This window comes from Dipodomys merriami, unplaced genomic scaffold (genome assembly GCF_024711535.1).
Source record: "Dipodomys merriami isolate MVZ:Mamm:240054 unplaced genomic scaffold, mDipMer1.0.p SCAF_903, whole genome shotgun sequence".
NCBI lineage: Eukaryota > Metazoa > Chordata > Mammalia > Rodentia > Heteromyidae > Dipodomys > Dipodomys merriami.
The window spans coordinates 4619-76707 of record NW_027206517.1 but is presented as its reverse complement, the minus strand read 5'-3'; the positions used below and the strand labels follow the sequence as shown (position 1 = coordinate 76707).

The following is a 72089-nucleotide window of genomic DNA, read 5'->3' as shown; positions in this document are numbered from 1 at the left end:
GACTTTCTTTGGTGGCTTTTGGTGTTGAGTTCTAATTTTATTCCCTTGTGGTCAGAGAGAATGCAAGGTATAACTTCAATGTTTCTGAATTTAGACAAGTTTGCTTTGTGGCCTAAAATGTGGTCTATTTTAGAAAACGTTCCATGTGCTGCTGAGAAGAACGTGTATTCTGATGCTGCTGGGTGAAATGTTCGGTAAATATCTGTTAAGTCTAGTTGATCTATGCAGCTGTTTAGATCTGCGGTTTCTCTGTTGAGTTTTTGCCGAGTTGATCTATCTAGTGGGGAGAGTGGTGTGTTAAAATCCCCAACGATTAATGTCTTTGGATCTATCTGGGATTTGAGGGAAAGTAGTGTTTCTTTGATAAATTTGGGTGCTCCATTGTTTGGCGAATAGATATTTAGAATTGTAATATCCTCCTGAAGGAGAGATCCTTTAATTAGTATGTAGCGACCTTCTTTATCTCTTCTCACGAATTTTAATTTGAAGTCTATTTTATCTGATATTAGGATTGCAACTCCCGCCTGTTTATGAGGGCCGTTTGCTTGGTAGATTTTGTTCCAGCCTTTAACCTTGAAAATATGTTTGTTTTTACGGGCAAGATGTGACTCCTGCAGGCAGCAGATAGAAGGGTCTTGTTTTTTAATCCAACTAGACAGTCTATGTCGCTTAATTGGAGAGTTCAGTCCATTAACGTTAAGAGATAGGACTGAGAGGTATTTGGGAGTTCCTGCCATGTTATCCACCTTCTTGGGGGCTGTGAAAACTGGGTTCTTCCTAAGGTTCTTGGATTCTCAGTTTGGGTGCAGTTTCTTGGCCTTTGTTGCGTTCTTGTTGGTTTTCTATGTGTAGGACATCTTTAAGAATCTTTTGCAGGGCTGGTTTGGTGGAGATGTATTGTTTCAATTTTTCTTTGCTATGGAAGGTTTTTATTTGGCCTTCAGTTATGAAGGAGAGTTTAGCTGGGTACAGTATTCTTGGTTGATAGTTGTTTGTTTTTAGGGCATGGCATACGTCATTCCAGGCTCTTCTTGCTTTGATTGACTCTGCTGAGAAATCTGAGGTAATTCTAATTGGTTTCCCTTTATAGGTGATTAACCTTTTCTCCTTGACAGCTTTAAGGATCTTTTCCTTGGTCTGGGTTGATCCTGTGTAGATTATAATGTGACGGTGGGATGTCCTATTCTGGTTTGGTCTATTTGGTGTTCTAAAAGCTTCTTGTATCTGAATAGGCCTATCTTTTTGTATGTTTGGGAAGTTCTCTGCTAGGATCCTGTTATACAAATTTCCTAGACCATTAACTTCTGTTTCTAGGTGCTCCTCTACACCCATTATCCTTAGATTGGGCCTTCTGATGGTGTCCTCCAGGTGTTGGATAGACCTATCATATTTCTTGGACTTGTCTTGGATGGTTGTATGTTCTTTCTCTATAATATCTAGGCTGTCTTCAATCCCTGAGATTCGATCTTCTGCATGGTCTAACCTGCTGTCAAGACTCTCTACTTTGTTTTTTATCTCTTTTCCTTCTAATTGGTCAGCTTTGATGGCTTCAAGTTCTTTGTTGAAGCTCTGTTTTAGGTCTTGTATGAATTTCTTTACTTCCTTAATTTGGTGTTCAGTGTTTGTTCTCAAATCACTTAGTTGATTGGTTATGGTTTCTTTGGACTCCCATTCCTTCTGTTGGGTTCCATTCAGCATTCCCTTTGTTGTCTCCCTGACTTCCTTCAGCTCTTTGTTAATGGCTTCCATGAATGTCTTTAGTGATCTTTGTGTATTCTCTACCTGGTCTCTTAATTCGTGAATTACTCTTTGATTAGTTTCCTCCCTTCTGTGGGATTCCTGCAGTTCTCTTTGAGTGTTCTCTGCCTGCTCACGCCATTCCTCCCTTTCTCTTTGAGTATTCTCAAGTTGTTCACGCAAATCCTGTATCAGTTTTTGAGAAGCTTCCTCACGCTTATGATATTCCTGTATAAACTTCTGGGATGCCTCCTCTCTCTCCCTATCACGCTCATACAGAGTCCTTTGTACATTGTCAAACTTCTCATTTATCATGTTTGCTATTAGTGTTTGTAGAGCTATTTGGGAACTCTCCTCTGGATTATTCTTTATCTGTTCTAATCCCTGATTATCAAGGTTGGGAATTGAGATACCCGAATTTGCCATTTTTCTTGTGTTTTTCCGGCTTACTCGGCCCATTTGAGATAAAGATTGCACCAGTTTTGTGCTAGAACACTATCTTAAGGCAACCATCAACCAAAGTTTGCATTTGTACAGTCAGTAGTCTACAGATACAATCTAGTTCAACAGATACATCTATTCAACATCAAACGACTATATGTTAAAGGACTTCGAAGCGCAGAAAAGAATTTGGAAAACCAGAAATTATTAGGATTAGGGAGAGATGTGGGTAAAAAATAGGAATAGATTGGTGTGGGGTGGCACAGGGAGAGTTAACTATGTCCTAATCACAGTGCAGGAAATGGGTTGGGTAGGATGCAAGTAGAGAGAGAGAGAAAAAGAAGAGATGGAAAGGGGAATAAAGAGAGACCAGAAAAAGAATAGAAACGTAAAAATTAATGTTATTATAGAGGTTAAAAGACCGTCTATTTAGAGAGGAATGTGAATATGTTCAGAGAAGGGGAGGGACATAGAGGAGATGTGAAAAGCTTTAAGGATGGGAAAGGGAGAAGAAAAGATCAGAAGTTCAGTAGAACTAGATAAAAAACAAAAAGATAATTAAGAAAGAAAGAAAAAGAGAAAGAAGACAAGAAAAGAAAGGAAAACTCTCATTCACGTATTCCTAAAATAAAAATTATAAGATGAGAAAAAAAAAAGTTACTGGAAAACAATTATTTTTTCAGAAGAGGCAAAAATTAAAGATTAATAAAAGTTTTAGAAGGCAAAAAATTTATATATATATATATATATATATATATATATATATATATATATATATATATATATATATATAAGGTAACAAAAAACAAAAAACAAGCAAAAAAAAGAAAAGAAGAAGAAGAAAAAAAAAAGAAAAAAAAGTCTTTTGATTTTTTTTTGGGGGGGGGGGGAGGAGTGGGAAGAATCCTGTATCTCCCTTTTGTCTGCAACCAGTCTCTTGTTGGAGTCTCTGGTCAGCTTGAGGTCCTGTGGCTTGATTGGTTTCTTAAGTCGGTTGGTTGGAAGAGGCAGAAAAATGCTCTGCTTTACCCAAGATTTTGAGATCCCCTTCCCAGGTTAGTTTTCTGGGAGGGTGGTCTGCTTTGAGAGTCACAAAAGAGGGGGATGTGGTGATGAGGCTAGGTTCTGGGTAGAGTTGAGGCCTTTCAACAAACAGTAGCTTTTCCCTGGGGCTATTTTGTGATAAAGCTCACAGCGCCCAGCCTGGAGCCATTCTCAGGGTTTCTGTTTTTCAATTGATTGTGGTGGCTGCTAGAGGGAGGGGCAGCCTCTGGCTCTGGTTACCCAGTGAGGCAAGGCACTCCGATGGCTGGCGCCTGAGCTGGGTGACTTTTCCCTGGATGGAGCTGAGTCTGGGTGGTCACTTCGCCGTTAAGTTCTTGTGACCTGCTAAATGACTCATTTTATTCCAAGGCCTGAGCTGGAGCTAGCAGCTCCTCCGAGCTTTGTCGGTATCCAAGATGGAGATCACCGGTGCTGGGGGGGGAGGGGTGGCCTTCCCTCCTCTGCTCCCTGAGGAGTGAGGATGTCGGGCTTGTACTCACGCCGAGTCTTGGATCCTGGGTCGTCTCTGGTGCCGAGTCTTGGATCCTGGGTCGTCTCTGGTCTGCAAGCTGCAGGGTGTAGATGTCCGCTCTTTGTTGGTTCTTGCTGGTGTTGAGTAGAATCCGCTCGCCCGCTGCGTCTGGCTCTTTCGTCCTGGACTCTCTGTGTGAGCGCTCAGGTATGGCCCCCGGCTGTATTCTCTGCCGCTTGCGATCCTGCCGCCGCCGCCGCCGCCGTGGCGGCTGCTGGCGACCACTCAGGTGCTTCTTTTTGCCTTGGCTTCCCCTCTCTTGTCTAACTCTCTGTCCTGTGATGGCACACTTGGTGTGATTCTCTGGCTTAGGACTGTTCACTGGAACTCTAAAGCTGCTTTCTATGCGAGAGCTTGTTCAGATTCCAGCTTCTCCTCCGCCATCTTCCCGGAACCCTCCGAGGACTTTCTAATATTAAAAATTACCACTTGATCTAGTCTTACTCAGGATATATTTTCTATTGTTTTCTAACATTTTTCCATATTGTGAGAGTTGTTTCATTTGTGCAGGTGTGTTTGCACATATATGTGCCTCTGTGTGTATGTGAATGTTTGTATGTGTGTATGCAAAAGCCTCAGCAACCTTATTTAGCAATCTTGCTCATGACTAGTATTCCATCACTTGAGCTAACGCCTATTATTGTAGCTACTCAGGAGGCTGAGATCTGAGGATTGCAGTTCAAATCCAGTATGAGTAGGAAAGAAAGGTTCTGAGACACTTATCTCCAATTAACCACCAGAAAATTAGAAGTGGCGCTGTGGCTCAAGAAGTAGAGCAACTAGCCTTGAGCTGAAGAGTGGAGAGATATTGCCCAGGCCGAGTTCAAACTCCGCCACAACCATCACAAAAAAATAGAAAAAAGATAAAAGAAATTAAAAGAAATAAGATCATGGCCACCAGTTCATTGCTAGTATAATTCCTGCTTTCTCACCATGGACTTTTTTTCCAGTTAAGTCCATGCTCTTATATGTAACTTGCTTTGGAACCAGAATTATTCTTCCATTGTACATTTTACAAATTTGCGTGATAAGCAACCATAATTTAGAAATAGAAGATGAGAGAGTGGCCTCATTGTTCATGTCCCTCTTAGTATTAATTATTTCTCTATGTCACTCCCATAGATCTACATAATGGCCTTGGCTTTCTTGGTTCAATGTTGTCTTATTTGCAGAGTCTTCTATAGTATATTGATCCATTATACTTAAACACAGAACTTTTCTTTCTCTTATTCTTCCTATTTTTTCTTCTACTGTTAACTTGTGTACACTTGGGAAATAATGCACAACACACACACAAATAAACTTTTCTGAGAATCTTCTCCCAGTTAAATTTAATTTAAGAGCACTTATGAAATTTGAACTTAATGTACTCCTGGATAATGGTTTCTTTTATGTATTATAGTAAAAATAGTGTACAGAGGGCTTACAGTTACATAAGTAAGGTAATGAGTACATGTCCTATTGTTACATCCTCTTTTGTTTTTCCTATGGTATCCATTCCATCCCCATCTACCAAATTCCCCCTCCCTTCCCCAAGTTGTAAAGTTCGTTTTCTACATAGTGTCTTCTTCATATCGCTGTTACAATAGGTCATCCTGAATCTTTGTTTCAGCATTTTGTTGTTTCCCTTCCCCTCCCCACACTAGAAAAATGTATATACAAGATGCAGGGCACCAACATCATATCCAGTGAAAACAGGAGTTATATCATGGGGGAAGAACATGGAGGAGAAACGAAAAAAATCACATAATACATTTTAGATACATCAAAAACAATTGCAATAAAGAAAAAAAAGTTGTGTCCCTATCTTGGGGTTCATTTTACTTAACATCTTATATGGCCATATGTACATGAATAATGTTTTTATAAGCCATTTAAATTTTATATTTTGTATTTATTAAGTTGTCTCTGAAAGGTTTGTTACCTCATATCCAAAGATGTCTTTAAATTAAGACAATAGAAGGCTTATTTTATGCCAACACAAAATATAAACACCAATGATATTTTTCCCTAAAAAAAAACACTGATAAAAAAATCATGAAATTCGGGGGAAGATGGCAGAGGAGAAGTTGTAGGCCAAACAAGCTCTTCCATTGAAAGCATTTTAGTATTCCAGTGAACAGTCTTACGCTACAGAGTCACACCAAGTGTGTCATCTAAATACAGAGAGTTTGGACAGAGAGGGTAAATCCAAGCAAGGAAACAGATCTGAACACATGCAGTTATCCATGGCTGCAGTTGCAGAGTTGGTAGCAGAGACATTTGTAGCAGCCATAACGACAGAGAGCTTGGTTACCTCAATTTTTAGAATATTTATAACTAAATGTAAATTGTTTGCAAATAATTATTTGATGATGGATGGAAAATGAGAAAAAATTTGCATACATATTTACTACAGATGCAAACAGATTCACCTGGTTATTTCTTAATCTTCAATTGTTGGTTTCATTCATGCATGGGGAACATGTAGAGAAATGAAAATTGCAAACTTACATTTACTAAAGGGTTAATTACAAGTTTAAGTTGGGCTAAATACCACATTTTATAAATTAAATTGTTTTTGTCCCTTCCCTCCTCTCTCTCTTCTTTCTTTCTTCGTAGCTTCATTCCTTAATTCCTTCCTATTTCCTTCCTTCCTTCTTTTCTTCTTTCCTTTTTCCCTCCTTCCCTCCATCCCTACCCCTCTCTCTCTTTCTCTCTTCCTTCCTTTTCTTTCCTTCTTTCTTTCCTTCTTTTTCTTCCTTTCTTTCTTTTACGCAGACTATTTCTTATGGTTATAGAAAAATACCAACTGTTATAATCCAAGGTGTTATGAGTAATTATAAATATACTATATTAATATTAATCTTAATAACCTATGTTATATCTTAAGACAACTTCACAAAATTTCATGATAAGTATCAAATATTACTTTCCATGATATTTTTTATTTCTTCAAAATAAATAATAATTTATACATAATATTATGTTGTGTTGTTCTTGTGATTTGAACTCCAGAACTATCCCTTGATATTTTTTTCCTAGCAAGGACATTGCTCTAACATTTGAGCCACAACTCCACTTCTGGCTTTGTATGTGTGTGCGTGTGTTGTGATGCGTGTGTAATTAATTGAGATGCGACACACAAACTCTTGTCAAGTCTGGCTTTTTAAATTTATTTTATTTTTTATTGTGAAAATACCGTACAGAGGGGTTATAATTACATGGGCAAAGTAATGAGTACATTTCTTATCAAGCATTGTTGCCTCCTCTTTTGTTTCCCCTTCCGAACCCTTCCCATCTACCCCCCCTGTGCCCCTCACCTGGCCAAAGTTGTAAAGTTCGTTTTTCTATTTTTCTTTTTTTTAATATTATTTTATTTTATTTGAGAACATACTGTACAGAGGGGCTACAATTACATGGGCAGGATAATGCATACATTTCTTACCAAGCATTGCAGCCTCCTCCTTTGTTTACCCTTCACCTCCCTTCCCAGCCTCCCCTTTCCCCCCACCCAATTATACCCCCTCCCCCCCCACACACCGACATTGTAAAGCTGGTTTTGACATGACATTTTGTACTTCTCATTGTTGCAACAGGTCCACCTGAATCCTTAAACGACTTGTTTGTCCCCATCTCCTCCACATGTTATAATGACATCAAATATAGTGAAAGCGGGGGTTACACTGTGGGGGAGGGACATACAAAGCAACAAAGAAATAATCTTATAAATGCATTAGAAACACATGCATGAAAGAAACGAAAACATTAAAATACATATTTAAGGGTTCATTTTCCTAACATCACATTATCTGACCTTTTCCGCTTGACTCATACCTATATTAGATATTGCAAATAAGGGAAACCATGGGACCTATGCTTCTTTGGGCCTGGCTTACTTCACTTAAGATAATTTTTTACAAACCTTTCCATTTCCTAACAAATGGGGAAATGTCATTCTTTCTGATGGAGTCATAGAATTCCATTGTGTATATATACCAGATTTTCTTGATCCATTCATCTACTGAGGGGCATCTGGGTTGGTTCCATATCTTAGCTATGGTAAATAATGCTGCAATAAACATAGTTGTGCTGGTAGCTTTAGTGTGGTCTTGTTTGTAAACATTTGGGTAAATGCCCAAAACTGGGATTGCTGGATCATAGGGGAGATCTATGTGAAGTCTTTTGAGGAACCTCCATACTGCTTTCCAAAGTGGTTGAACAAGTTTACATTCCCACCTACAATGAAGTAAGGTTCCTTTCTGTCCACATCCCCTCCAGCATCTGTTGTTGTTAGATTTCTTGATTTTTGCTGTTCTAACTGGAGTGAGGTGATTTCTCAATGTTGTTTTGATTTGCATTTCTTTTATGGCTAGGGATGTTGAACATTTCTTCATGTGTCTATTGGCCATCCTTCTTTCTTCTTCAGAGAAGCTTCTCTTTAAGTCTTTTGCCCACTTATTTATTGGGCAGTTGTTTCTTTGAGGATTTGTTGTTGGGTGGTTTAATTTTTTGAGTTCCAAGTATATTTTAGATATGAGACCCTTGTCCGTTGTATGGCTAGTAAAGATCTTCTCCCAATTGGTGAGCTTTCTATTGATCTTGCTAGCTATGTCATTTGCCCTGCAGAAGCTCTGCAATCTTATGCAATCCCTTTTGTCCAACCTTTCTTTGATTTGTTGTGCTTCCGGGTCTCTATTCAGAAAATTTCGGCCTGAGCCAAGGAGACCTAGGGTTTCTCCTATTCCATCCTGTAATGTTTTCAGAGTGTCTGCTTTGAAAGTAGCAGTTTATAAAATTAACCCCCCAAAATCAATGGCTTTTCTATATGCCAACAATGAGAAAAGTGTGGCTGAAATTAGGAAAGCAACTCCATTTGTAATAGCCCCACAAAAAATAAAATACCTAGGAATTAACTTAACCAAAGAAGTAAAGGACCTCTATGATGAAAACTTTAAAATCTTGAAAAAGGAAATCAACACAGAAATTAAAAAATGGCAAAACCTCCCATGCTCCTGGATTGGCAAGCTTAACATCGTGAAAATGGCAATACTTCCCAAGGCTATCTACAATTTCAACGCGATACCTATCAAAATTCCACCCTCATTCTTCAAGGAAATAGAAGAGGCAATCCAAAAATTCATATGGAACAATAAAAGACCCCGAATAGCAAAAACGCTTCTCAACGGAAAGAACACTGCTGGAGGAATATCAATACCAAATTTCAAACTCTACTATAAAGCCATAGTAATCAAAACAGCTTGGTATTGGCATAAGAACAGACCTCAGGACCAATGGAATAGAATTGAAAACCCAGAAATGAACCTAGAGACCTATAGCCATCTAATCTTCAATAAGGAGGCTAAAACAATAGAATGGAAGAAAGACAGCCTCTTCAGTAAATGGTGCTGGCAAAATTGGTTAACTACATGTAGAAAACTAAAGCTAGATCCTTATATATCACCCTGCACCAGAATCAACTCCAAATGGATCAAAGACCTTGAACTCAAAGTAAAGTTCGTTTTTCAACATAACGACTTTTACACCTCATAGTTGCAATGGGTCCACCTTTATCCTTATTTAAAGCATTTGTTTTTCCCTTCCCCTCTACGAATTAATACAATGAAATCAACATCAAATACAATGAATGCAGTGGTGGAGGGAATGTCTGAGACAAGCAGCAAAGGTCAGATAAGTTGATGTTAGGTGAAATGGACCCCCAAATAAGTATTCAAATATTTTTATTGTAACTGTTTGTATTTATAAGATGATTTCTTTGTTGTCAAGGCTGGGTTTGAACCCCAAGTTCCTGAGTAGTGAGGATTACAAGCTTGAGATTCCCATATTCAGCAATGACATAATATATGTAAGAATAAAATAAATTTCTTGTTATTTGAATTCTAGAAGCTTAATTTAACAAATTAACATTTACATATTTATTTAGTTATTGAATCTGAACATGCAGTGTGGACAAAAATTTTCATTTTTATGAAAAAATATACACTCAAAGTTTAAATGACAGAATCTTTGCACAAATTGAAATACTCTAATATTCAAAAGCGATGAAGGGATCGTTAATCAAATTTTTCATGTAAGTTAAAAGCTATAGACTGTGTCATGGTGAATGAAGTAATTTTCATTAAATTATATATTATCTACTGTGGTCACATGATATTCTCTTCTTTTAAACCTAAACATTTTTGACATAAAATATAGAATCATACATTTTTGAGTATATAAAAATCTTAATTACTGCTCATTTATTTCTGAGGTTTAAGTAACGAGACATTTCAGCGAAACACGGAATTTCATGTATTTTATGTCAACAGTGATTTTTAGAAATTGAGTCAATCTCCGTATGAGATAAAGCAAGATATTCCATGACTTATACAATTATTCCTATAGACTTGAATATAACTTATTTTTGAATGGTAGGAAATTCATTTTATTCCTACTCTATAGAATAATTAAGAAATAAATGATTGTCATAATATTTATTTTTCCTTCAACTAGAAAGAAGGAACCTAACTATAGATGACAAAAACTTGAATAGAAATGTCATAAAATTATTAAAAATTAAAGTCATTATGAATTAGATGAAATAGTCATTTTTGAAGGTCACAAAATGAAATCTCTGAAGCTTCCTTATCTGTTAAATAAAATGAATTTGCACTCAAAATATTTCTTCAGTAATGGTATAACCAAACCACCTCCATGCCAAATAGCTTCTGTGAATAATTCAAGTTAATATTTAGGACCAGAAGTTATCACAATATATAGAAATATCTACCCACCACTCTAGAAATTAAATCGAAATCATAAAGGATTGAGATTAATAATTAGCTTTCACTAAGTTGCCATAAAAAGGTGAATCCTTTCATGTGGGCATAGTTGTAGAGATTTGGTCACTGAGAACTTGTGATCAAAGGTGTTAAGATCAAAGATCAAAGGCAAGCATCTACCAATAAGCCACATTCCAGGGCCAATACAATGCATCTTGATGATCATTATCCCTTGTCCTTATCAATCCTATCTCATAGCTCAACTTACATGAATTTGTAGAATATTCACCTGCTCTTAATATCATGTATAGTCAATCAGAGGATATATCACAGATCATATTTTCTTGACAGTCTTATTCATCAACATACTAATGTTGTGCATTGTAGAATTCTGTGATTTTAAATTGTAAATTATCACTCAGATTCACCCACTACTATCCTAAAAATTTTACTAAGGTTAATGCAAATGCAATCTGTAATTCTTCGATAAAGTACAATGATTCTTAGAATGTTAGAGTTGGAGTAAGAACATCACCTTCAGAAGTTCAGGAACATTTTATCATTACTACTCTCTCAAAATACTCAAATATTTATTAATAATCATTTCCTATCATCATTTCAACATACTCGCCCCTTGAGCAGCTATTATTTCATATTCTACCTCTACAGATGTGCCAATTTTAAAAACCTCATGTAATTAGAAAATGTAGTCTATTTTATCCATTTCTCCAATGTAATATCACTGTTTCCAAAGTAAGTCCATGTAAGTTTTCTCATGGATAGAGCATATTGTTTTGTATGCATGTGTATATTGGAATAACATTCTCAATGGGCATTTCAATGTTTTATTATATGTTATTATAAAGGGTTTTGCTATGTATATTTTTGTATATGTGTCTCATTGGACATATGTTGAAATCTATTTTTTATATAAAATTATACTTCAAAATGCTGGATTAAAGAGGCAATTCTATGTGTAATGTCTTAAAGGTTTCCAATATGTTTAAGAAACTGACTATATCATTTTAAGTGCTAAGCACCAATGTATAAAGATTGTAATTTTTACATAATGGTTGTGCAGGTCTATCTTATTGTTTCTATTTCCACTAATCTCTATATGTATGCAATGTCTAAGTATGTTATGATCTTTCCATATTTTCCTTGATTGTTGTTATATTACTATAGAGATATGTTTTTGGATTTTTGGATAACTTATTCAGAATGGTTAAAGTATTTCATTGGCATTAATATGCTCTTAATATATTTCTGATTCAAGTCTATTTAAATAAATGTATATTTGTACACACTACATGTACACATGCATATATTCATACTTATATGTGTATATATTCAAATACCTATATATGTATACATATATAAGAATATACAGATGTGTACATACATGTATATATAAATATACATACATTATTATTTTCATTTGTCTGTAAGTTATCGTTTTATTTTATTTGCCAAACATGCCCTTTATGGATTTTACTTTATTTTATTTTATGTTTAAGATGTAAAGAGGAGCCAGGTGCTGGTGGCTCACACCTTTAATCCTAGGCACTCACGAGGCTGAGATCTGAGGATCATGGTTCAAAGCCAGCCTGTGCAGGAAAAGTCCATGAGACTCTAATCTCCAATAAACCACCAGAAAGCCAGAGGTGGTACTATGACTCAACTAGTAGAGCTCTAGGCTTTGAGTTCAAGAGCTGAGGGACAGTGCCCAGACCCAGGGTTCAAGGCCCAGAACCACCACCACAACCAACAACAAGAAAAGTCAAAGACTCAAAATGCAATAGTATTAAGCAGTCTTAAAGATAGGATCAAGTCTAACATTTTAGAATTAACTTAGATACCAGCAAACTTTGAGTCCAACGAGCCATGAGCCCTCAGAATGTTGACTGAATTTCTTAGTTTATTTACACAATCATTATAAGTATGCATTTTCTAATCTATCTTTCATTTCACCACAGAATGTGTATTTATACTTTATGTCATACTTGAATACCAAAGCCTTTGGAAGATAGTTATTAATTGGTGTATATTAATTATATGAATATATCTTATTGAAATATCTTACACTCTCACATATTGATGAAGGGCCTGATAAACCCGTTTCTGGTTTTCTCCATTCCCATTGCCCTTTATATTTCAACTGTTTTCTGTGAATTTCTTTGTGCTATCTTCACATATTGTCAAAATGTATTAAAGTTCTATTTACTCACTGTCATTGAAAATTATGCAATGCTGAATATAAAAGCAAAAATCTAGATAAATGGAGACATAATTTTTGTGGATTGGAGGATACAATTGAGAAAAGATATAAATTGTCTCTTCCCCTTTTTTGGTCATTCATGGGGCTTGAAATCTGGTCCTGGGCATTGTCCCTCGGCTCTTCAGTTCGAAGTGAATGCTCTACTAATTGAGCAACTGTGCCACTTCTGCTTTTCTGGTGGTTAATTGGACATTAGAGTATTACAGACATTCCCATTCCAGCTAGATTTCAACCACAATCTTCGGATCTCAGCCTCCTATGCAGCTAGGATTACAAGCATGAGCCAACAGCGCTCAGCTTCACAGTTTTATTTATGTTTATGACAATTTCTAAAAACACCTGACTAGCACTCTTTGAGTCATTGATAAAGAAAAATAAACTAGAATATATTTCTCTGTCCAATATTAAAGCTATTAGTGTGAAATTGTTATATTTGTAGAGGAAAGATTATATAGCTCAATGGGTCTGTAGGGCACCAGATTAGATCCACATAAATATTATCAAGGAATATTAACTAAGGGGTAAAACCCAACAGTTGTGGAATGACGTTCAGTTAAATAAGAGGTGATAGGTTAGGCAGTATTTGGGAAAATTAAAAAGTGAACATTGACTTAAACATCACAATTTATTCAAATGTTAACTTCAAGCAGGATTAAAACGTGGCATATAAAACAAAAAGAGAGATTTAAATGTAAAGCAAAGATGTTTTGACAATTTTGAGATGAAGCAGTCTTAAATTTGGCATTAAAATTATAGGAAAGGAAAACGAAAGAGTTGGACTCAATAATAGTGTAAAACACTTTAGTCTATGAAAGCTCATATACAAGTATTGAATAGAAGTTGGGAGCAGGTGGTGAATGTATCTCATCCTAGCTACTGGGTAGGCTGTGATTTGAGTATTGCTGTTTGAAGGCAGCCCAAAAAATAAACTCCCTGATAATCTTATCTCTGATTAATCAGCAAAAAAGCCAGAAATGAGGCATGACTGAAATGGTAAATTGTTAAAAAAATTGCAACAAATCTCAGGGACCCTGAGTTCAAGCTCCAGGACCAAACAAGTTTGAATCAACATGATATAATGTAACTGCTTTAAATTTTAACAATTAAATCAATGAATATTACACATTCCCCCAGAAATATAATTGGATACAAAAAGCATAATTGTTTTCTTTCAACAAGTAATGGAACCATGAATTTCTTTCACTTAACAATTCATGTTTTATGTAACTTTAATTATCAGACATCCAGGACCAAAGCTAAATATATTAATTGTATACCACATGAAGCAAAGTGATTATAGTTAAGAATGGATATTTTATCCTAGCCAGAAGATAAATTTTTGAGCATTCTCACTAAGAAGAAATGTTACATGCAGAAATTAATGGATATGATGTAGCTTTATCATTACACAACATATAAATGAATGGGATTATCAATCAATATTTCATAGCTATGTAAAAAATAATTGTGTAGCTAGGAGCCAGTGGCTCATGCTTATAACCCTAGCTACTACGAAGGCTGAGAGTTGAGACTAATGGTTCAAAGCCAGCCTAGTCAGGAAAGTCTGTGACACTCTTATTTCCAATGAGCCACCAGAAAAGTGGCAGTGGCTCAAGTGGTAGAGCACTAGTCTTGAGCTGAAGAGCTTAGGGACAGTGTCCAGGCCCAGATTTCAAGCCCCATGACCAACAAAAATTTAAAATAAACAGTTACAAATAAACAAATATTTCACATAAATGTTAAAAAAAATATATTCTAGCAATTTTTAAATCCTTACTAGGTATACTAGTTTATATAAATATAGAGAATTGATTTCTGCATTAGTTGTCATTGAATCAATTTGTAAATCCCATATTTCTCACTCAATTCATACTTTTATATTTCTATACTTATATATCTTAAGTATAATTAAGTGATACGTGAAAGGCAATACTGTTTTAGGATTCTCCCTTGGCTTTCTATAATTAACCCTCCTACCCTGAAATCAATATGCCCTCCAACATAGTCAGACGTTTCATCTCATTGGAGCAGAAAAGTATAAGCCATAATCATTGTTGGAACAAGTAACATTTCACATGTATTTCACTTAGTTTAAGAACCAAAACATTAAAATCATCTTAACAATGCCAGTGATAGCACAATGTCTTCTGAGCTTTTCAGTCTTTAAGGAGAGGAAAATCTTTAATTATACATCTATTTTTTTCTACCTAACATCCTATATCTTAGGTAACTCTCTGTTCCTGATTAGAAGACTGGAACAAAGGCAATAATGAAAAGAGCCAAGGGAAATATTTGAAAACTATTAAAAAAGCAATTACAGACACTCTTGTTTTCATCAATTTCAATGAGAATGTATGTTAAAGGATCACTTATTGTTGCATTTAAAGAGCAATAATTAAACTTTAATTAGCAGTGAAGACAGGTTTACTTTGAACAATTCAACACAAGCATAATGGATTTATCTTGTTTTTTATGCAGTTGCCAAAATAATAGAGAGCAATACACAAAGGCAGGAGAACACCTAAGTCAAAGCAGTAAACTTTTGTCTATAAAATAATTTTGAGGGTCTGACGCTTTCAAAATCAGGCTTGCAAAGAGGAACGTGTATTTGCTTTGGTATGAACAATAAAAATATAAAATTCCTCTATTAATGTTTATCATATTTTGACTAGCACTTCTCGTGTTGGAGAAGAGTAAAGTTATGAAAAAGTTCAAGATTATTGGACTATTCCCCAATATCATTCTTATTTATCAGCTATAGCTATGGAAGTAGCCTTGATTACTCTTAATATCATTCTTCTTTACATTTAGAAGCATTGTTTGTTTCTGGGTTATAAGCTGAAAACACTTAAGTATTAATAAAGGGTCATTTCCTAAGAGTGGAAAGACGGTTTGTAAACAAGCCTAAAATATCAAAGACTTAGAATAGTGGAAACTATTTTCTAGCTATATCACAATCTGTAGCTGTAGATTTTGTTTCCCATCGTTCCAGGGGAACCATTTTTATTATCTTCTTTTTCACCATCTAGTCATCCTATAACATCCTATACCATCCTGGGATGGCTGTACATTTACTGGATTCTCTAATTGCTGTTGAAAAGTTAGGAAGGATAGAAAATTGAGTTTTTGTATCTGTCTTACCTTATTTTTTTTATTACTTTAGAAACTGTAACTCAAAATGACATAAATTATCTTTATAATATTAGGAGACAGATTTCATTTCCATATTCTTACCCTAGCCTTCTACATAATTTTGGTATTTAGTGATCCCCAAATGTGAAAATAAAGATAGGAAACCTCTTATTTAAATATTATTTAGAATTTCAAGACTTCTTTAATTAAGGCCTGTAAGTAGCATGCAAAGCCAGTGGTAACATTTTCTTATTCTCAAAAACTAGGAAATGTGGTGTCCCTGTAGTTGCATCAGGAAAAAGCTGTAGTTGAATTAGTTTACCAATCTTAACGTGCTGCAAAATACTTCTACACGTTAGTTGGCTTGAATAATCCGTATTTATCATTTTGCAGTTCTATAGGACAGAAATTTAAAAGAAGTCTCACTACATTAAAATGGAGCCACCTACAGAGCAAAAATATTTTTCAAATGATTCTAGTGGAAAAGTATTTACTTGCTCTTCTGCTTTCCATAAATTCAGAATCTCAGTTGTTGTTTTTTTCTTTATTTTCTAATGTAGCATCTTTACATGTCTCTGATGGTTCTAACCTCATCATGTCCTTTCGAACTACACCTGGGACTTTAAAGTACCCATTTGAAAATATTTCCCCCATCTGACAATTCTTCATATTTGTGTTCCTTGGGTTATGAAAGGTGATTATTTTACAAATATATACATATAATGCTAATGTACATTTGAGGTATTAGTTATTTGGGAAAGACAGATATTATGGAAAGGTATTTTGCTATGTAAAACGAGTATTTAGCATTCTTTCTATTATAAATTGTTATCCTTTCATTAATTTTGAACAACATATTTCTTCTATGAAATATAACTTAAAAAAATAGTCCCTGAAAGCAATTAATCCTCATTAAAACATTGTCATGTACTAGAAATCCTAAATGTCAGAGAGCAGCTCCTAAAGTAATTATGGCACTATCACTTTTTGTATATTCTGCATACAATGTTGTCTTTTCAAGAGCATTTGATTGTTATTATTTTGCAATTATGTTTAATATTTATTTGACTGCTATTTTTAAAGAATGCATTACCCAATACTGGTTCTCTTTTTCAAACTTTTTTGGGTCTATTCTATTTCTAAAAGAAACACAGCCACTTGAATTACATGAACTGGTTATTGAAGTTGAATCTTATTTTAAAAACTATATTTTTAAAAAGTTAGTCAAGGCAAATGGTTAACTCGCTATTTAGAGTCATGTTCAGAGTCTGTGGTGAAATCCAGAAAGAGAAAAAAAATCGTGTTTTTTTCTTCCTTGAGCCACTCTGATTTACTTCATCTATTTCTGAAAGAATAAAATTCTGGTTTTGAAGCTTTTTGCTTCATATCCACAATAGGTAATTCTTCCTTTATTAATAGGAGAATTTGGAAAAAAGATAAGAATCCACACTAGAAAAAGGTGAAGAGGAAAAGAGAAGGAGAAATCTAGATTTTTTTCTTGCTCCTCTCAATCACAAGGTCTGGATAATGATTGTGGATATTAGATACAGTGCTCTAGAGTGATTAAACACATCTATAGAAATAGAAAATCCCTTATGGTAAATAATGCTGGAATAAACATAGTTGTGCTTCCCAGTAGCTTCCCAGATGCCCCTCAGTAGATGAATGGATCAAGAAAATGTGATATATACAAAATGGAATTCTATGCCTACATCAGAAAGAATGGCATTGCCCCATTTGTTAGGAAATGGAAAGACTTGCAAAAAATTATATTAAGTGAATTAAGCCAAGCCCAAAGAAACATAGGTCCCATGGTTTCCCTTATTTGCAATATCTAGTATATGTATGAGTCAAGCAGAAAAAGTTAGATAAGGCGATGTTAGGAAAATGAACCCTAAGATATGTATTTAAATGTTTTTTTTCTTTCATGCATTTGTTTCTAACGCATTTACAAGATTATTTCTTTGTTACTTTGTATGTCTGTCCCCCCACAGTATAACTCCTGCTTTCACTGTATTTGATGTCAGTATAATTTGTGGAGGGGAATGGGAAAAACAAGTCGTTTAAATAAGGATACATATGGACCCATTGCAACAATGAGAAGTACAAGTTGTCATGTTGAAAACGAACTTTACAACTTTGGTGGGGGTGGGGGGAGGCTGGGAAGGGATGGCAAGGGGAAACAAAGGAGGTAGCTACAATGCTTGATAAGAAATGTACTCATTATCTTACCCGTGTAATTGTAACCCCTCTGTACAGTATTTTCACAATGAAAAATAAAAAATAAAAAAATAGTTAATCCCACAATTGATCACAATGAGAATGCTTATTTATAAAAAAAAATGTACTATCTTCCAATAGGAAATGTTATCAATTTGTTTAGTTCTTGTTTAGGATTTGTTAAATTCTGGTGTGCTATAATCAACTATCATAAAAGTATAAAACCATGGTAAGAAACTAGCATCTTAATATCATATTCTAATATTAGCTTAGTTATACCTGTGTTATATGTATGAGGCTGTATTTGAGTTTTACCTCAATTTCACATGCTATACTCTTCCAACATATAAGCTGAAAGAAGACTCCCTCTGGAAATATGCTATTTTTATAGCTAAGTGGTAAAAAGACACAGATAATGATATAGAAATCTTCCCCAGAAATAGCCTTTCACCACTTCTGGTTCACTTTTGTAAGCTGAAGTAAGTCACATGACCCATCTTGACACTGCAGAGTAGAGGTAAATCTCACCTACAGGAAGCTGATTCAGGACATCGAGTAGTATGCCAAGATATGCAACACTTGAGATAAAGAGGAAAAAAAGAGAACCATAATACAATCAATTATACTTGTCATCACATGACTCTGCAAGAAGGATGCTATTACGTTCCTTATTTTCTAAAACTACTGAGATCTTCAAATCATGTCTTTTAAGTTTGGATGTTACAGAAATTAGAGAACATTTTGATACTGAGACAACATAAAATCTCAAAGAAAGTTGGAGTAATCATTTCAATACTACCTTTTGTTCTCCAAGAAAAGAAACCATTTTATAGACAATAATTTATAATGTCTTACCTAGTATCTTATTTTTCCAGAAATGGATTTGTTAATATAGGTGACTATCCACCAGAATAAATATCTTCATTTATCTGCATCTTGTGCAAACAGCAAGTCAATTAGATGTAAGTGGGAGTTCATCAGTAGCACTTTTTAAAAATGCAAAAAATGTGGACAGGGAGCCAATATACATATTTTTCCACCATCACCTACTACATCCTCCTCCTTCCTTCCTACGAAACACACCCAATCAATAAAAAGGCGTAGGTATTTGGTTCTTGACCTGGAAAGTGGAATCAGAATGTTATGGATGTCGGGATGACAGTTAATAGTATTTTACATAATAATGTCACATACAACAGACCTAAGAGTCCTGTAGGTCTTAACACAACTTCCTTAGTGATGTTATAGGAATGTCAGCCTTACTGGACTTAGTATTGTTTTCCACTCCCTTTTCTACCACCTGACCTAAATTGTAATACATATTAACGGAATGAAAAAGTAATGCCAGCTTAAGAAATTCCCATTGCAACAAGACATTATGCCGAATAAAGAACTTTACAACTTTGCCAGTGGATGGGGGAGATCGGTGGGCGGGGATGGTAAGGGGAAACAAAGGAGGAAGTAAAAATGCTTGATAAGAAATGTACTCATTACCTTGCTCATGTAATTATAACCCCTCTGTACTGTATTTTCACACACCAAAAACTTATTAATATAAAAAAAGTCATTTAGGGCTCCGGGAATGTGGTTTCATGGAACAGTTATTGCTTAGCATGCATGAAACCCTGGGTTCAATTTCTCAGTATGACATAAACAGAAAAAGAAACACTGGAAGTTGTGTTTTGCCTCAAGTGGTAGAGTATTAGCCTTGATCAAAAAAAAAAAAAAAGAAGAACAAGAAGCTCTGGAACAGTTCCCTGCCCTGAGTTCAAGCCCCAGGACTGGCAAAAGAGTCATTTAGCTAGGAAATGCAAAATAAACAACCCATCCTTGGAATATATAATTGCTCCTTCCAACTGATAGCTATCAATAGTCATTAATTCATGTACTTTACCTATATTAGGATACTGTGTTGAACAAAAAAAAAAACGTTTAGTTAATATGTCATGGCAATTAATACCAGCAATATGCTTAGATATCAGTGAAGATTAATTCTGGAAATTCAGATTCCAGGCTCTTGAGTGGCCACTGCTAATCACAATCAGAAGGGTAGTATAAGTGAGATTTGGAAATCTTTTTGCTAAATTATGGCACCAAAAAGGCAGAGGTTAATTAATAGTTTTGACAGAAGGAATAACTCCAGATGGAAGGAATAAATAATAATAACTAAATTATACCATAAACTATTCTAAAGAACCATTTTTGGTTATTGAAGAACAATTATCAACTAGGCTTATTCCTCATTGCCTTTAGCATTCTAATAAATTAGACTAGTTCGTAATCTCTGGGGGATAAGTTGTATATCCTTCTATACTGCTCTTTCATACCTGATCTCCTTTGCTTTCTACAAATCTGTCTTTCTCTATTTCTCTATTAACAATTTCTGATACTAATTCTACATACCAGACAACAGAGGATGCTAATGTAAGAGTCCCATAGCTCGAGTCATTAATGTAAGAACATGGAAAAGAAGGACATATTTATTGCTACCTCCATTTTATTGAAAAGCTGTAATGTCACACCATTTGATTCAAATTTCCATTCTTTGTCAAAATACTGTCATTATGTGCACATAAATGCAAATATGAGCTGGATGCCGGTGACTCACACTTGTAATACTAGCTACTCTGGACGTTGAAACCAGAGGATTGTGGTTCAAAGCCAGCGTGGTCAGGAAAATCCATGAGAATCTTATCTTCAATTACCACCAGAAATCCGGAAGTGGTGCTGTAGCTAAAGTGGTAGAGCACTCAACTTGAGCTGAAGAGCTGAGGGACAGCGCCCAGGATCAGAGTTCAATTCCCATGACCAACAGAAAAAGTTCCTCAAAAGGAACTACAAAGTCAGTAGTAATCTTCCCAGGGAGAGAACATAATTCCAAAATAATTCAGTGCACCTACTTTTGCTGAGTTGTTATGGTTTCTTTGTTGAACATATTCTCTTCTTTTAAAAAAATTGTCAAATACTAGCTTTATAATAAACTTCATCTAACATGTCTTGGTTCAAAAAAGAAGTCCATACAGTTGATGTCACTTGGATTTATTACAATCTCAAGCCAACAGGCAGGAGAGTCTGTCAAACTTTTTTTTTTTGGGGGGGGGAGGGTACGGTCATGGAGTCTGAACTCTGGGCCTGGGCACTATCCTTCAGCTCTTCAGCTCAAGGCTAGCGCACTACCACCTGAGTCACAGCGCCACTTCCGGTATTTTTTCTTTTTGCTTATGTGGTGCTGAGGAATCGAACTCAGGGCCTCAGGCATGCAAGGCAAGCGCTCTACCACTGAGCCACCTTCCCAGCCCTCAAACTCTTATCTGTAATCAAACACCAAAAAAGCCAGAAGTGAAGTTTTGGCTCAAGCAGTAGAGTACTAGCTATGGTGGCAGGAGGGCAGAAATATAACTGTTCAGGGACAGGGTCCAGACTCTGAGGTCAAGCCCCAGAACCAGCACAAACTAAACACACAAGCAAGCAAAAAACCCCACATATTTCTTTGGGACCATCCTTAAAGCACTGGTATGAAAAGAGGCTCCTTTTGCTGATCATACTCACTGGATCCTGCTTTTTGGAATCCTTATTGCTATGGTGAACTCAGGACCAGATTAAAGGAATGGATAACTGGCTCCTGCAAGAGGACAGTCATGTCAGGAGTGAAATATCAAGGCATAAGGTACCTTTACACCTACATGTCTTTGTTCTTTGCAGTAGAACACTTTTAAAACAACGTTATTTCCTTTTATCTTTGTTGGCCTTCAAATGGCATATTGTTTCCTTTTGTAATACTCTCAACTAGAAATTTACAGACAAGTTTTATGTGAGTAAAGACCGCACTCGAAAAAGTCAGAGACAGAGTTTCCTTCAAGCTTTGAATTTTTTTTCTTGTACAGTAAAACGAGAGTACAAATTAAGTTGAACTTGTCATTTCTCTATGTTCAATTCATCTCTTGGAATCAGTTTCCACTTCCAGTAACAGTACCTTCCAATTATTTCAAGTAACAATCTATGGTGCTGCTCCAGGTAAAATGAACGTTTTGTGGCTTCATTGAAATAGCACAAGTATATCTTTGTACATGAGGCAACATGTGTTTCAGAAACAACTGAGTCATGAGAAAATACAGAATTTAAATCGCTTATAAAACATTATACATGTACATATGGCCATATAAAATGATGTTAAATGAAATGGACTCCAAGATAGGACACAACGTGATTTATCTTTATTGTTACCTCACAGGTACTATGTGATTTTTTTGTTTCTCTTCTATTTTCTACCTCCACGGTATAACCTCTGTTTTCACTGTATTTGATGTCGGTGATCTGCATATTGCATATACCTTTTTCTAATGTGTGGAGGGGAAGCGAAATAACAAAACGCTGAAACAAGGATACAGTATAACCCATTGTCACAATGAGTTCTACAAGACACTATGTAGAAAATGAACTTTACAACTTGGGGAGGGGAGAGGGTATTTGGGGCGGCAAGGAGGAAAGGGAAAGCAGGGGAAAAACAAAAGAAGAGGTAACAATGCTTGATAGATTATGTACTAATTAACTTATTTATATAACTCTAACCCCTCTGTACAACATTTTTCCAATGAAAATCATGAAAAAAAAACATTATCCTGGAGTACAATAAGTTCAAATTTCCTAAGTACTCTATAAATCAAGACCAATTTTAAGTGAGAATGTTCTCAGAAATATTTGTGTGTGTGTTATGCATAATTTCACAAGTGTATATAAGTTCACAGTAGGAGAAACAATATGAATAATAGGATAAAAAGAAATTCTGTGTTTAAGTATGGTTGCTCAATACAGTTAGAAAACTGCAAATAAGACAAATTTGAAACAATAAAGCCATGGCCAGTATGTAGATCTACGGGAGTGATATAGAGAAAGCATTACTACTAAGTGGAACATGAAGGATGAGGCCACTCTGTTTCTTCTACTAGCTCTAAATCGTGGCAACTAATAATGCAAATTTGTAAAAAGTAGAATGGAAGAATAATTCTAGATTCAAAGCAAGTCATATATAAGAGCATGGACTTAACTGGAAAAATGTCATGTTGAGAGAGTAGGAATTATACTAGCAATGAACTGGTGGCTAAGTTCACATATATTTTTATTTCTTTATTTTTCTTTTCTTTTTCCTTTGGTATTTGTGGGGCTTGAACTCTGGGCCTAGGCACTCTTCCTCTATTCTTCAGCTTAAGGCTAGCAGTCTACCACTTGATCCACAGTGTCACTTCAAGTTTTCTGGTTGTTAATTAGGGATAAGTGCTACATAAACTTTCCTACTTGTGTTGGATTTCAACTGCAACATTCAGATCTCAGCCTCCTAAGTAGCTAGGATTATAGGAGTGAGCCACTGTCACCCGGTTTAAGATCACCTTTCTACCAGTGTACACTCAATATATGTAATGTGTATGTTCATCTATCTTTTTTTTAATTTAATTTTATTTTATTTGTGAACATACTGTACAGAGGAGTTACAATTACATGGGCAGGATAATGGGTACATTTCTTACCAAGCATTGCAGGCTCCTCCTTTGTTTACCTTTCACATCCCTTCCCAGCTTCCCCCCTCCCCCCAATCCCAATCCTTCTCCTTCCCCCCATTTCCCAACCCCCACCCCCGCACCGACGTTGTAAAGCTCGTTTTGGACATGACAACTTGTACTTCTCATTGTTGCAACAGGTCCACCTGTATCCTTAAACAACTGGTTTTTGCCCATCTCCTCCACAAGTTATACAGACATCAAATATAGTGTAATCAGGGGTTATACTGTGGGGGAGGGACATACAAAGCAACAAAGAGATAATCTTATAAATGCGTTAGAAACACATGCATGAAAGAAAAAAAATTAAAATACACATCTAAGGGTTCATTTTCCTGACATCACATTATCTGACCTTTTCCGCTTGATTTATTCATATACTAGATATAACAAATAAGGGAAACCATGGGACCTATGAATAGCAAAAATGCTCCTCAATGGAAAGAACACTGCTGGAGGAATATCAATACCAAACTTCAAACTCTACTATAAAGCCATAGTAATCAAAACAGCTTGGTATTGGCATAAGAACAGACCTCAGGACCAATGGAATAGAATTGAAAACCCAGAAATGAACCTACAGACCTATAGCCATCTAATCTTCGATAAGGGAGCTAAAACAGTAGAATGGAAGAAAGACAGCCTCTTCAGTAAATGGTGCTGGCAAAATTGGTTAACTACATGTAGAAAACTAAAGCTAGATCCTTATATATCACCCTGCTCAGAATCAACTCCAAATGGATCAAAGACCTTGAACTCAAAGCAGACACTCTGAAAACATTACAGGATGGAATAGGAGAAACCTAGGTCTCCTTGGCTCAGGCCGAAATTTTCTGAATAGAGACCCGGAAGCACAACAAATCAAAGAAAGGTTGGACAAAAGGGATTGCATAAGATTGCAGTGCTTCTGCAGGGCAAATGACATAGCTGGCAAGATCAATAGAAAGCCCACCGATTGGGAGAAGATCTTTACTAGCCATACAACGGACAAGGGTCTCATATATAAAATATACTTGGAACTCAAAAAATTAAACCCCCCAACAACAAATCCTCAAAGAAACAACTGCCCAATAAATAAGTGGGCGAAAGACTTAAAGAGAAGCTTCTCTGAAGAAGAAAGAAGGATGGCCAATAGACACATGAAGAAATGTTCAACATCCCTAGCCATAAAAGAAATGCAAATCAAAACAACATTGAGATATCACCTCACTCCAGTTAGAACAGCAAAAATCAAGAACTCTAACAACAACAGATGCTGGAGGGGATGTGGACAGAAAGGAACCTTACTTCATTGTTGGTGGGAATGTAAACTTGTTCAATCACTTTGGAAAGCACTATGGAGGTTCCTCAAAAGTCTTCACATAGAAATCCCTTATGACCCAGCAATCCCACTTTTGGGCCTTTACCCAAATGTTTACTAACAAGACCATACTAAAGCTATCAGCACAACTATGTTTATTGCAGCATTATTTACCATGGCTAAGATATGGAACCCACCCAGATGCCCCTCAGTAGATGAATGGATCAAGAAAATGTGGTATATATACACAATGGAACTCTATGCCTCCATCAGAAAAATGACATTTCCCCATTTGTTAGGAAATGGAAAAAATTGGAAAAAATTATATTAAGTGTTCATCTATCTTTATATGAATTCTTAAGTTAAAAATCTGGGCTACAAGTTAAACTTTACACTCACAAAACTGTTTCAAGTTTAAAAGTTGATACTCCTGGAAAGATAAAACCTAAGAATGTAAAGGATTCTGGGAAATTCCATTTGCATCCAGCCTGGTGGAAAAAAAGTATTTGTGACAATTTCTATAATTAAACAGCCTAAACCTCCATTGTAAGAATGCTGAAGTGATGGAATACTAGGTATGAGCAAGACTGCTGAATAAGAGCTTGATTTTTTGGCATACATACATGCAAGCATGCACATACACAGAGGCATTTATATATGTAAACACACATATGAAACAACACTCAGAATGTGTAGAAAAAGTTAGAAAATAATAGAAAATATGTCCTAAGACTAGAAAAACTGATAATTTTTAATATTATACAGTCCTCAAGTGAACTTTCCCAAAAAAGCTTGAGAAAATTACAAATACCAGAGATATTAAGAAAGTCAAGAAATCATTATTAAAGTGATCAGATCCATGGAAGAATGAATCAGAGAACCCTGCAGGTGCATCTGAAAATGTTCATATCCTGTGACAAATGTTAGAACGTCTTTGAAAATTGTACATAAACAGTCAGAGCAGTCAGTCTAGTGGATAAGATCATCGGAGAAGTTCAGAATTGCTAGCCTGTTTCTAGATTAAATAAACCAACAAACTATGGTAGGGCAATGTGATACAAGCCAGGAATTCTCGCACTCTGACTAAGATAGGAGATTAGATAGTAGAATTACATAGTGATACCTTCCCTGGACCAGGTAGTATAATTTTGTCTCAATAAAAGAAGCCAAACAACAAGAAAGGAATACACAGGTGGAAGTTTGGGCTAATTTTATCACTATGTTTTGATAAGTCAAGTTTCTTATTGAAATGCACTCATATATAATCCTCACTTGTGTTTTACATGCTCTCTTCATTACAGAACATTGCTAGATACAAAATAGCTCATGATTCCCAATCAAAAATTTGAAAAAGTAAGCATCCTTCTGTTGGATTCCAAAGAAATGATGAAGGATTACAAAAGCTTAAGCCTGGAGAAATAGCAAAGTGCATCTTATGTAGGACTTTGGAGACCTGCCTAAATTAGAATTTAGATTTGAAATAAATGTTTTTTGTTTGTAATTTCATATTCTCTAGGATACTACAAAATTGTTTTCAACTAAAAGATATGATTTAGAAATTCACAAATGATTCTGGCATTGTATTTGCCTAGAATATTTTTTCAAGTGAGGTATAATTAGAAATTAGTTAAATGATAATTCCAACAGTTCATGTATTACATGATAATCTGAATAATATAGACAAAGTTGCCAAAAAATGGATGCTATTAATTTATAAATTTAGAAAAGGAGAATTTTTTGAGACTTTGGTGTAACATGGTATAAAGAAAGTAATTGTATGACATCTTTTTTCTTCTACCTATATATAGCACAGGAAGAAATTTCCTTATGTACCACTTAATTACTCATACAATGAGGAGGAAAAAAACCTAGTTTTAATATTTGTTTTTATTTTGTTTTTGTTGTTTAGTTTATGCTAGGGCTGGACCTCTGGGTTTGGGCACTGTCCCTGAGCCTGTTTTTGCTCAAGGCTACTGCTCTACAACCTGAACCTCAGTGCCACTTGTATCTGGTTATTCCTTATGAGTTTATTGGAAATAAGAATCTAAGGAATCTTGCTACCTGGGTGGGTTTGAACCATAATCTTCAAATCTCAGTATTCAGATCTCCTGAATATCTATGATAGATAAAAATAATATATAATAACATCAATATACAATAATAATATAAATACTATTTGCAAGTGTTCCTATCTCAAGAATACCACTGGAGGGAAAATGATGCAGAAAAGTTTAGTGTAGTGCTGTTTGCACAATTGGGAGGGCATCACAGCAGAAGTGTACTATTTTTTTCACAATAGTGATAAGCTAGTCATGATGTGAATTCAGGCAATTTTCAGGTGCACCTTATAAGTTGCAAACTGTTGGGCTAGGATGACTATACAGCATAAAACCTTGGGAATGATGGTCATAGAAATAATAGCTTACTCTGATGAACAAAGGTTTACTCTTCAGGAATTATTATAGATAGGTCACAGTTTTATCTTCTACCAGAATGTGGGTATTTTTATTGACTTTTAAAAATGTAACATCTCAAAAAATGGCAAAACCTCCCATGCTCCTGGATTGGCAAGATTAACATCGTGAAAATGGCAATACTTCCCAAGGCTATCTACAAATTCAACGCGATACCTATCAAAATTCCACCCTCATTCTTCAAGGAAATAGAAGAGGCAATCCAAAAATTCATATGGAACAATAAAAGACCCCGAATAGCAAAAACGCTCCTCAACGGAAAGAACACTGCTGGAGGAATATCAATACCAAATTTCAAACTCTACTATAAAGCCATAGTAATCAAAACAGCTTGGTATTGGCATAAGAACAGACCTCAGGACCAATGGAATAGAATTGAAAACCCAGAAATGAACCTACAGACCTATAGCCATCTAATCTTCGATAAGGAAGCTAAAACAATAGAATGGAAGAAAGACAGCCTCTTGAGTAAATGGTGCTGGCAAAATTGGTTAACTACATGTAGAAAACTAAAGTTAGATCCTTATATATCACCCTGCTCCAGAATCAACTCCAAATGGATCAAAGACCTTGAACTCAAAGCAGACACTCTGAAAACAATACAGGATGGAATAGGAGAAACCTAGGTCTCCTTGGCTCAGGCCGAAATTTTCTGAATAGAGACCCGGAAGCACAACAAATCAAAGAAAGGTTGGACAAAAGGGATTGCATAAGATTGCAGAGCTTCTGCAGGGCAAATGACATAGCTGGCAAGATCAATAGAAAGCCCACCGATTGGGAGAAGATCTTTATTAGCCATACAACGGACAAGGGTCTCATATATAAAATATACTTGGAACTCAAAAAATTAAACCCCCCAACAACAAATCCTCAAAGAAACAACTGCCCAATAAATAAGTGGGCGAAAGACTTAAAGAGAAACTTCTCTGAAGAAGAAAGAAGGATGGCCAATAGACACATGAAGAAATGTTCAACATCCCTAGCCATAAAAGAAATGCAAATCAAAACAACATTGAGATATCACCTCACTCCAGTTAGAACAGCAAAAATCAAGAACTCTAACAACAACAGATGCTGGAGGGGATGTGGTGGGAATGTAAACTTGTTCAACCACTTTGGAAAGCAGTATGGAGGTTCCTCAAAAGACTTCACATAGATCTCCCCTATGATCCAGCAATCCCACTTTTGGGCATTTACCCAAATGTTTACAAACAAGACCACACTAAAGCTACCAGCACAACTATGTTCATTGCAGCATTATTTACCATAGCTAAGATATGGAACCAACCCAGATGCCCCTCAGTAGATGAATGGATCAAGAAAATGTGGTATATATACACATTGGAATTCTATGCCTCCATCAGAAAGAATGACATTTCCCCATTTGTTAGGAAATGGAAAGGTTTGGAAAAAATTATATTAAGTGAAGTAAGCCAGGCCCAAAGAAGCATAGGTCCCATGGTTTCCCTTATTTGCAATATCTAGTATAGGTATGAGTCAAGCGGAAAAGGTCAGATAATGTGATGTTAGGAAAATGAACCCTTAAATATTTATTTTAATGTTTTCGTTTCTTTCATGCATGTGTTTCTAACGCATTTATAAGATTATTTCTTTGTTGCTTTGTATGTCCCTCCCCCACAGTGTAACCCCCGCTTTCACTATATTTGATGTCAGTATAACATGTGGAGGAGATGGGGACAAACAAGTCGTTTAAGGATTCAGGTGGACCTGTTGCAACAATGAGAAGTACAAAATGTCATGTCAAAACCAGCTTTACAATGTCGGTGTGGGGGGGAGGGGGGTATGATTGGGTGCGGTGAGGAGGGAGGCAGGGAAGGGAGGTGAAGGGTAAACAAAGGAGGAGGCTGCAATGCTTGGTAAGAAATGTATGCATTATCCTGCCCATGTAATTGTAGCCCCTCTGTACAGTATGTATTCAACTAAAATAAAATAAAATTTAAAAAAAAATATGTAACATAGCATTGGAAATTTCATCTATTGCAGAATTAATTAAAATGCAAACAGATACTGTTTTAAAGGTCTCTGATATGGTATGATCTAAAAATGATTAGTTAGTAGTCATCTGAATTTTGAAGAATACATAAATTCTGTCCTCTTAACAATTATTCAGTTTTAAAAGTTAGGAGTTTCCGTAGAATTGAACTGTTTTGTGTTTTCGTATGAGATAATGGGGTTTTTTCAACATAAAGGCAAGTATATTGTGAAGATATTGTATAGTTTGATAACATTCAATTTGATGACCGTCTGATAAACAAAGGGGAATAGAATGGTATTTACTATATCAATACAGTGAAATTATATTTTATGTAAGTTATTTTTAATTGAATTTTATTGTCAAGGTGATATATAGAAGGGGTTGCCATAATTGTAAGATGGTGAATATATAACATGTTGAAATTTTTACCCAATACCTCACTTTTCTCACAGTTTTCCTTCACCCCAATATCTTTCACAAGTTGTAATGTAAATTTCCATCATGTTGTCTTGTGAACATTGCTATTACATTGGTTTGTCCTTTGTCCGTTGTCGCGCCATGTTGTTGCTCTTCTTCCCTTCCCTAATTAAGATAAATACATATACAATGACACATGATACTGAAATCAAATACAGCAGGGGACAACCCGTAGGGGAAAACACAAAAGAAAAAAGAATCACAGAGTACATTAAAAACAACAATCACAAAGAAAACCTTTGTTTCCATATGTAGGAGTTCATTTTGCTCATCGTCATCTTATACATAGCTACTGAGCCATTCTGCTCATCTGCTAGGAATATCCTAGATATTTCCTACTTGTTACAATTAGGGAAAACATGGAATCTCTTTGTTTGTGTCTTGTTTATTTTACTTAGTAGGATTTTTCCATTTCCATATGAATTGAAAGCATAGAATTCCACAGTGGATATAAATATATATCACATTTTGTCACTTCATTCATCTACTGAGAGGCATGTTGATTTAAAACATGATTGCATGTATGATGCCACCTCTCCAGATATTATAAAATCATGATTTTTATGAAGATAGGATTTCATGGTGGTACAAGTGTTGAGATATCTGGTTAAGTCTAATGTATATCTTGCACTGAATTAAGCAGGAAGATATCAAATATCATGTGGGTTAAAATGGTAGTGACAAAATATTCCCTTGAGAAAGATATAGGAGGCTGCCAGAAGTAAAAAGTAGTTCAGATAATTTTGAAGGATTTAGAAATGCAAGGTCAAGAATGTCTCTTTAAATAAAAATTATGTATTTGGAAGGGCAAAAGATGGGGAGGAGGAAGAAAATGACTGACAGCAGATCATTGTCCCAAGTTAGAGTATAAAAAGACATAAACTACAACTTCCCAGTTAAAAGGAGAGTAATATACTATGTCCCACTTAATTTAGATACATGCAAAATATTTACTTGAGTTTTTCCTACTTTAACCCTCCAAAATAAGTGAAGTCATAAGAAAAATTATGTTATTTCCATTACTTCAACCTGAACACTAACTGTGATGAGCCCTCTTTTTCTCTTTGCACTTGGAAAATAGTCCCTAAGTTGATGATGATGTGGCTGATTAGTCAGAGTTAGTGGCTTCTACTTGTACAATTATCCCAGAAGAGTTTAAAGCAGTTTTCCCCAAGATATCCAACTACATTTTCTTAAGCTGTACTTTGATCACACTCTCACACCTGAGCGCATAATTTGAAATTATACTTCAGCATTTCCTTGGCACATTCTACGTTGTGCCTTTCGCTTTTTTGCACATTCTTTCTGAGTTCATAGTTGCTCTATTTCCATTTCATCTATACAAACTGCTAAGAACATTGTTCAACTACTACTTCTTGTTTGCACAAGATCAGTCTATGTATGAAAGTACTTTGTCCATATTAAGCAATAAGGTAGTACTCACTCTTTGAGGAGAAAAGTTCCACAGTGTAACTCTATGCCCACATTAGAGGATGTAGAATTTAAAGCATTTTGAGACAAACTGATATTAGAATTGAAAGTATCCTTAGGTCAATTTACTTGGAGCTCTTTAGTTTTCCCATGAGAAATATAAATATCCACAAAATCTAGAGCTAATTAGTAAGTATCCGAATTAACACTAGATCCTAGATGTTGTGTTAGTACAAGTCACCATTGTATTATTGTTACATCAGAATCCTTCCCTACTTGCCAATGGGTATGAAAAAATGAAAGAAAGACATTAAAGCAAAATGTCTTATCTTTTTAAGCATTCAGGCATACTGGTGAGGGTAAATTCTGAACTCTTCCATTCCATAAAAGCTTGAAGTTTATAAAAGAATTCCCTACATATAAGAATTTGTTGCAGGTTGATTGACAGGGTTATTTCACCACGGAGATATCACTAACAAGAACTAGAGTTAAATAGAATATATGACAGTTATGATGTGTCAATCGCTATTGAGGCATTTTCTATTCTAAAGAAGAATCAATTCGAGGAGTCTTCAGTCACATCAGTAATGCTGTATGCTCAACCTAATACTTGATGTTACATGTCCTACATTTATAATGAACAGACAGATAAGACATCCAAAGATATCTAAAGATATTTCAATAAAATCCCAAACTAATGTGGATGGATGGCCACACATTGGAAATGTAGGACAAATTAGGCTTGTCTGTGCTGTAGCTCAATTTATAAACTACTGAATAAACAAAGTCTTCAAAAATATTCACACAATACCTATGAGTAATGTTCATGACAGTTATATCTGTACAATTATTCTAAGGTCAGGATAAAAGTATTGGTTCCCAACATTTAAAATCAACAGGATCTGTTGAATTTATGGATTCAGAATTTTATGACTTCACACTCATAAACCAAAATTTTTCAATATGACTTTCACCAAAACAATGTTTTTATTGAACTTGTCTATGTCCTTTTACTTTTCAAATCCAAATAGCATATTTTTTTCAATATCTTCTTGCAAATTCCTTCCTTTACTACTGTCAATCTGTGTTTATTACTTTTTCCATTTCCTTATTTATCTCTTCCAATCTTGTTTATAGTGTTGCCCACATTGCTCACACCTGTGTCAGAACTTTCCTTTTCCTTTTCCCTTCAATAATGCCCCCAATTTTATTACTCTTTTTCATATTCATGGTAGTGGATATTTTGATGATGTTTAAACAGACCTATTTTGCATCTAAACTTTAGAACTATCAGAATTTTCCCCCTAAATCCATCATTTCCACCTGTGGTCCTCATAACTAAGATTAGCACTAACACAGTTGCCAGCCAAACGTGTGTAAGCACATTAGATTTCTTCTTACCCTTCTACTCGCTCCCATCAGATAAGATGAATGATCAAGATTTTCTCAGTTTTTTATCACTCAAATGATTTCTGATTTTTGGGTGATTCTGGTCGTGGGGCCTGAACTCTGGGCCTGGGCGTTGTCCCTCAGTTCTTCAGCTCAAGACTAGCACTCTACCACTTGAGCCACAGCACCACTTCCGGCTTCTTTTTCTCTGCTTATGTGGTGCTGAGAAATTGAACGTAGTGCCTCATGCATGCAAGGCAAGCGCTCTACCACTGAACCACCTTCCGAGCCTCCACTCAAATGATTTCTATATACTCCTTTTTTATGCCCCTGACACCAGCCTGTTTCATTTACTCAACACTGTCACCTCGTCCTAAAACAACCATTTCCAAATTATGCTTTTTCCCCATAGTCTTTTCATATTAGTCCTCTCCATCACCAAATTACTCTCTTTGTAAGCACACAGAGTGAAGAGTTAAGACACAAATTCTAGTATCATTATTTACTCACTACATTGACAGTTGGCCTTACATTTCTCATCTATAAACGGATGTAATCTACCAGAAATAATGAAGAATATATGTGTTGACTTCTAGAGCAAGAAAAAGAAAAAGTGAAGAGTCCTTACATTTTCCACCTTACCTTACAAATAAGGAAAGAGTCAAATTAAATTTATTGGTATAAATTCACAAATTGTTTCCTGGAGAAATAAAAATAAATTTCACCTCCTGGCTCTAAGATCTATGTCCTTTTAATGTAACTACAGATATGTAAGTGGTACTATGTAAATAGTGTCATGTTTTTTCAGATGTATTGAAGAACATACTCTTAATATATCATTGGAAACACTGGTTATTGAATAGTATCTATATGATACTATATCTATATGAACTAGATCTATATGATACTATATCTATATGAACTAATCACACTAAGCTGAAAACTACATCTTAGTCCATCAAAATGTGAAAATAATTAAGTTTATTCATAAGAAAATAATACCAACAAGAAAAGTGTGTACACCTTAGAGAGACTGCAGGAATAACATTAAGGTTTTTACTGTCTCTCCCTGTTTATGTGATAGTATTTCTTGATATTGAAACTCTCCTCTTGTTATTCTTATTGTATGTAATCCAACGCTATTTATTACTATATATTCAATATGGGAAATATAGCTTCAAAAATGTGTAATGTTTTTTCTTTTTCAATCACAATATTGTCATTATCAGGGTACACTGTGGTCATCATCATCCTCATCAAAATTATTATTAGCATCATAAGTGCTAACTATTGAAACTCTGATATGTATCTCTGATTTTGTGAATATTTGTCTTTTGATTAATAATTTTAATGTTACCACTGTGCATGCATCCATATAAAAATTTTGAACAAAGAAAAAAAAAACTAAACCAAAACAGGTAGCTTGACTCTGTGCTTATAACAAATTATAGGATAGATTTTTGAAGTATTGCAATTTCCTAACCAGTATGACTTAACTTCCTCTCTCCCCACCACTACACACAAATATTTAAGAGTTTGAACTGAATTATTTCAAGTAATATACTATAAATATTACTAGAATATCATGTGTGTCTCTAAAATTCCCTTAAAAGTAATAAATGCTACATTCTATTGAAATATTAGTTATTTTATTCTAGGAAACTCTTGGAAAAATAGACTGTATATCTTTGAAACAAAAAGGTAAAAAACAGTAGCATAAAAAGTTTTAGAGAGAGTCTGTTTTCAGAAATATATTTGTATATATATTATGTGTAGAAAGACATACATTTTAGAGATTATTCATTATCAGAAATATATACATATCTCTAAATTTATGTGTAGAACGATGAACATTTTAGTGAAACAAAAATCTTGCAGTATAATTAAAATTAAAAAAAAATACATTGAACCAAGTGCCAGTGACTCACACTTATAATTCCAGCTATTCTTGGTAATGAGGTCTTAGAATTGTATTTGAAACTAGCCCAGACAGAAAAGTACTTGTTTAGATTCTTATCTCCAATTAAACACTAAAAACAGGAATTAGCTCTATGTCTCAAGTTGTGGAGTGCTGGCTTTGAGCAAAAATGGCTTAGGGACAATGCCTAACCTTGCAAACAACATCAAGAACAACAACAAAATATATCACAATAATTTCACAGAAGCATCTTTCACCTCCTGTGAACATTTCTTAGACACATGAATACACGCCCATGGAAAATGTTAGGTTAAAAGTATAGAATATTTACGTCTATGTTAAAGACATGACTATTTAGATTGTTTAAGATATTTAGGTTATGATTCGAAATTAAGAATAATGATAATATATTGGGAATGGTCTTTTATTCTATTTTACGATAGTAATAAAATGATATTTGTAATTATTCTGAAAAAATGCTCTTGCTTGGTTTTTAAATTATAATAAGTGATAAACATTTTTAAATTATTTTCTTAGGAAAGGATAATTTTAATGGTATTAATTCTTTGGTAATTTCAAAACAATTAAGAAAATTATTCCAAGGCTGGTTTGCTCTAAGACTATATTTGTTTTCTTGTTCTAGTTTTCATATGTTCTTACAAATTAAAATTCAAAAAATTCAATGGATGTTGGCATTCAGGATCATCTTCATAGATACTAATAATGGAGTCGCTTAAGTGGAATTATTTTAATTCATTCGTTTTTGTCACAAATAAATCAAGAAGATTGTGTATTTTGTTTCTTTTCACGTTATTGGCTCTTATCCTGAGAATATTTTTTCTAGTAAAGTAGAGAAAAGCAATTGGATTGAGCAAGTAACATATGGGTATCATAAAATGCAGATGCATAGATTTGTGTTTTCTATCATTTGCTAAAAGTTTCTTTCAGAAAAGGTTATCAATTTCGTATAAGTGATGTGTAATTCCTAGATCTTCCAGTTATCACATTCATTTTTGATTGGGTTATCTCTGCATAAACTCAAAAAAACAGACAAAAAAACTCAAAATGAACAGAAATCACATCTTTGTTTTAGAAGCTGTAGTTTACAAAGAACTTTTAGCCAACACCAAAAACATCTTTTTAGGTATTTTGCATTTTGTGTGAAGAATTTTTAACTATAGTTTTATTTTTTTGCTGACATGAAATTCACATGCAATATATTATCTCCTTTCATTGTATACATTTTAGTGCTTTGTAAGTGAATTGTACAATCATAGGTTTTCCAAGCCGAATTTTCACAAACTTGCATTTCTTCAAATAGAAATGCTATACATTTTATAACAGATATTAAAATAGATATAAAATTCAGTTACAGGAATTTGTCCTGCATACATCTTGTATAGGGTGTCTTTTCAAAATTTGTTTTGGGGAATTATTTCCACATTCTCACTCATACTGTCCAAGTGCACTGTCAGTGAACTACATTCCCGATCCATATAAGTTTTTTACTTCTCTTTAATAGTAAGTGGAAGTGTAATGGCTAGAACATATACAATTCTCTTTGCCCTTTTGGAAGACTTGAAAACTTGCTTGCTAAAATGACTGCAGTATTACACAAATCATTCTGCTATGCGGAGTATATAAATTTCTCCACAAATGCATTAATATTTTGTGTCATTTTTTATATTATGGTCATACTAGTGAACTTTCTTTTTCTTTTTTCTTACATACTAAAGAGGAGCTTAATTCATATACTCCTCCTATTGACTATTAATTTACATATGTTCTTTATAGAAATATCCTGTTCAGGAAAAATTTATACAGAATTAGAAGATATAAAACTACTTAAGATTCAGGATCATTGTAGCATTAATATTGTAGCATTAACAAATATGTGCCCTCTATCTGTTGGATATGTTTTCACTACTTTCATAGAATTAAGAAAGGTTTTCAGTTGATATTAGTTTATTCTTGCTTTTCTTTAGCCACTAATGCTTTCCATGTCAAATTTTTGGAAACCTTTACTGATCCATTGTCATGAATTTTTACATTTATGTTTTGTAAGTTTTTACAACTCACTTTATTTTTTTTATTTTTTTTATTTTTAAATTTTTTTTATAATTTTATTTTAATTTTTGTATAAGGTTTGAAGTAGTAGCCTAAGATCATCCTTTATAACTAGAGAGGCAATAATGCCTCTAAAATTCTATTTTTATTTCATTAAGTCATGGAATCCTTTTCAAAATCGATTGACAATAAAACTAAGAATTTATTTTTGATAAATCTGTTATATTCTTCTATGTGTCAGTTTTTTCACTAATAAACATGATAATAAGATTCAAATCTAGTATGAGGGCTCAAGCTACACCATTTTACAAGATTGTTCTGACTGACCTGAATTCCTTGAATTTACATGTTTTATTGAGCATACATGTTTTATTGAGCATACATGTTTTATTGAGCAGGTGGACCAATATTCTACAGATATCTAGATGTTTGATAGTCACCCATATTTTGCACCTTGTGAAAACACAAGACTCCATATATAGGGAAAAATGTCTTTAGAGAATGCTTAAAACAACTAAAATTAATTTAGGAATAGTTAAGATTTAGATAACACTATAGCATTATAAAGTTGAATGATTACGACTTGAGCTGTACTACAGAGGAGAGTGAGAATATAGAATGATGTAACACCTAGGAGCTGTATGTCATTGTTATTGGGTTTCAAAAACAGAAAAACTTCAGACAAGAGAAGGAGGAAAATAATCAAAGTGTCCTTAATCAAGTTTCTTTTTAATCCACCTAAGAGTGTGGACTGAGAGTCAGAGAAGATGGGAAAAATAAAATAGAAAATAAAGCATTGTATAGACCTGTTACAATGTAAAGAAATTGTAATAGGAATATGATAATTAATTTCCAAAGAAATAAAGGAAACAATAGGTAAACTCTAAAGGCAAAAAGAATGAAGAGAGAAAAGAAGCAAAGTAAAACCTTTATCAATAACAAATACAAGAATTTGGAAGTGAAAAAGAAGTGGAAATATTCTAAATAACAATAAAATAACAATAAAAATTGCTAACATGGATAGAAAATGGATCACATTTTATCATATAATTTTGAAAAAACATACTAGGAATGAAAATTTAAAAGTCATCATTTAAAACACTATTTACATTATAACTACACAGTATAGTTCAGTGGTAAAATCTTGTTATAGCATATGTGAAATAATGGTGTGATCTCCCAAGCATTACAAAGTACACACAAAGCACACACACACAAAAACCACATAAACACACACACACACTCACACACACACACACACATACACACACATACACACACATCACATACACATATTTAGAATATTGATATTATAATAGTAAATAGAGGAAATTATCACAAATAATAAAAATAGGGTAAGGTATGAAATCATAATATTGATCATACTATTTAAACGTTTAGTAGAAATCAAAGAGTCATGATATACTTGGATTCTTATAGATTAAGTAAATTGAAAATTAAGAAATAGAAGAGATGAGAAACTTTGCAAATAACTTTTAAATAATAAAAATTTTGAAACATGTATCTTTTTATTTTGACAAAAGTTTAATGTTACTGGTGCTTTAACCTCAACAATTAGAATATGATAACCAGGTGCTCTCTATCTCGCTATGGGTGGCTAGATCGCTAATCATTTCACTCTAGATATTTTTATGATAAGGTCTCAGAGTTTCTCAGGCTCTCCCGAATTACAAACCCTATTTGCAGTTCCTACCATAGGTAGAAAATGGAAGCCACAAATCACCATGCCCAGCTCAAATTTTTTTTTTTAATTCTAGTACAAATATTTACAAAAAAGTGACCAGGAAATGAAACCTTTCTTTATATAGTATGTGCTTCTTGAAAATACAGTAATTATTTGTTACCTGGAAAAATATGTTTAGAACTATAAGAAAATCAATTTATTTATATTCACTAACCATATAAAAATTAAGAAAATAATTTTAAATATTCACATGTTAAATATTTTAAAAGCAACATATATGTGTCTGAATAATTACATGTGTAAAAATCATGCAAAATTAAATTAACTAATCCTACAACTCTGAAAAAAGAATTATCCTAAAGAAACAAGAAAATAAGTAATTAAGATCAAAATTTGAAATATAGAAAATAAAATGAAGTGTACTCTTTAGTTGACTTAAGTAACTCTAAACCCTTTTTATATCAATTTTATAATAAAAATGCATGAACAAAGAAAGCAAAAGTACATTTGATCAATAGCAACAGCAAAAGCATCAGAAATTGAGTGTACAAAAAAAAATCGATGGAGGGGATATCAATGTTCCTTCCGAAAGAAATGTACTCATTACCTTATTTATGTAACTGTAACCTCTCTGTACATTACCTTTACAATAAAATTATATTGAAATTAAAAATAAAACAAATAACATAGCAATTAAGAATTCTTAGAAGCCATTAGTTAAAAACTTTATAAAAAACTGCCCCAAGTACCCAAGGATTATACTTTGATGATACCATTTAAATACTTAAACTTCAGCAGAAAAGCAAAATGTTTAAAAACTGTTACAAATAAAGTAATAAATCAGAATATATTACTATAATAATCATTGGATGGATTTTTAGTGGCAGTCAAATATGTAAGAAATGAGGTAATATGCCCTTCGTTTGCACTTAATAAGTGAGAAAGAATTTTCTAGGTCTTTTAAAATATATCATAAATTTAATGAAGAAACTATTCTGTCACACCATATAATAATCAGATAAAGATGATATTAGAGCAAAGAACAGATTGTACAAAGATTTGGGATGTTAATGTATGTACTTATTTTGGTTTTGGAAAATTGTGGGGATTTCAACTTGGGGTATTGTTATTACTAGGCTGGCATTATATCAGTGGTCAATTTTAGGATAGGGGTTCCCTTTCTACAAGAACATGCACCTAATCTGTCCTTTTGTCCTTCCCATCATCAATGGCATCAGAGTTGCACACCAACTTGTCTAGCTTCCTGGGTCCTGCAGTCCTTCCAATCTTAGTCTCTAGATAGTGCAGGATGGTGGAAATGATCCAATGCACCCAGCTATAAATTGCGAAGGAACTCCCCTAAAATTTGTCCTAGTTTCTGTTCTCAAGCCTCCTAAGTAGTTAAGAGTACAGATTGGAGCCCCTGGTGCCAAGCAGTAACAGTATTTTTAAAGCAATTAGACATATATAAATGACAGGCTTGTGATAACCTCAGGAAAAGAATAAAAAGAGCAGTGAAGCATAGAGGACAGATAAAATTTTAACTAGCTACTCAGAGGGTGAATCAGCTTAGCTAACTACTCAGGAGGCCGAGATCTGAAGACCACTGTTCAAAGCCAGTCCAATCGTGAAAAAAACATATGATTATCTCCAAATAACCAGAAGTGCAGCAGTGGCTCAAGTGGTAGACCACCATCCTTGGGCAAGATACTTAGAGCAGGAATGATGAATGCATGCATGAGCACATGAACATGCATGTGTGTGTACAGGCAGGTGTGCACACACACACAAATGAGTATTTCAATGCACAGTTCCTTATTTTTTAACTTGCTGTACTTTATTTCCCTGTATTAGTTCACAAATTAACAAAAATCAGCTAAGCACCTATTTACATACAACTCATCATGTTTATCTAAAGTCTAATCTCCTTTGGCAACCTGCTTTTATTTGACCCAAAAGTAAATTATTTAGTAGATCAATTCATCTCCCTAAACTCTGTAATGTTAGATGATTGTTTAAGTTCTTCCTAGAAATATAATTTTGTGAAATCCTTCATCAAGAAGCATATTTCTTTAATGAAAAGGGAAGCCTATGGGAAAAAAAATTAAACTATAGGTTTTACTCCTCCTGCCAAGCATCTGGAAATTTATTATCTTCATACAATCCATGAGATGTCTGTGTATGCCATAGATGGCTGTGAATATAAAAAGACCCTTCTAAGCACAAAGAATTCGTATACCATTAATAGGTATGAAGGATTTTTTTTATTATCCTGAAAATACCATACAAAGGAGTTACAATTACATGGGCAAGATAATGAGTACATTTCTTATCAAGCATTGTTGCCTCCTCCTGTGTTTCCCCTTCCTATTCCCTTCCATCTCAACTCTCCTGCCCCCCCATTATACCCTGCCTTGCAAAAGTTTTAAAGTTCGTTTTTCGACATAACATCTTGTACATCTCATTGTTACAATGGATCCAACTCTCCCTTTTTAAACGATTTGTTTTTTTCCCTTCCCCTCCACAATTTATACCAACATAAAATAAGTGATAATAGGGGTTATATCGTGGGGGAGGAATAAGCAAAGCAACAAAAATTCATATTATAAATGTGTTAAAAACAATTGCATGAAAAAAATATTTGAATACTTATCTTGGGGTACATTTCACCTAACATGAATGAATCTTACCTTTTCTGCTTGTCTCAGACATATACAATTTATTACCAATAATGGAAACCATGGGGCATATGTGTATTTGGGCCTGGCTTACTTCACTTAATATAATTTTTTCCAAGACTTTCATTGTCCTAAAAATGGGGCAATGTCATTTTTTCTAATGGATACAAAAATTCCATCGTGTATATATATCACAATTTTTTGATCCATTCATCTACTGAGGGGCATCTGGGTTGGCTCCAAGCTGAGCTATGGTAAATAATGTTGCCATAAACATAGTTGTGCTGGGAGCTTTAATGTGGTCTTCTTTGTGATCATTTGGGTAAATGCCCAAAAGTGGGATTACTGGGTATAGGGGAACTCTATGTGGAGGCTTTTGAGAAACCTCCATACCACTTTCCATAGTGGTTGAACAAGTTTACACTCACACCAACAATACAATAAGGTTACCCTATTCACATCTCCTCCTACACCTGTTGTTATTAGAGTTCTTGATTTTAGCCATTATAACTGGAGTGAGGTGGTATCTCAATGTCGTTTTGATTTGCATTTTCTATGGCTAGGGAGTTGGAGCATTTCTTCATGTGTCTATTAGCCATCTTTCTTTCCTCTTCAGAGATGTTTCTCTTTAAGTCTTTAGCCCACTTATTTATTGGGCAATTGTTTCTTTGAGGATTTGTTGTTGGGGGGATTTAATTTTTTGGAGTTCCAGATATATTTTAGATATGAAACCCTTGTCCATTGTATGGCTAGCTAAGATCTTCTTCCAATTCATGGGCTTTCTATGGATCTTGCTAGCTATGTCCTTTGCCATGCAGAAGCTCTGCAATTTCATGCTATTCCATTTGTTCAACTTTTCTATGATTTGTTGTGTTTCTGGGTCTCTAGTAAGAAACTTTTGGCCTGTACCAAGGAGATCTAGGTTTTCTCCAATTACATCCTGTAATGTTTTCAGAGTGTCTTCATGACTCCGAGGTCTTTGATAATTTGGAGTTGATTCTGGTACAGGGTGATATACAGGGGGATATATAAGGATCTAGATTTAGTTTTCTACAACTAGTTAAACAATTTTGAGAGCACCATTTACTGAAGAGGCTGTCTTTCTTCCATTCTACTTTTTTTAGCTCCCTTATCAAAGATTAGATGGCTGTAGGCCTTTAGGTTCATTTCTGGGGTTTCAATTCTATTCCATTGGTCCTGAGATATGTTCTTGTGCCACTACCAAGGTGGTTTTATTAGTATGGCTTTGTAGGAGAGTTTTAAATTTGTTATTGATTTCCTCCAGCACTGTTCTTTCTGTTAAGGATCATTTTTGCTATTCGGGGTCTTTTATTGTTCCATATGAATTTTTGGATTGCCTCTTTTATTTCCTTGAAGAATGAGGTTGGAATATTGATAGGTATCACATTCAATTTGTAGATAGCGTTGGGAAGTATTGCCATTTTCATGATGTTGATCTTTCCAATCTAGGAACATGGAAGTTTTTGCCACTTTCTAAGTCTGTTTTGATTTCATTTTTTAGGTATGTAAAGTTTTCATCATAGAGTTCTTTCACTCCTTTGGTTATGTTAATTCCTAGATATTTTATTTTTTTGTGGAGCTATTACGAATGGAATTGCTTTCCTAATTTCAGCTACACTTTTCTCATTGTTGGCATACTGTAAAGCCATTGATTTTTGAGGGTTATTTTCACACCCTGCTATTTTGCCAACGTTTTGAGTCACCTTGAGTAAATTGGGAGCAGAGTCTTTAAATACAAGATCATGTGCTCTGCAAGGAGGGAGAGTTTTACTTCTTCTTTCCCTATTGGGATCCCCTTTATGTTTGCATCTTCTCCACTTGCTGTAGATAGGAATTCTAATACTAGATTGAAGTGCAGTAGAGAGAGTGGGCATCCTTATCTCGTTCCTGAGTTTAGAGTAAATAGCTTTAGTTTTTGTTATACACAGCCTTTATTTTATTGAGGAATGTTCCATGGATTCCTAATTTTTCCAGGACCTTCACCATAAAGGGTTCTTGGATCTTGTCAAAGGCTTTTTCTGCATCTATTGAGATAACCATGTGGTTCTTATCCTTGCTCTTGTTGATGTGATGAATTATGTTAATTGATTTGCATATATTTTTGCATATATATTTGCATATAATTCATATATTGAAGCAGCTTTGCATCCCTGAAATGAATCCTGTTTGATTGTGGTGTATGATATTTTGGATGAATTGTTGAAGTCAATTAGGCAAAATTTTGTTGAGATGCTTTGCATCAATGTTCATCAAAGAAATGGGTCTACAGTGCTCTTTCTTTGATTAGGGTTTGGGATGAGGGTTATGATGGCTTCATAGAAAGCGTTCGGTAGTGAACTTTCTCTTTCAATTTCATTGAAGAGTTGGAGGAGTATTGGTGTGAGCTCTGCTTTGAAGGCCTTGTAGAATTCTGCTTTAAAACCATCTGGTCCTGGGCTTTTCTTAGATGGGAGGTCTCATTGCTGTTTCTATTTCAATGCTTGATATGGGCCAATTAAGATGGTTTAACTCATCTTGGTTTAGTTTCGGGATGTCAATATTTGCCAGGAAAAGGTCCATTTCTGCCAAGTTCTCAAACATATTAGCCTAAAGTTTTGAGCAGTATTCCTTTATAATGTTCTGAATCTTGGTTGTTTCTGTAGTGATGTTTCCATTCTCATCTCTGAGTTTATTTATTTGGGTGTGTACTCTTCTTTTTCGGATGAGATTTTTTAAGGGTCTGTCAATTTTGTTAATTTTTTTCGAAGAAACTTCTCATTTTGTTGATTCCTCCTATGGGTTTTTTGTATTCTAATTCATTTAATTCTGAGAGAATTTTAATTATTTTTTCCATCAACTGGATTGGGGTTTATCTTGATGCTCTTTTTCAAAGAGTGTCGAATCTCATTAAATTGTTGGTTTCAGATCTCTCCAATTTGTTGATGTAGGAACTCAGAGCTATAAACTTGCCTCTGAATCGTGCCTTTGCTTCGTCCCGAGGAGCAGATAATCTCTGTGCTAATTTTTGTTGAATATCATGAACATTTGAAATTCATTTCTAAGTTCTTCCATGACACACTGGTGTTTCAACAATGTGTTTTTCAGCCTTCAGGTGTTACTGGATTTTCTTTTGTGGCTTTTTGTGTTGAGTTCTAATTTTATTCCCTTTTGGTGTAAGAGAATGCAAGATATGAATTCAATGTTTCTGAATTTTGACAAGTTTGACTTGTGACCTAAAATGTGTTGTATTTTGGAAAATGTTCCATGTGCTTCTGAGTAAAAAGTGTAATCTGATGCTGCTGGATGAACATTCGCTAGATGCCTGCTAAATCATTTGTTGTATGCACTGGTTTAAATTGGCGTTTTCTGTTGAGTTTTTGCCGAGTTGATCTATTTAGTGAGGATAGTTGTGTGTTAAAGTCCCCAACAATTAATGTATTTGGATCTATTTGAGATTTAAAGTAGTATTTCTTGGATAAATTTGGGTGCACTATTGTTTGGCAAATATTTAGAATTGTAATATCCTCTTGAAGGAGAAATCCCTTAATTAGTATGTAGTAACCTCCTATATCTCTTCTCAATAATTTTAATTTGAAGTCTATTTTATCTGATATTAGGATTGCAACTCCTGCCTGTTTATGGGGGCCGTTTGCTTGGTAGATTTTGTTCCAGCTTTTCATTTTCAAAATGTGTTTGTTTTTTTATGGGCAAGTTGTGATTCCCAAAGGTAGCAGATAGAAAAATCTTGCATTTTAAACCAACTAGACAGTCTACGTCTCTTAATTGGAGAGTTACATTCACTAATATTGAGAGATAGGACCTAGTGGTATTTGGGTGTTCCTTCCATTTTATCTACCTTCTTGGGTGCTACGCCTTCTGGGTTCTTCCTATGGTTCTTGGATTCTGTTTGAGTGTGGTTTCTTGGCCTTTATTATGGTCTTGTTGGTTTTCAATGTGTAGGACATCTTTAAGTATCTTTTGAAGAACTGATTTGGTGGAGATATATTGTTTGTTTGTCTTTGCTATGGAAGATTTTTATTTGACCTTCAGTTATGAAGGAGAGTTGAGCATACATATAGAAATATTTTAACATATTTTTGTATCTACAGTAGATTTATGAAATCATCCTTCATTATAAAATAACGTGGAAACAAGTTTAATGAGGATCAAAGCAAAGAGAATTGTCACGTTTCTTGTTTTTGAATGAAATATGAATTGTGAGAATCAGTTTGAGGAAAACATTTAACAAAATGGATAATGACTATTAATTTCAATCTCTTTATTTGCCCATATCGTGCATCCTCACACATGAGTGTCAAAGTCAAACCAAACTTTTTTGTCTTTGTATTTAAATCACCTTATAATTTAGCGGATAGGTGAAGTAATCAAATAAAGATTAAAATAATAGTAACTGAGACTATGAGTTAGAGCTGAACATTATTTTAAATATGATAATAGCTAATTAAATTCCATATCTCTTACTTTTATTCTATTGTCATATCCCTTATGCTCACATTAGGAAAGTACATAGAAGATTCTCACTAAATTATGTGTAAAATTATGAAAAAATTTATTAAAAGAATATGGGCACATTGGGGCTGGGAAAGTGGCTCAGTGGTAGAGCTTTTACCTTGCATGCATGAGGCCCTGGGTTTGATTCCTCAGCACCACATAAGCAAAAAGAAGAAAGCCGGAAGTGGAGCTGTGGCTCCAGTGGTAGATCGCTAGCCTTGAGCAGAAAAGCTGAGGGACAGCGCCGAGGCCCAGAGTTCAGGCTCCTCAAATGGACAGAAAAACAACAACAAAGAATATGGGCACAGTGTGATTTTAGGTGATTGAGACCTGTAGGGGGTAGTGTGTTTTTGAGGATTTGATAAATGTGATGGAGATGAAGGAAGGGATGTGCTTATTCTGGAAAATTGGCTAGAGGATTGCTCCCAGAAAAATAGGGTTAATTCTTCCAAAAGGTTACACTAAAATCACTCTCACAATCATGTTCACTACTGAACTATTTACTGTAGAGAACTTATGGAAACAGCCCAGACGACCTTTAGTGGAGGGATGGTTGGAGAAAGTGTTGCACAAATACAAAATCAGATCGCACCCATCCATTATAAAGACTGTTACAGCATTTGCAAAGAAATGGATAGATCTAAAATTATAAGTAAACGAAGTCAGAGCCAGACACACAAAGGATGCGCATTTGGAAGCCAGAATTTTATGGAAGTTAAACAACAGTATTAATCAAAGCATGCTATTTGCAGAGGAGTATTTATCTATCTATCTATCTATCTATTTATTTATTTATTCATTTATTTATTTATTTTTGGGTCCGGTCATGGGGCCTGAACTCTGGGCCTGGGCACTGTCCCTCAGCTCTTCAGCTCAAGGCTAGAGCTCTACCACTTGAGCCACAGCGCCACTTCTGGCTTTTTTCTTTTTGCTTATGTGGTGCTGAGGAATTGAACCCAGGGCCTCAGGCATGCAAGACAAGCAATCTACCACTGAGCCACCTTCCCAGCCCTGCAGAGGAGTATTTAAAAGGTGTAATTTCTTATAAAATTGAACTTTTAATCCAACAAAATGAATACCAGGAAACTATCACTTGGAAAAAGTGAGGGGAAGTCAAAGGGAAGGAATAAAGAGAATTCTGGAAGTAGAGAGTGAAGCCATAATATTCAATGCAGATAGTATGAAACTTGAAAAAATGAAAGTGGGGTGAGGTTTGGAAGGATGTGAGAAAGTTATGTAAAGATCCATTGTACTTATAAACTGATTCGTTGAATGGAAAATCCTTTGTACAAATATTTTATAAAAATATAATTGAAAATGATGGAAACATCTGATCTTAAACCGTGAGTCAATATGATAATTTCCTTCTCAGAAATTTTCTTTGCAGGTATTTTCCTCATAATGATAGAAAAGTGAACAACACAATGAATATAAATACATCACTTTGCATATCCTAAATAGACACAATATAAAAATCACAATAAAAATATTAGAATATATCACATGATAAAATAACAGGTAGAAAGTATCAAACTCTGATTGTTTTTCCAAGTATTTTACCTTTGGTATCTAATTTAATCCTCACAATAATCCCATAAAGTGGAACTACTTCTATTTTTAATTCTAAGATTATGATATTTAAGCCTTCAGAGTTGGAATTACTAGTACAACATTGCACACACGGTAAGTGTTAGCCTGCATTCAATTCCCACCATATGAAATAACCTCATTCTATTTGATAACTAAATACTAGCACTCAGTCTACTAATTCTAGGAAAATTTCCCAAAATTATTGTGCACACTCTAATAATATTTCACTTTATCTTTCTTAGAATATAGGTAACTAAGCTGGATACCGGTGGCTCACTCCTACAATGCTAGCTACTCAAGAGGCTGAGATCTGAGGATTGTGGTTCAAAGCCAGCTCGGGCAGGACAGATTGTGAGACTCTTATCTCTAATAAACCACGAGTAAACTGGAAGTGGCACTGTGTTCCAAGTAGTAGAGCTCTCGCCTTGAGTAGAAGAGCACAGGGACAGTACCCAAGCCCAGAGTTCAAGCCCCATGACCAACAACAACAACAACAAAAAAAGAAAATAAGTAACTGTAATATGAAAACTCCAAGTTTATTTTTTTTTCCAATAGTAGCCCTTTATTGACAAGTTTGGAATTCCTCACGTAGAGTTTACAAATATAGTAGAATATTTTTACTTCCCACAAGCTTGATTTTATATTAGATAAGTGTTTTATTCAGAAAGGAATAAAAAAGGTTAATTAAGCCCACACACTTCGCAAGGGCTACAGCAGAGAATAGGGAACGCTGAAGCTGAATTGTGAAACCTGGAAAGTGTTTGAGAGGTTGGAGCACTACCTAGACATCACTGGGAACCCTGAAAGGTGACCATGGAAGGGTTAAAACAGACAGCTCTGGAGAGGGTGAAGAGACTGGGATGCTGCCCCCCCCCATCCCATTTCTTTAGGCTACCAGCTGTGCTGGGGATCTTGTAGGCTGTACAAAAGACCTTCACAGCTTAACCTTGGGCTAGGTAAGTGGATATCATGTCTGGACTTTCCTGGACAGCAGTCTCCTGTCTCAAAAGAATAAGAGAACTAGTGTCTCTCAAAATTCTGTTTTAGCTCTGATTGTAATATTAATTTAGATGCTTTATATTTTGCATATATCCATGGTAACCTTCCCTGTTGGAACTCAAATAAATATGCTTGTTTGTGGGTACTTGGGGCCCAAATGCCAAGAGACCCCCTGGTACCCACTGATTCTCATCTCTCATCTCTTCTCTATCTTGGCCTTTTCTAATTTTCTTTGGCCAAGTATCTTGGCCTTGGGTTGCAGTTAGCAATAGAGAGTTGAAATGTTCATGCAGAAAGGTCTTTTTGTTGATACCATTGTCACTGAAGCCTTGTGAAGATGGTAAACATTTTTCTTTTTTTTTTTTTTTTTTAATTGTATTTTATTTTATTTGAGAACATACTGTACAGAGGGGCTACAATTACATGGGCAGAATAATGCATACATTTCTTACCAAGCATTGCAGCCTCCTCCTTTGTTTACCCTTCACTTCCCTTCCCTGCCTCCCCCCTCCCCCCACCCAATTTTACCCCCCTCCCCCCACCCAATTATACCCCCCTCCCCCCCCCCACACCGACATTGTAAAGCTGGTTTTGACATGACATTTTGTACTTCTCATTGTTGCAACAGGTCCACCTGAGTCCTTAAACGATTTGTTTGTCCCCATCTCCTCCACATGATATACTGATATCAAATATAGTGAAAGCGGGGGTTACACTGTGGGGGAGGGACATACAAAGCAATAAAGGAATAATCTTATAAATGCATTAGAAATACATGCATGAAAGAAACGAAAACAGTATGGAGGTTCCTCAAAAGACTTCACATAGATCTCCCCTATGATCCAGCAATCCCACTTTTGGGCATTTACCCAAATGTTTACAAACAAGACCACACTAAAGCTACCAGCACAACTATGTTTATTGCAGCATTATTTACCATAGCTAAGATATGGAACCAACCCAGATGCCCCTCAGTAGATGAATGGATCAAGAAAATGTGGTATATATACACAATGGAATTCTATGCCTCCATCAGAAAGAATGACATTGCCCCATTTGTTAGGAAATGGAAAGGTTTGGAAAAAATTATATTAAGTGAAGTAAGCCAGGCCCAAAGAAGCATAGGTCCCATGGTTTCCCTTATATGCAATATCTAGTATAGGTATGAGTCAAGCGGAAAAGGCCAGATAATGTGATGTTAGGAAAATGAACCCTTAAATATGTATTTTAATGAAAACTCCAAGTTTATTAACAATTTATACCTCCCTGGTGAAAGGAACTGATGAACTATAACATTCTTGATTTCTAGCTCAAAATAGTAGAAACCATATTTTATCCCTTCTCTCAACACTGCACTGCCTGGGGACCCCATCTCTGGCTAACACAGTCTTACTGAAAGAATGACCTGCCCAATTCCTCATGGAAACACTGCAAGTCTTTTGGAGCAATCGTTTCAACATTGTAGCTCACCTAAATTGTTTATCATTAGAAGTATTGTGATTGCTTTTTATACCCAACGTTTTGAGAGAAATGTACTACTTTAAAATGTTATTAAAGAAAGACTGATATAAAAATCACTTTTGACCCCAGATAAATATTTTACCTTTCATATACCCAAAAAGGCAGTCTGATATATCATTAATAGTAGGAACGAGAGTTTAAAAATCATAGACACCAAGACCTAAGTATGAATTAAACACTCTCCAACTTGTGAATACAATTGGTTTAAAAAGACATCAATACTACTGCATTTTTAATTCCATATGATAATGAAATTGATTCCCTATGATAATGATAATGATAAACTATTAACACTTAAAAATAACTCATTTTCTTGGGAGTAGGACACAAAACACAAGGTTAATCCTACCACATTTAAAAAGACCTTTATTTATACTCAAAACTCACTCATAACTATAGATTCTAAAACTAACTGAAGTACAGAGACACAAAGGATATCATTTAATTGCATCATGTTCATTCAATGGACTGTTAATAGAAAACAAAGTTATACTAGTAATTAGCTTACCGAATTCACTTACATTTTTTATTCTATTCCATTTACTTTGATAAAAACTGGGTTTTCATAAAATGACCCATAAAAAAGACTATAAACCCACTTACATTTTCAGATCTTAACAATATTTATTTCAGAAATTTTAGCTCTACAGTCAATGAACTGAAATAATACTAAAATATTCAAAGGATTTTCAGAAATTGAAAGACTTGCTCTGGGCTGTTATGTATATTGGAAAAGATATTCAAAAAGCCTTATTTGTTAAAGTTGCCATAGTTACTCCCACAAAAGAGCCATTAGTTAAGATCCCTGTGCATGTACAAAACACCTTCAAATGCATCCACAATCTGTACATGCACATCCTTTTTGTTTATTCGTTTTTGAAAGGAATATCTAACAAGCATATCCACAATACTTATTTTCAGTCAATAAGATGGGATCTTCAAACGTAATATGGGTTTGATTATCTCTTAGTGAGAATAGATATGATCTTGTAAAGAAAGTTATTTTCAACAGAAATCCGGAAAGGGTTTATCCAACTTGTGTTTCACAGGAATAACCAGAGAGTAATACCTGTTTGGTCAAGTCGGTCCAAATCGCTCCATGAATGTATCTTAAAAGTATAACCAATTTAAGAAGTCAAATACGTATTGTGTACTGACAATCATCTTACAGCAAAATAACTTACGACCTAATTATGTCTGTATCTTCTTACACAACATACAATAAGAGCTGAAAGCGATCTCTTTATCTAACTTAATGTTATAAATGTTTGATTATGATGACGTTATTATTAGACAAATAATATGTACAGAAGGGTGGTTCCACTGAAATGACATGACAGAACACTGGTATATAAAAACATTCCAACACAGTTAGCTCTTTTCAGCCTCACCGTGTCCACATTGGCAAGCAACATTGCAACAGCACATGCACACATATACACATGCACACATGTTTGCACATGTACACACACATATACATGCATGCTAAATTCATGGTTTATTGTACAAAAAAGTTCAAATAAAATGTTAGTGATTAGGACAAATGATAATATGCCTTATTAAAAAATAATTCATAAACCATCACCACACGTTACATTTTACCTGCCTCTCCACATGTGACCACTTAATTTATTTTTAATTAATTAATTACGTTAATGATTCATTTGTTTGGTGCTAATACTAGGGCTTGAACTCAGGCCCTGGCTTTGTCCCAGAATTTACTTTTTGTTTCAGTTTTCTCAAGGCTAGCATTTTACTGCTTGTACCACAGCTCCATTTTTAGCTTTTGCTGGTTATTTTCAAATCAGATTCTAATGGACTTTTTTTTCTTGGTCTGCTTTCAAAACACAATCCTCAGATTTCATCTCTCTGATTAACTACTACTAAAGACATAAGCTATCAGTGTGGCTTCTACTTTTTCCTCTATAGTTATCTATTGCACTTACTTAGATAGTAATTTAAAACTTAGAGAATAGAAGCAAGATGAACAGTGATGATACTGTCCTGTCAGAAATTCAAGTTAGTAATATAAATTTATTCTTAAGAGCATACACAAACAATACCATGATATAGTGTAAGAGAACTCATTATTGAACATATGACCTTGAAGAGCTTTCTGATAGATCCATTATTTGTTAGTACCCAACATTAGAAAAATGTCTGAGGCATTGGTAAAATAGAAGTCCTTTGCATGACTACATACATTCCTTGTTTTTTAAAGACACTTGCTTTCATCTAAAAAGGAGGCTTGTCTATTGTCCTCATGTGATTTTGATGATTTAACATGCTTAGTGAGAAGGTCAAAATGTATTAGTAGTCCTTAACTATCAATTCACATTTTTCTTCTTGTAGAATATAATGATCAAATCAATAGTTCAGAATCAGCAAGCAATAGTTCAGAATCATGCTTCCAGTGCAAGTGGATCACCAGTAAGAAATCCTCAATACCAATTTCCACAAAGTTTTTTCACAGGTACAATCTCCCTGCCTTCTCTGCTGCTATACTACCTTCCTATTCCTTCATTGTACAGGAAAAGTGTGATTTAACTGATTTCAGTCAGTTCTGTTACTAGAATTATCAAGGACTTAGTTTATTGTCTGTAATTTGGTCAAAGTTATATCTCGTTATGTAGGCTACTAAAAATGTATTTACTAATTTCAAGTAAATACATAAATTCTATTTCCATCTTTTTTAAAAACTAAATTTTGTTTGCTCTATAAATTGATCAGAGGCATGGATTTTGTGGCTAGATAGGTCATTGCACATCGGTCTCTTTCTCCCTTTCTTCATTCTCATAGATAATATGATTGCTCCATAATTATTCTAATTTATTTTGCTTTTATTTATTTGCTTGCCTCATTTCAGTTTTTGCTCTGCCATTTCCCAAATCATTTATATAGAAGGCATTATTTCCTATTTTCTCATTCCTAGAATAAGCTTCACATGAAGACATCATTGATCCTCATTTTCAGTGTGTACAATTGAATATGGAGGAACATCTTTCCTCTACTCTCCATCAATTCCCTACTCTCCAGCTAGAATAATTTCGAATAGTAAAATTGGAAAAAAAGAAATTAAATCATGGTGAATAAACAGATGCAGAAAATTCACAGGATATTTCTGACCAGTTCAACCAATGTGAACTATTAGGGAAATACATGGCCATCTCATTCCCACTGGCACTCAAAATCTCTGGTTAGGCAATTCTAAGGAATATGAGGAACAAGACGAAAAAGTAAGGAATGTTATCAATTAGAGAAAAAAATGGAGAAAGATCCAAGCAAATTTCTTCATTGGGCTGCCAAAAATATTTGGCTTACTACAGTGCAGAGACTTCTTTCCCAAAAAGGCCACTCATGTGAATAGTAGGGATGACGATTAGTATACCCCTCTTCATTGAGAGCCTACAGTGGACAGTTAGACATTGTCAGTGAGTTTGTGTCTCTATTGGCACATGCAATAACTGTGGCTGACTGGACACCCCTGCACAGTGCATATTTGTGGAATAATACCAGAGTGGCTTCTTTCTTACTTCATCATGATACAGATACCAATGCCCAAACTAAAGGCCTCTTGACCCCCTTACATCTTGCTGCTGAGAATTGAGATAGCAAAGATATGCTGGGTCTCCTTTTGTTGAACCATTATATAAAACCAAGCCTGAAGAACAACATAGAAGAAACTGCATTTGAAATTGCCAAAAGGATAAGCATGTATCCCTTCCTCTATGAAATTGTGGAAGGCTGTACAAATTGTTCACCTAAGTCCTAATGGTCGGGTTAAGTTTCTTAAATTTCAAAAATGCAAGTCCATGTTTTGTGTCCCTACAAAATATTTTCACAATACAAACAAGGGCAATATCCCCTTTTTTTAATGGTCGATCATGGGGTTTGAACTCTGGGCCTGGGAGCTATCTCTGTGCTCTTCAGCTCAAGGTGAGTGCTCTACCACTTGAGCCATAGCTCCACTTCCAGTTTTCTAGTGGTTTATTGGAGATAAGAGTACCGTACCACAGACTTCCTTTCCCAGGCTGGCTTTGAACCATGAGCCACCAGTGCCCAGCAACACCAATATTTTACTGTAAATATGGATTCCGTGGAATTCTTCCAAGTGAATTGCCTGCATTGGATGTCAAAATGTATTCAATAGTTTTTGTATACATGTATAATGATTTCTTCAGAGTTTGTGATTTTTTAAATCAGAAATAATTTTAAATTACCTGTTGAAATGAGTAGTACAGAAACTAAAATATTTCTAGTGCTTGTCTGAAAAAGTATATTTTAAAATATTCTATATTCTATGTTTGCATAATGTTCATAATTTATTTTATTTTCTCCTATATATACTTTGAAATCTACATTACTTTATAATACATAAGTTCATTAATGTGTCCTTTCCAATTTCGTTCCATATAGAAACAGTTTGATTCCTTTTTTTCTAGGTCTTAATATTATCTTTCTTTGGGATAAAATAACAATGTCTAATTTGAAGTTTTGTGAAGTTTATGCTATGTAAACGCCTTTCTGAGGTGAAGATTTAATACATTGATGTCAAACGAAATTTAATTATATGAATTACGTGTTTTGTTACACTTGTAATTTTGTAATCAACTTTTTAATAACTGTTTTTCATTTCTTGCATCTGAAGAATGAAAAATATGGAATGCTTCTCAAACTTTCATATTACCCTTGTGCAAGTGCCATGTTAATCTCTGTATTGTAATTTGAGTATAAGTGCTGCTGAATCATGTAGTATCTTCTAAATTTAAGTAGTTAATGATGCAATCTTTATACAGGCTTATATCTATGGGTGCCTACTTGAAAACAAGGAAACCTTCTTGTTCCTAACAATGCTATCAATCTTATTTCCATAAAATTCTGTGAATAGTGGAAAAATTGCTCACATTTGCAATTTTTTTTGTCATTGACTATCTTAAGTCTTTTTATTTGGAATTTGATTGTACTCTCAATTATTCATAGATAGGTCCAAAGGTGATGGCTTTTTCAAGTACTATGAATCCAACTTAATTAGCTTTGTGGACCTAATGGATTCAAAGTAAGCATTGCTTAAGAGCTACTTCTAATCTTCTTTAGCTGACATTTTCCCAAATGAGGTGTTACTGGCACAAACGTCTACCTGAGCCTTTACCCTTCTTCCATGTGGGAACAGACCAATCAGAATATGTTACCCTGACAGCATAGATTGTCTTACTGGAACAAAACTAATCATGGTTACAAGGGATCATAGAGAGACAAACAGTTCAAACAGAACTGTTCAGACTAGAAGGTATTTTATAAGAATATAGTTGTTTATTATACCTTCCATTTCAAAAGTAACTAAAGCCAAGAAGGTGAAAAAATTGTTCATATGCATGATTACTTAATGTCCTGGCTTGTCTACCATACAACCAGGCAGGAACTTACACTACTGCCTTTGTATCACCAAATATTTTCATAGTTGCAGGAGAAGTCCATATGTTTCTTCTCGTTATTAGGCATTAAATTGATAATGTTTTAATCACAGTGTTTCCTCTTGCTTCCATGCAAATGGTAAAGCTTTAGGTCTAACTCTATCAAACACTGAGGTAGAGATAATGGAATAATACTTTAAAACAGAGTTGCCTTTGATACAGTAACTACAACAGAACAATGCAAAACGTGTGCCTTTTAATTATATTATATATAGTTATATATTTTATATTTATATGTGCTGATTTTATATTTCACACAGTGAAACTTACTAGAATTAGTTGATAATTTGACAAATAAATTGATATTTATTCAAATAAATAGAATTGGAATATAAATAATTAGTTTTAAAATATATATTAGAATATAAAAAAGTATCAATAAAATGTCTTTAATATAAACTTGTGATACATTCTAACTGTTCTTTGTCTTATGAATCCACATGGTAAAAAAACAATGTTTTCCTCTAATCTATAATGAATTTTACTCTGCTGCTCTGTTTATTGTTTTAACTCGCTGGTCCCAAACTGTTTTTCTCCATATTTCTGAAGAATTCCTACTGATTATGCCAAAATTTTTCTAAGATGTCTAAAACATATTATTCTTCTGCATTACCCATGGGTTTTAGGATCCCAGGTCCCAGTTACCTGCATCATCAGATAACAGGGACAAGACTTCTCACCAAGACCCATGCAACATGTCAACATAAAGTAATTGAAGACCCATCTCAATCTGTCATTTCCTATATTTCAGGGCCCCAATTCCTTGAGATGCAGGAATTAGCAGTAAGCAATTGTGAAATGCAAGGCAACTTAGCAATTGTTTATTAGAGTAAGCTATTATTTCTATGACCATTAATCCCAAGATTTATGTCATAAAGTCATCCTACCCCAACAGTTTCCAACTTGTAAGGGGCAGTTTAAAATTACTTAATTCACATCATGAATACCTTATCTCTATTTTGAAAAAATACTACACCTCTGCTAATGTGACACCCTCTTTGTTCTGAAAAGAACACCACAATAAACTGAGCTGCATCATTTTTCCTCCACTGGTATTCTTGAGATCAGAACACGTGCAAATATTATTTATATTTATATTTTTTGGCTATCATAGATATTCAGGATGCTAAGATAGGAAAATTATGGTTCAAAGCCCACTCAGGCAGGAAGGCTTCTTAGAATCTTATCTCCAAAAAACTTCTCCACAAAAGTCAGACTCAAGTGGCACTGAGGTTGAAGTGGTAGGGCACAAGCCTTGAGCATAAACAGACTCAGAGACACTATCCAGGCCAAGAGTTCAAGCTCTAGGATGAACCAATAAAACAAAAACAAAATTGAAAACCAACCCCAAACCTAGCATTTTTCTCCATGTATACAGAGGCACGTAAATAAGAAATGGCTTCCTGTGTTACATATAGGTAGAAGAAAGAAGATGTCAGGCAATTAATCTTTTCATACCATATTAAACCAAACTCTTAAAAATTGTTTTTCTAAATATATAAATTAATGTCATCCATTTGTTGGCAACTCTGTCTAGATTATTCACATTAGCATGGTACACATGAACTATGGGAATTATCTATTATCTATGTTCTAATTATAACTCTCTTGAAAGAATATCTAGGCAAATAGAATGCCAGAATCATTTGTGAAATTTTCAATTAATCCCTTTACTTAAAAAGAATTTTGTAGTATCCTATAGAATATGAAATTATAAACAAAACAAAAAAATATATTTTAAATCTAAATTCTAATTTAGCAATTCTACAAAGTCCTACATTAGACGAACTTTGCTATTTCTCCAGACTTAAGCTTTTGTAATCCTTCAACATTTATTTGGAATCCAACAGAATGAGGCTTATTTAGTTTTGCAAATTTTTGGATGGGAATCATGAGCTATTTTGCATCTAGGAATGTTCTGTAATGATGAGAGCATTTAAAACACAAGTGAGGATATATATGAGTTGCATTCAATAGGAATCTTGACTTCTCAAAACATAATGACAAAATTAGCCCAAACTCCCAAATGTGTATTCCTTTCTTGTTGTTTGGTTTGTTTCACTGAGACAAAATTATTCTACCTGGTCCAGGGAAGGTATCGTTATGTAATTCCATTCTCTAATCTCCTGTCTGAGTGCTAGAATTCCAGGCTTGTATCACATTGCCCTGCCATAGTTTGTTTATTTAATCTAGAAACAAACTAGCAATTCTGAACTTCTCCTATGATCTTTACCACTAGACTGACTGCTCTGTGTGTATATGTATGTTTGTATGTACGTATGCAAAAAACTAAAACTGTTATTCAGCAATCTTGCTCGTGACTGGAATTCCAGCTTTTGGCTGGTTAATTATAGGTAGTGTCTCAAAGACTATACTGTCCAAGCTGGATGCAAATTGAACTTCTCAGACTCCTTTATATCTTAGGTTTTATTTTTCCAGGAGTAACAACTTTCAAACTTCAAACACTTTTGTGAGTGTAAAGTCTAACCTGTAGCCCAGATTTTTAACTCAAGAATTCACATAAAGATAGATGAAAATATACATTACATATCCTGAGTGTACACTGTTAGAAATGTGATCATAAACTAAGTTGTTGTGAGATCTGAGGATTGGAGTTTAAAGCCAGCACGGGTAGGAAAGTCCTGGAGACTCTTTTCTCCAATAATTGCCAGAAAACTGGAAGTGGCACTGTGGCTCAAGTGGAAGAGCCCTAGCCTTGACATGCGTTTCAGAGGGATAATCCCACGAACAACAACAACAACAACAACAACAAAAGAATATAAGAAAAGGAATGAAACAGAAATGTGATCTTAGCCACCAGGTTCATTCCTAGTATACCTGTTCTCACAAGATGGACTCTTTTTTTCCAGTTAAGTCTATTCTCCCATATCTGACTTGTATTGGAAACACAATCATTCTTCCATTTTCCTTTTTGCACATTTACGTGATTAGCAAGCGTGATTTAGAAAGGGAGTGGCCTCATGCTTCATGTTCCACTTAGGAGTAATGCTTTCTCTATTTCACTCCCATAAATCTACATACTAGACTTGGCTTTATTGTTTCAATGTTTTCTTATTTGGAGAGTCTTCTATATTGTATTGAACACTTATACATAAACACAGAACTTCTTTTTCTCCTATAATTGCTATTGTTTCTCTTACTGTTAACTTATGTACACTTGGGAAATTAATGCACAGCACATAGACTCACGAAAAATGATATGAGAAATTTCTTCCCATTTAAAGTTCACCTTAATTTACAGAACACACATAAGAAGTTTGAACAAAATGTTCTCATGGATAATGTATATATAAGCAATTTAAATTTCATTTCTCTTTACTAAGTTGTCTCTGAAACACGTGTTACCTCATGTCCAAAAGTGTCCTTGTGCTATTTCAATGAAGCCAGAAAACATTCATTATTTTTCTGGAGCAGCACTATAGATTGTTACTGGAAGTAACTGTTACTGGATGTGGATACTGATCCCAGGAGAGGAATTGAACATAGAGAAATGACAAAGTTCAAGTTAAGTATTGCTTTCCTTTTTACTATACAAGAAAAGAATCCAAGGCTGGAAGGAAACTCTGTCCTTGACTTTTTTGAGTGTGTCCTTTACTCATATAAAACTTGTCTGTAAACTTCTGTTTGAGAGTATTACAATATGCCATTTGAAGGCCATCATAGAACAAAAGGAAGTAATTTTGTTTTAAAAGTGTTCTACTGCAAAGAAGCAAAGATATGGAGGTTTTAAAGTGTCTTTTGGATGGATGTTTCACTCCTGAGATGATTACCTTGTTGCAGGAATCAGTTATCAATTCCTTTAGTCTGGTCCTGAGTTTTCCATAGCAATAAGGATTCCAAAAAACCAAGATCCAGTGAGTATGATCAGCAAAGGCAGCCTCTTCTCAGACCACCACTATTTTAAGAAGAGTCCCAAAGAAATACTCAGGGTTTGTTTTGTTTGCTTGTTTGTTTAGTTTGTGATGGTTCTGGGGCTTGAACTTAGAGAGTTGGCCATGTCCTTGAACAGTTGTCTTTCTTTCCCACCTGGCCCAAAGCTAGTACTCCACTACTTGAGCCAAAACTCCACTTCTGTCTTTTTTGGTGTTTAATTACAGATAAGAGTTTAACAGACTCTCTTGCCTGGGTTGGCTTTGAACTAACACAGTGAGAAAGTGAAGTGACATCAACTGTATGGACTTCACTTTTGAACCAAGAAATATTAGATGAAGTTTATTATAAACTTCATAATATTATTATTATTTGACAATTTTTAAAGAAGAGAATATGTTTAGCAAAGAAGCCATAATAACTCAGCAAAAGTAGGAGCACTACTAAATCATTTGGGAAGATTATTATTGACTTCATTCCTTTGGGGGAAACTTAAAGCCATATTTGTACTTTTTTGTTGGTTGTGGGGATTGAACATTGATCCTGAGCATGGTCTCTCAGCAATTCAGCACAACTTGAGCACTCTACCACTTTAGCTACAGCACCACTTCCGGGTTTCTGGGGTTAATTGAAGATAAGTGATTCATGGACTTTCCTGACCAGGCTGGATTTGAACCACAATCCTCTGGTTTCAACCTACTGAGTAGCTAGGATTACAGGCATGAGCCACCACCTCCTGGCTCATATTTGCATTTTTATGAGAAAGAATGGAAATCTGAACCATATTATGTGACATGACAGCTTTTCAGAAGAATTGAGGTAGCAATAAATATGTCCTCCTTTTCCATTTTGTTACATTAATGACTCATGAGCTATGGGACTCTTAAATTAGCATCCTCTTTCATCTTTGTAGGTGTATTTAGTATCAGGAAATGTTCATAGAAAAATATAGAAAGACAGATTTTTAGAAAGCAAAGGAGATCAGGTATGAAAGAACAGCATAGAAGGAGATACATTTATCACACAGAGATTTAGAACTAGCCTAGGAGATTTTGAATGATAAAGGCAATGAGGAATAAGCCTAGTTGATAACTAGTTCTTCAATAACCGAAAATGGTTCCCTAGAATGGTTTCTGCTATACCTTAGTTACTAACATTTTTTCATTCCATCTGGAGTTATTCCTTCTCTTCTATCACAACTGTTAATTAGCCTCTGCCTTTTTGGTGTGATGACTGGCCAAAATAGTTTCCAAATCTCACTTACTACCCTTCTCATTGTGATTAGTAGTGACCCCACTGAAAAGCTTGGAATCTTTGAATTTCCAGAATTAATCTTCACCTGACATCTAAGCACATTCCTGGCATTAATTGCCATGACCTAATGAGCAAAACATTTTTTCAACACAGTATCCTATCATAGGTAAAGTATATGAATTAGGGACTATTTTCAGGTATCAGTATGGAAAGAGCAATTATATATTCCAAGTATGGGTTCTTTATTTTACTAACTAACTAAATGTTCATTGTTGTTGTTGCTGTTGTTGTTTTGGAAGTCCTGGGGCTGAAACTCAGTGCTTGGGAATTATTCCTCAGCTTTTTTTTTTTTCCTCAACGCTAACCCTCCACCACTTGAGGCACAGGACCACTTCCAGTGTTTCCTTTTCAATTTTATGGTACTGAGGAATTGAACCCAAGGTTTCATGCATGCTAGGCAATCACCATACTATGAAGCCACATTCCCAGAACGCTAAATGACTTTCTTAAGCTGGCATTACATTTTCATTCTGTAACTATGTATCATAATTTTAGCCAGAAATTTTTTCTAGAAAAGAGCATTAAACACAGTACTGAGTCCAGTAAGGCTAGATGAACAATGGATAACTGTCACAGTGTAGCCAGGGCACAGAGGGACTTACCTCATGGAGCTAGTACAGCAGACTGAGTGAGACAGCTCCTTACCCACAGCCTACCTCCAGAATGAGAGGGCCACCTTGGTTCCAACCACATGGGGAAGCTGGGCCACCTCCTCTAGCATGCATTGAATCAGTTCCTGAGAGAGAAAGAGAAAGAAAGACGGTCAGAATTTTACTTAAGCCAGGTGCCGGTGGCTCAGGCCTATAATCATAAGTACAATGGAGGCTGAGATATGAAGATGATGGTTTATAGCCAGCCCGGGCAGGAACACCTGTGAGACTTTTATCTCCAAAGAATCACCAGAAAACTGGAAGTGGTGCTGTGACTGAAGTTGTAGAGTGCTAGCTTTGAGCTGAGGAGCTTGAGGAGATGCCCAGGCCCAAATTTCAAGCCCCATGACTGAAAAGAAGTGGACTTCCCACCACAAGAAGTGGACTGAATAGCACCCATTGTCCTAGGGAGCATGGCAGAGAAGTCAGGCTGAGCTTTCTGTCAGCTGGGAGTCATTAGTAGGTCACCCGGCTTCTCTGTGCCTCAGTTTCCCCAGCTTCAAAACTGAACAAGGTGAAGAATCCCGTTACTCATGGGGATAGGGTAATAAAGAAAGAGAGCCATGTTTTGTTTCATAATCCCATACCTGTTACACCATTAATAACACACACCATCTGAGATCTTTCCGGGTATCTTCTTATTATATGCTCACAGAATTGCCAAGAACAGTATCAGATGGCCCCTCCCTCTGTGCTTGTCCCTGCTCCAGAGATCCCTCTGTATTAATCCCTTGTTTCCTTACAACTGTCCCATGAGGAGATTGAAGTACAATGGTTGAGGCCCAACCCAGAGCTTCACCTCTGGTCAAGAATCGGCTGCCGTGGACTGAGTTTGGGACAATCCATCTAAACCAATGACTGAGCGTGGCGCTACATGTCTGCCATCCCAACTACAGAAGACCGGGCCTGGTGGCTCATGCCTGTCACAGAGAGGAGGACCATGATCCAGACCAGGCTGAGTATATATTAATTCTCCATCTCAGAAATGCCCAAGACAAAAAAGCTTGACTTGCATGGTAGAAGTCCTGACTGGCAAGCCTAAGGACTTGAGGTCAAAGCTTAATATACCAAAAAGAACCAGAGTTCCAGTGCCAGAGGCTCATGTCTATAATCCTAGGTACTCAGGAGGCTGAGATCTGAAGATCACAGCTCAAGATTTAAAATATGGTTGGTGTCGCCCATCAGACATCATGATGAGAAGACCCAGAGTCTGACCTATGCTATTGCGCTCCATACTAGCAGAACTCATATCCTTACTAAGTGTTGGCCATGCTCTCTGTCCCCGTGGGAAGCCATCCCCTGCAGGCCACACTCCCAGGTCCTCCCCAGCTCCCACTGCCACCAACCAGGCCCAAGGGAGTACACAGCTCCATTGCACACAGATCCCTTGTTCTTGTAATTTAACAGTTCTATGTCCCCTTCAAGCTTCTCACCAGGCCCCCAGACCTCAGCTGTGAAGCCCATACATGCCCCAAAGATAGCCGGTAGAAGTTACCAAAGCATTCATCCTCCTTGTGACAAACCACTTCTACACACACACACACACACACACACACACACACACACACACACACACACACACACACACACACATCCAGACTGGTGACAGAAGACTCATCCATGCAGCACCTGCAAATTGCCAACTGATCATTCACCTGAGCACAGTCAGGCTGTACACGGAAAAAGATGATCTCTCTCTCTCTGTCTCTCTCTCACTCTATTTGTCTGGCTCTCTGTCTTTAGGTGAAAGATTGACCGATCACAGAAGACAATGGCTCACACAGCAAGGGTTTCTATCTTCTGCATCCAACACCTCCCATCCCCAGAAAAAAAGAAAAAGACAACAGAAGGCAGGTGTAGACATGCTGTTCCCTACCTCTGACTAAAGCCACCGGGATCCCAGCGGGGAGAGGAAGGGGGCAGATGTGTGGCTGTGTGGCTACCACTGCTCCAGGCCAGGAGATCTGTGGCGCCCACTCCTCACCCAACCCTTTATCTCCCCATTTCCTGGGACACTAGCCGCTAGGGATGGGGGTGTGATCCTCGGGTCAACACTCACCACCACCCTGGGGCACATTTGTGTTAGGGCATGGGCCAGAGTGTGGGGCACAGGGGAGGCATGGGTCCGGGTCAGAGGGGAGGGGATATGGAGTCACAAGGTGCGGGGCTGTGTGGCAGCCACTCACATGTGTTGCTGGCAGAAGCTGTTGGCAGCTGTTCCAGGTGGGGCAAGCAACAATGGCAGAGGCATGACAGACACTCAGGCCCTGAGCAGAGGATAGGGATGCCAGGACCAGGTCAGGGCCACAAGCTGGCTCCTGGCACACCATTGTACCATTGCCTGAGGAAACCATGGGTCTGAGCCTGCAGCACCAGGTATGAAATGCTGCTCCATGAGAAAGGGGGAGGGGGCCAGGGCTCAGGCAGGCTAATGGAGGGCCTGAGGAAGGCCTATCCTTCTAAGGCCTCGAGTCTCTTACTCACCACTCAGCCACCTCTACCTTCCTCAACTGCTGGTAATGGTGTCAACAAACAGAGGGAATCAAGGTGCTACTGGGCAGCATGGAATGTGGGCGTGGCCACTATTCTTGTATCCCATTGGTCAGAAAGAACCATGAAACAATGGGGGTGTGGCTGGAATCCTCTGATGCAGGCAGAATGGGCGGAGTCAGCTCTGTCCAATCCAGTTGGGGACAAGAGGGTGACCTGCTTTAGCTGGATGGCTGCACAGATTGTTGTGTATGTTTGTTTGTTCCCAGACCTTGAGCTCAGGATCTGGGGACAATCTGTGAATTGCTTTTGATCAAAGCTAGCTCTCTACCACTGGAGCCACACGGCTTTACTTCTGGCTTTGTTGGCACAAGTTGGACAAGACTTTCCTGCCTAGGGTGACTTTGATTGTGATCCTCCTTTCACAGCCTTGTAAGTTTTAAGGAGGACTGCTGAGAGTCACCATTGCCTGGCTAATCATTGGTTTTGCTGATGTTCCTGGACAGACCTGTGAGTTCCCTATCCTCAGGTTTAAGTGGTAGGAGCTGGAGCTCACAGTTTGAATCCTGGTCCTGCCACCAACAAATGGCAGGAGATCCTATGAAACTCATTCCTATTCATATGATTACCAAAGGAATGTGATGTATGTCATGATGAAATGGGCAATATTTGAATGATTTGAGGATAAAATTATACACAATTACATTATAGGACACTGGTTGATTTTAATTAATACTTTATGAAGCATTTAAACAATCACATTCATTAAATGGAGGCCAAATGAAATACCTACGAATTGGGCATCACATAGCATGGAGATGCCATTTTTTTTTCTGCCAGGACTGGGATTTGAACTCATGGTGTAGGAAACCCTGCTGTTGCACTGTGTGGGAAGGGGAAGCTTGCCTCCTTGAATTCAAGAAATTCAAGTCTGTTCCTTAGGCCTAAAATCGATGCCCACCATTAGAAAACATCCTATTTGTGCACATTTTAAATATATGATTTATATTTATATACATATGTTGATTCCATATTGCATTCAGTGTAGTCATTTATTTTATTTTTTGTTTTATTCATGTATTGACTACTCATTTGATTGACTATTATGACACATAGAACAGTGATTACATTGATTACATAGGATATAGGTTTGCATATATATTGCACATCTTTCCTGAAACCCAGGACTTTCACAGAAAAGGAAAACATGTGTCACCATAAGCTTCTTACTACACGATTCATTTTTTGGGAGTGCTGGCATCTGAACTCACAGCCTACAAGGCCCAATTCATGAATGGGTGAGTGTCAGCCTGCCATCCTGTGGCAAATTGAGCTGACAGGCAGTTCTGAGTACCTGAGATCGAGACCCAGCGTTTGACAAAATAAGAACAGATTGACGTGCAGATGGTAGTACACTAATAAGTATATATCTTTATAGAGTGCTAAAGATGTCTATACATTATTCAGTTATATAGACTACATTCCTACCAATTCTTGGGTATTTATAATGCCTCCATGTAATTAACGTTATTGTTTGCATTCTTAACAAACTATTAAGTAAATCAATCAATATTCTGAAATTATTGCATTCTGTAAGTAACAGTATTCTTTTAATGCTTCATAAATATTAAATAAAATCAGTCTCTTGAAATGATCCTGTCTAATTTTATAGGAGCATCATTCACCATCAATTCATTCAACTGTGGCATTGATAAGATTACCTTTTATTCCCATGGATGGGAACGAGTCTCTTAGTATCTCCTGCCATTAATTGGTGTCAAGACGGGGATTGGAAATCAGGGCCTACATTGCCATGTGGACCTATGACTTCCTCAATAGTCTGACAACCTTCAGCAATGCAAGGTTGAGTACCCTTTGCAACAGTGTCATTCAGACCCAGGAAGGTCACCGGGCAAAAGAAGAAAACATAAAAAGGCCATCTCGCTGCATTTTTTTCTGTACATTATTGCCACACAAGGCCTGGGGGTCTAGGATCCCAGGATCTACTGTGGGTCCAGTGGCCACACCCCAGCATAGGGTTATCGAAGCTGAGGCAGAGTTACCACAACCTGAGCTCAAGCCCCCTGCTGAGCAAAATATAATTAAAAGAGATTGGCTCCCTTGCTTGCAATTCACCCCCTTTTTTTCTGCCAGGCTTTGGATTTGAACTCAGAGTCTGGATAAATCTGCAGCACTGTGGAAGAAGGGGAAGCTCACTGTACTTGAAGATAAGAAAGTCAGGCCTGTACTCTAAGCCAAAATTCAAGTCCCAGCCTTGGAAAACATACTATTTATATACATTGTAATACAGGATTTGTACTTATCTATGGATGTTCAGTCCATACATGTTTGTTGTGGTTGTTCCTTGTACTTTTTTTTTGTTCATTTATATACCACTGATTTTACTATGATGACACCCATTCCATTTATTACATTGATGACATCCTATCACATGTAATCTGAATTTGTACACGTGTTCTCCATCATGCCTGACACCCAGGACTCTCAGAGAAAAGGACAAAAGTTTCACACTTGGCTTCTTACTGCATGATCCAATTGTTGGTAGTGCTGGAATCTGAACTCAGGGCCTAGCAGGACCAATTGGTGAATAGTTCAAGGTGATCACAGCAGCCAATGAGCAACAACGGAGTTAGGTCATTCCCAGGATCTGACATTAATCCCCAGGGAGGGCCACCATAGTCATAAATTAATAATTTAAACATAGAATCTATATTTACATATATGTATGAACAGGATCTTGCCTTTGGAGTACTTTTTCTCCTTATTTTCTGTCTTATGTAAGTATTGTGTATTTTACTGAATAATGTAACAGATATAACAGAACTTACATGGAAGACAACCTATTGCCCTGGCTATAGCGTTTCCTATGCATTCTCCATCCAAGCTGAGACCGAGGACTTTCACAGGACAGGAAAACAGCTGAATCGATAGGCTTCTCACATCAGGACTCATCTTTTGGCAGTGTTGGGATTTGAACTCAGAGCCTGTCAGGCCAAATTGGGGAAAGGGTCAAGGTTACGACATCAGCCTGTGAGCAATGAAGGAGATAGGCCATTCCCAGGACCTGACATTGAGTCCCAGGGAGGCCCAGATAGTCATAAATTCATAATTTAAACATAGGGTCTATATTTACATACATGTGTGGACATCTTCTTGCATTAGGTGCACTTCTCCTTAATTTGTGTCTAATTCATGGAGTTATTGTGTATTTCACTGAGTATGGTGACAGGTATAACTGAGCTGACATGGATGACAACCTGTTCCTATAGGTATGTGGTTGCCTATGCATTCTACTTTCTAGTGGAAGACCGGGACTTACACAGGAGAGGAAAACAGGTTCAACGACTGGCTTCTGACAACAGAATGAATCTTTGTCAGTGCTAGGATTTGAACCGAGGTCTGGATAGGTCTGTTGCACTTTGGGAGAAGGGAAATCTCACCATCCTTGAAGACTAGGATGTCAGGCCTGGTCCAGGGCCTGATTTGAAGCCCCAGCACTGGACAAAATAACAAGCCTGCCTTTTTTAAACATAGGATCTCTCTTTACCTACAAATGTGGTATGCATCTTGCATTCAGTGTAGTTATTCTTTTTATTTTGTGTCTTATTCATGGATGTATTGTGTATTTTATTGAGTATAGTGATAGATATAACTATGCTGACTTGGATAACAATGTATTCGATGGCTATAGAATTGTCTATATAGAAGTCTCCATCCTCGCTGAGACCCAGGACTTTCACAAGACAGGAAAACAGGTGGATTGATTGGCTTCTCAAATCAAGATGAATCTTTTGGCAGTGTTGGGATTTGAACTCATGGTCTAGCAGGCCCAGTTGTGAATGGGCCATGGTGAACACACCAGCCTGTGAGGCACTAAGGAGATAAAGCTTTCCCAGGACCTGAGATGAAGCCCTGGTGTGGGCCAATACAGTCATAAATTCATCATTTAAACAAAGGTTCTATATTTCCATACATGGATGGGCAGCATCTTGCATTCTGTGTAGTCATTCTCTTTATTTTTTGTCTTATTCATTGATGTATTTTGTATTTTCTTCAGTATAGGATGACATATAACTGTGGTGACCTGGATGACAACCTATTCCTATGAGTATAGAGTTGCCTATGCATTTTCCATCCTAGCTGAGACCCAGGATTTGCACAGCACAGGAAAACTGGAGCAATGACTGGCTTCTCACATCAGGGTGAATTTTGGCAGTGCTGGGATTTGAACTTTGGGCCTAGAAGGCCCAACTGCCCAATGGGTCCACGTAATCACACCGGACTGTGAGCCACTAAGGAGCTGTTGGGTTCCCAGGAACAGAGATCAGACACCAGGGAGGCCACAATTGTCCTGAATGCATCATTTAAATATGGGATATATATTCAAATCCGTGTGTGGACTGCATTATGCATTTAGTGTAGTTATTCTATTTTGTATGCTATTCATGGACGTATTGTATTTTCTTCAGTATATGATTACAGGTATAACTGGGCTCACATGGTAACAACCTATTCCCATGGCCACAGGGTGGCCAATGTATTCTTCATTCTATCTGAGACCCAGGACTTGCACAGAAAAGGAACACAGGTGCAACAATTGACTTCTGACATCAGGATGAATCTTTTGGCACTGCTGGGATATTAACTCGGGGACCAGCAGATCCCATTAACGAATGGGTCCATGTGAACACACCAGCCTGTGAGCCACTAAGGAGTAAGGCTGTTCCCAGGACCTGAGATGGACCCCTAGGTGGGGGTGTGGGGGGAGGGCACACAGCAGTCATTCATTCATAAGTTGAAGGTAGTACGCAAATAAGTACACATTTGTATAGAGTAGGAGATATGATAACCTGTGATGGAATCCAATCTACCGTGTGTCTACTGTTTCTTGGATCTTTCCAGATGCATTCATTTCATGACAGTGATGATTATTGTCACGCTTAATCAACACTGCTTTACAAATAAGTGATGCCCCATGAGTCTTGCCTATCATTTCCTAGTCACATCATGCATGAAATACTCATTCGACGACATCAATCATATTCCATGACTTTTCCTGCTCCAGAAACCAGTATATCAGGATTTCCTGCCATTGCTTTCTCATTGGGCAGGGCTGAATTCAAGCCTCAGGCATGAAAAACATACTCCTTATATACATTTTAAAGATAAGATATATACCTCCATACAGATGTTCATTAGGTACCCTGTTTGGTGGGGTAGGATTTATACATCCATACAGATGTTCAGTCCATATCATGTTTAGTGTGGTTATTCATTTTATTTCTTTTTTATTCATTTATTTACGATTTATTTTATTGACTTTGATGACACCTATACCATTTATTACATTGTTTACATCATATCACATACCATCTATATTTGTAGATGTGTTCTCCATCATGCCTGAGAGCCTGGACTCTCCCAGAAAAGGAAAACATGTGTCACACTCGGCTTCTTACTCAAAGATTAAATTTTTGGCAGTGCTGGGATCTAAACTCAGGTCCTAGCAGGCCCAATTCATGATTGAGTGAGTGTGAGCACAGAAACCTCTAGCCAATGAAGCTGTGAAGTGGTTCCCAGGCACTGAGATCAAGCCTGAAGTTTGGCCAAAACAGCAAAACATGGATAGGCAGAGGGTGGTATACAAATAAATATATATTGTTAGAGTTCCAGAGCTGTCTATCTATGACTGAATGACATATACTACATTCCTACCAACTCTTAGGTATTTATTATATCTCCATTGAAACAATATTATTCTTTTCATGCTTAATAAACTATTAATTAAGATCAATCAGCATCCTAGGATTATTGCATCCAATTTTAGACTAGACAAATGCATGAACTACTCTTTCAATCTGTATTCTTATGCATAGGAACGAGTCTCTTGTGCTCTCCTGCCATTGCTAAGTGTAAGGATTAGGAATTAAACCCAGGGCCTAGGTTGATATGTTGGTCTCATTGCCTGCCAGCCATCAGCAATGGCAGGCCAGGTCCACTTTGAAACCATGTCATTCAGACCTAGGATAGTCACCATGCAAAGAAAAAATTGTAAAACCCTGAGCCCTCTACAGCTCCCCAGTTTTTGTGCTGTTCTCCTTATTTTTAATTCCTGCAAGCACTCTGGGCCTAGCTTCCCAGGATCTGCTTTGGGTCCCGAGGCTGCACCCCAGCCTAGGAAGAGTGAAGCTGAGTTGCCATGACCTGAGTTCAAGCCCCATGGTTGGCAAAATTAATTAACTAATTAATTCATTAATTAACTAACTAACTAAATTGAAATAATAAAGCTCCTTGGTTTGGAATTTCTGCCAGTTTTCTTCCCTAGCCTGGGATTTGAACTCAGAGTCTTGATGAATCCATAGCAATGTGATGTAAGGTGCAGAGTTGCCATTACTTGAGTTACAACCCCATGCCAAGCCAAAAATAATTAAGCCACTGACCTCAGCAGGGAAGTTAGTTGTGAAGATGGGAGGGAAGGGATGGTAGGGGAAAAACAAACCTGGAGATAACAATGTTCAATAGGAAAGTGCTCATGTAACTGTGACTCCTCTGTACAACATTTTTACAGTAAAAAACGTACAAAAATTATGTAGTGCTCAAGAAGCACTTTGGGGGTAAGGGATGGATGATGTCTGAATAGCTGCACAAAATTCTACACTGATTTTTTCAGTGTTTAGTATTGAACTGAATAAACATAACTGTTTCTGTTACAAATATTAGGTCACAGTCTTGGAAATGGGGCCAGTATTTCTGCCATTACTGGGATTTGAGCTCACTGTTCAAGTAACTCTTTTGCACCTTGGGTGAAGGCTAAGCTGCCTGTCCTTGAGGAAAAGATTTTCAAGCTAGAGTTCCCAGGGCCTGAATTAAGGCCCTGCAATAGAGAAAATATTTGTATATATGTGTAATATAATATATAGGTACATATGTATGTTTATTTCATATTATGATTATTATAATTGATTTTGTATTTAATTTTTATTTCATTCATTTTAATGTTTATTGTATTTAGTATTATTATACACATAATATTTATTATGTTGTGTACATATATTATAAAATTATACACAATAATTCAGTACATTGACTCATTTTCATTAATACTTTATTAAGTGTTGAAACATGATACATAATTAAATGGAGGCATTTGTCAAGTCATCACATGGTTAGAGTCTGTCCCCAATATGAACTTTGTCTTATTTATCTTTGGACAACTTCCTATAGGGATTTGTTTAGATGATTTATACTCAGAAGCCTTTTCTTGTGGATAGGCAAGTTGAGGGATACAATCGTAAGGTTGGGGCTGGGAATGTGGCTGAGTGGTAGAGAGCTTGCTCAGCATGCATGAATGCCAGGGTTTGAATCCTCAGTGCCACATACTAGAAAACGCCAGAAGCTCTGGTTGACTCAAGTGTAGAGTGATACCCTTGAGAAAAAGAAGCTCAACAACAGTACCCAGTCCCTAATTTCACGCCCCAGGTCTGGCAAAAACAATACACCAGATTCCAGTGGCTCTGGAGACCTAGTTTCTCAGGAGGCTTAGATCTGAAGATCGCAGTTTGAGGACAGCCTAAGGACGGAAAGCCTGTTAGACTGTTACCTCCAATAAACCATCAAAAAAAATCATGTGGCACTGTGGGTCAAGTGGTAGAGTGTTTGCCTTGAGTTGAGGGGTTAAAAGGACAGCGCCCAGGCTTCAGTTTGAGACACACAACTGGAAAAAGATTGAGGGATAATCAAAGTAATTTTCCTATTTACTATTTATGAGAATATTTTTTGGAAATGAATGCTGATATACACCAGAATTGGAGTCAGACTTCAAGGTTCAAGTGTAGCACACCCATAAGCCCAGCCTCTCAGATTCTAGCATTATAAACTTATGTCCTACAGGGTTCTGAAAGGCCCATTGTTGAAAGGCTTAATATGCTCTCTAAGCCCTTTGTGATAAGCAGTTGACTTGTATTGTCAATGTCATTACAGTTCTGACCCTAGCAGAGAACCAGTAGCTCATGACCATCACCCTAACTCAGGAGGCTGAGGTCTCTATCACAGAGTGAACCCAGCCAAGGCAGGAGAGTCTAGGACATTCTGACTTCCTGTTCTGAAACATCACATGCTCAAGAAATTCCTATGTTTCCCTTGGTGATGAGAAGTTACTTGCACTCTAAACATTCTTGGAGTTCTTGAGCTACAGAAAAAGGAAAGAAATATTATTGACCCATCTGGGGTTCAAAAGAGGTTCTCAGGATCCAAGCCCTATCTCTGTTAGCAGGAAGAAATCCAGTGTAACACTGTATTTGAAGGACAGAAAACAGTTTCAAAAGCCAGGCAAGGTGCAGAGAACTAGGCCTGCAGGATTAGGAGGCAGAATGTACACACTCAACAGAGAAGTGAGCTGCAAAACCACTTCATTCATTCCAGGCACAGCCAGCAATGGGGGAAACCTGAAACATTTGTTATAGTTACAGCAGGGTCAGGCTTTTCTCAGTCTCTTCAAA

The 72089-nt window shown here is 36.0% G+C and overlaps 1 long non-coding RNA gene and 1 pseudogene across 1 annotated transcript; both read right to left on the bottom strand.

The window, feature by feature from the left end:
• Positions 1-29902: 29902 nt before the first annotated feature.
• LOC138821268 (uncharacterized) lies at positions 29903-63632 on the bottom strand. The gene is made up of 3 exons (XR_011370112.1): positions 63565-63632; positions 61033-61166; positions 29903-30049 (listed from the first exon to the last, which is right to left on the bottom strand). It is a non-coding gene; the product is annotated as an uncharacterized lncRNA (long non-coding RNA).
• LOC138821271 (U6 spliceosomal RNA) lies at positions 54407-54503 on the bottom strand (annotated as a pseudogene).
• Positions 63633-72089: the final 8457 nt, after the last annotated feature.